Source organism: Strongylocentrotus purpuratus, unplaced genomic scaffold, assembly GCF_000002235.5.
Source record: "Strongylocentrotus purpuratus isolate Spur 01 unplaced genomic scaffold, Spur_5.0 spur5_scaffold_5, whole genome shotgun sequence".
In the NCBI taxonomy this organism is placed as follows: domain Eukaryota; kingdom Metazoa; phylum Echinodermata; class Echinoidea; order Camarodonta; family Strongylocentrotidae; genus Strongylocentrotus; species Strongylocentrotus purpuratus.
The window spans coordinates 26,492,505-26,564,593 of NW_022145611.1; the positions used below are offsets into that span (position 1 = coordinate 26,492,505).

The 72,089-nt window shown below is 36.8% G+C and overlaps 2 protein-coding genes across 2 annotated transcripts in view; both read left to right on the top strand.

Moving 5' to 3' along the window:
• The first annotated feature begins 12,008 nt into the window (after positions 1 to 12,008).
• On the top strand, positions 12,009 to 45,351 carry LOC115929609 (serine/threonine-protein phosphatase 6 regulatory ankyrin repeat subunit A-like). Its single transcript, XM_030999148.1, has 3 exons — positions 12,009 to 16,487; positions 18,756 to 19,135; positions 45,258 to 45,351. Exons 1-3 carry the CDS (start codon positions 12,009 to 12,011, stop codon positions 45,349 to 45,351), a joined length of 4,953 nt encoding a protein of 1,650 aa, XP_030855008.1.
• A 24,976-nt stretch (positions 45,352 to 70,327) lies between these two features.
• LOC105442668 (delta-like protein A) overlaps positions 70,328 to 72,089 on the top strand; it is a 5,403-nt gene continuing 3,641 nt past the window's right edge. The window contains exons 1-2 of the mRNA XM_030999149.1: positions 70,328 to 70,372; positions 70,993 to 71,163. Of these exons, the coding sequence (XP_030855009.1) occupies positions 70,336 to 70,372; positions 70,993 to 71,163 (208 nt within the window). The 5' untranslated portion in view covers positions 70,328 to 70,335. The remainder of the gene's footprint in view (positions 70,373 to 70,992; positions 71,164 to 72,089) is intronic.

Genomic DNA, 72,089 nt, shown 5'->3' on the forward strand with positions numbered 1-72,089 from the left:
TCAGGGGTTTAAGGCATTTAATTATTTTGATACCTAATTGTGACACTGACAGGTCACTAATTGGCGTGGGGTTCAGGGGGCGGAGCCCCCAGAAGCTCAAGGGTTTTAGGCACTCAATTACGGTCAGATGAGTATCAAGGGGCTCTTGGTTGGGCCCAGGGGGCAGAGCCCCCGGAAGCTCAAGTGTTTTAGGCGTTTAATTACGGTCAGATGAGCATCTTGTGATACCTTATTATTTTGTGACACTGGCAGGATAATATTTGGCGTGGGGTCCAGGGGGCAGAGCCCCTAGAAATCAGGGGTTTTAGGCATTAAATTACCGTCAGATGAGCATCTAAGGGCCTTAGGGCCCTAGGTGGAATCCAGGGGGCAGAGCCCTCGGGGTTTTAGGCATTTAATCATGGTCAGGTGAGCATATTTTGATACCTAATTATAATGTGACACTGGCAGTTAACTATATTTTCTTTCTTGCTCTCTTTCTTTCTATTTCTCTTTAATATATTTTTCAAAAAAAGTGGCGGGGGGGGGGGGGGGGGGCCTCGACGATCCCGATCCCCGCCGTTCCGCGGGCCCTGACATGTAGGCATCTCAAGAAGCATTTTCTTGCCTGGCTGTAAATTTAGGAATTTGTCATTTTCCAACAAACGCATAAAAAAGTATAATTTACTTAAAAGCGAGGAAAAATCTAGCAAAATTATGTCATTTCAGCATTATTTGTAAACCACGGTTATGGAATTAGAAATAAACCACGTTTGAATTTTATTTCCCCAAAGCCCCCCCCCCCCCCCCCCCCACCTGATCTACACCTTGTTGGCGGGAATATTGAAACTGATATCCCTTACCTTTCTTCATTCTCTTTTTTTTCTTCTTTCCCTTTCCCTTTCTCTCCTCTTTCCCTTTCCCTTCCCTTCCTTCTCTCTCTCTTTTAGGTTTGCTGGGGGGGGGGGCATGGTCATTTTGACCCCCACCCCGCTCCACACATTATTGGCGGGATTAACCGCAACTGATCTCCCCTTCTTTTCTCCCTTTTCTTTTCTTCTTCCTCTTTTTTGTTCCCTTTTAGCTATTCTCTTTTCCTTTTCATTCCTTCTCTCTTTTTTTTTTAGCGGGGACGGGAGGGGGGGGGGGGGGGGAGGGAGCAACGGCTTTTTGCCCCCTCCCCCCACCCCGATCCACAACTTGTTGGCGGGAAAATTGCAACTGATATTCCCCTTCTTTTATTTTCTTTTTCCCCTTTTTTACTTCCCTTTATCTCCTCTTTTCCTTTTTTCCCCCTTTCCTTCCTTCTCTTTTATTTTTTGATTGTAGGGGGGGGGGGGGGCAACAGCCTGGGAGGCAAGTCCTCCCCCCTGATCTCCTTCTTCTCTCTTTTCTTTTCTTCTTCCTCTTCTTTTTTCCCTTTCTCTCCTCTTTCCCTTTCCCTTCTTTTCCTTCTCTCTCTCTCCATTTTTTTTGGCGGGGGGGGGGGGGGGGGGCAAGGCCCGCTCGGCCCCCTGGATCCGCGCCTGTTGGAATGAATGGGTGGGTGTGTGTTTTTGCTTCTATTACTATTGCCTGTTTATTTATTTTATTTATATTTCATTTGTGTTCATTTTTTAGTATTTATTTGAACAGGGCCCATCCTTACAAGTTTTGCTTACTAAGGGGTACTTCAAAATTATGTTTTGTATGTATTCATTATGTAAATTTGTATGTTTCCAATCGAAAAATAAATTGAAATTTAATTGAATTGAATAAAATTTAATTTAAATTAAATTAGTGCGAAGTGAAAACTAAGACTTAACGTAACTGACCAGGGTTTCCAAGAAAAGCAGAGCTTGATGCTTTGAGACCCCTTTCTGATGTATAGCTTCATTATTTCACTTGGTATAGGGTGAATGCATCATGGGGGTGAACACGGATGGCGAGAAAATAAGTTCAGGATCAACCCTACCAGCCGGAGTTAAGGTAAGCAAAATGTATTTTAAGGCTTACGCATTTTAGAAGGCTTACTCATTAAAGTCTAAATGAAATTATATGACATGTATATTTATTTATGTGAAATACTTAAAGACTGTTTAAGAGATTGATATACTATACGATCTCACTCCGGATGTTCAAACACATTCACGAAGAATGTAACCCACTCACATTTGCCAACAGAACGATTTAAATAAAAATCAATCCGCAAAACAGCTAATTTTCTTCCAGGGAATGGAACATCTGATACCAATATTCAGTCGGTCATCTCTGTAGATCGACTTCTTATTAGTGTCGCTAGACCGACTGCCCGGGAGACTGTAAACACATAGAAATACATACGACAGCTCATGGAACCGAATCAACACGGAATTACCTAACAGAAGATAAACGAAGTCATGCAGGCTTTCGGCCTCGTAGGCCGTCAGTGTCGTGAACCTTTGAAACAGTTTTCAGAAGGCCTGCGGCACTGACATGGCCGGTCTCTTGTGTTTTGTTCTGGTACCTTAAAGGTAATACAAAGTTTTGGGAAATTTTGAAAATTGGATGGATAGTAAATCTTTACAATTTTGATATATTAGGATGCCCCTGTGGATGTATAATAAGCACTAGGAAATTCAGCCCCTAAAACACTTCTGCTTTCGAGAAATATTGAATATAAATATTTACCGGTACTCCCGGTAAATTTGGCTAACTTTCAAATAGCGCCTACGGCCGTACGATGGTAGCTGCGACCATGAATCTCAGAATATGTAGTTGTGATATATAATTTCCAAACGGGAATAGCTAATCGTTCGATTTTGGTCAAGAAACATTGTTTTATAGTTCAATTAATATCTTGACCTTGATAGGGAGCTATACAAGATAAAGAGTTTATTATTAACAATTTCATAAATTTAGACTCGATTATGAACCGCAATAATGATCACTGAATATTGTATGATCGCATATGCTTCCAATATGTCCATTTGAACCAAAGTCATGACCCCATACCAAAACTTTATATTACCTTTAACTCAGCCGGCCTCAAACCACATCCAGAGGTGGACTGTGTCCACCTGGCCTCAGTCCGGCCTCAGTCCAGCTTCAGTCCAGCCTCAGTCCGGCTTTTCAAAAAAAGTTGGTGTTACACATTACGTCGAGCCGCCTCCGGGGCCGGCCTCGGTCCACTTTCAGACGTATGTGTAACAGGGGTCTAAGATAGTAAGAGTTTCTTGTTTGCTCTAGATGTCTGATGTGGTTAATAATAGTAATATTGACCGCCTAATTCAGGGCAATACGACTTGTCCTATATCACCCTCACCTTCGGTTCGGGCGATTAATGTCGTATTGCCCAAAAGGCAGTCAATATTACTTAAATATTGTATGGGGTTAGTGTAGTTTAACAAGAATCAATTCCTTATTTTTGCTTCAAAAGAGAGCGATTCGCATAATCACTAACTCAAATTATATATCACACACGGAACCTCTATTTCATCGTTTAAAAACATTAAAAATACAAGATATTCAACTTTTTTCAGACAAGCATGTTTACGTATAAATATATTCTCATAATCAACTACCATCTCTTTTCCCCAACATTTACAGTTTAAACTCAAACATTCACAGAAATCCCACCCGTTGTTCAACAAATTATCACTTAGAAAATCCTAAAATACTTTTAGCCCAAAAGTCAGTAAGACATCATTCATTCATTCAAATTGTGTTTGTCCAAAAGGAATACATGCATTATTCACAGATAAAAATAAATAAAGTGTACATGTGACATGATTCATGATACATACAACATAAAACGAGTATCTAGAGAAAATAAACATATAGCACTTAAGTATTCTCATTATACCGTGTGAGTCAAAAAAAAGTTTACACCTAGAAAATTGCTAATTATTTTAAAAATCATCTATGAACAGTAAATTATTATACATCTTATAAAAGAGTGTTTTATCCCAAATCATTTGGTATCATTTTTGTGTGGTATATGTTCACGCTTGGATGAACAGGAGGCATTGTTGCGAGAGTGTGAAAATCCACTTGCGCCAAAATGATGCCTACAGCATGTATTATGTTTGGATTAGCAGAGTGAGAGAATGAATTGAATGTATCAAATGAAATGCATTGCATATGCTTTTTGTAGAAGCAAAGTCACACCGGGAGTCACACACGCACGCACACACACACACACACACACACACACACACATGTTCGTTGATATTTGATATTCGATATTTGATATGTGTGGCATGATTAATTTTGTCACTACTTGGTCACTACTGAAAACAAGGAGATAACATCGCATGATGATATTATATCAGAAGTTGTATTATTCTTCTCTAAATTGTATGAAAATAATCCTCTTGTTAATCTAGACTTAAATACAATATTAAATGATCCAGATATAAGTAAATTAACAACTTTAATGTCACAGAAGCTCGAAGGAGAACTCTCCATCGATGAAGTTCATCAAGCACTTATAAATATGAAAAATAATAAATCACCTGGTCTAGATGGATACACCGTCGAATTTTTCAAACTTTTTTGGAAAGAATTACACATATTTTTAGTGAGATATTTGAACTCTGCATATTCATCCGGAATGTTCTATACACAGAAGTTAGGAGTCATCACTTTAATTCCCAAAGGAAAAAAAAGATAGACATTATTTGAAAAATTGGAGACCCATATCTTTATTGAACGTGGTGTATAAATTAGGTTCCGCTTGTATAGCAAACAGATTAAAAAACGTACTTCCTTTTCTTATACATGAAAATCAGAAAGGCTTTATGTCAGGGCGCTTCATTGGAGAAAATATCCGTTTGCTATATGATTTATTTTTGTATACTGATATCAATGACATTCCTGGTTTATTGCTGCTTATAGATTTTGAAAAAGCATTTGATTCTATTTCTCATGATTTTATTAGAAAAGTATTGCACTTTTTAAAGTTTGGTCCCACTATTGTAAAATGGGTTAATGTATTCTATGAAAATGCTCAATCCTGTGTATTAATCAATGGACACCTGTCTCCAAGATTTTCAATAGAGCGAGGTTGTCGTCAAGGAGATCCCATGTCAGCTCTTATCTTTCTATTAAGCGCCGAAATAATAGGTCTTTTGTTTAGAAATTCCGATTCCAGTGTTGGTTTGAGCTTACCTGGTAGACAACTTACAATAATTCAATATGCAGACGATACTCTTCTAAAATTGAACAGGTCAATAATGGAATTAAACAGTGCATTAAACATTTTAGATAAATATAATGCAATGCCGGGCTCACGATTAATTGGGCAAAAAGAATTTCCGTTTCGGTTTAATAAAATTTGGAGTGGACTTTAAAAGATTATTATTATTATTATTATCATTACAGAAGACACATGCGATTGGGATTGGAGGATTTAAACACAAGAAAGATGGTGTTCTTTTGAATAGAAATCTAAATTGGGTATTTGATGATTATTTCAGATATTTAGGTATAGACTTTTGTACGGATTTGCCCAAATTGATAATTCACAATTATAATGAAAAATTTAAAGAAATCAAAAGTCAAATGACATCGTGGTTAAGGCGATACTTAACTGTTCTTGGAAGAATCACTGTCGTCAAGTCATTGTTAGTATCAAAATTAAACTACCCTTTTTTGTCCCTCCCTAAGCCTGGTGAAAATCTTTTGAAAGATATAAATGCTCACTTTTATAGATTTATATGGGGGGAGAAACCTGATAAAATAAGTAGAAATCAAATGTCACAAAGTTACTCAGACGGAGGGGTTAAAATGATAAATATATATACACATTGCCAATCATTAAACATTTCCTGGATTAAGAGATTAGTAATTGGCTCAATAGATAGCAATATCCTCTGTCTTTTGCAATCTTTCTTGCCTGAACGGCAAGATTTAAACTATATATGGGAAACAATTTTTTTCGGGAACTGGCAAGAAATGTTCACGGCTTATAGTTCGCTCTTGTCCATGCATTATGATAACATTTCTCGCCAACCCTTATGGAATAATAATTACATTAAAATAGGCAATAGCTCAATATAAAATAAAAAATTGTGTCAAAAGGGAGTTCGTTTTGTGATATTTTAGATTTTTTTCTCTCTGGAACCCTTTCAAGAAAAGTATAATATTCAAATAATTTTTCTTTTTTATCGTGGATTATGCGATGCAATTAAACAAGGGTTTAACAATTGTACTATTTTTAACAAGGTGCCATAACCTCTTTTCCCAGATACAATTGCATTTGTTTTGAAACGTATTAAAGGATGTTCACATATCTATGCAATTTTATTAAAGAGAAGAAAAGGACTATGTAAAGTTTTCTTAAATGGTAATGCATTGTCGACCTGGATTATAAGATTTGGGAAACATATTGTTCTATTGGATTTAATTGTACCATTGATGTGGGCTTACGATGGTTTCAGTTTAAAGTCTTGCAACGCATATTATATACGAACGATCTACTCTTTAAAATGAATTTAGTCCCAAGAAAAGAATGTACATTTTGTAATGAACAGATTGAAACAGTTATACATCTGCTATGTGAATGTACGCATGTTAAAAATATTTGGGGTATAGTTTAGAACACTGGATTAATACTGGAACCGAAAATAAATTAACATTTTCATTACAAGATAAATTATTTGGTTTAAAAGGTTCAAATAATTATGTATTGAATTGCATACTGATTGTGGTGCGACAGATGGTGTATACTTGCAAAATAAAGAAACAATTGCCCGACTTTGATAATGTTAGAGTTTCGATTATAAATTACTTCAAAAACGAAAAGTATACTGCAAATTCGAATTGTAGAAATAATAAATTCACAAGAAAATGGTTCAATTCAGGAATTTGTTTACTTAAAATGATATTTTTTCTGTATTTGTTTTTCTTTCCATGAGTGTCAGAAATGAGTTATTGATTTGTTAGTTTTATGTTAACTCAACAGTTCAACAATACTTGTATCTTGAAAAGCCAATTTTATTTATGTTGTAATGTAAATTACCTTGAATATATATTTTTGTATGTTTTTCAAATGAAAATCAATAAAATCCATGTGGAGGGAAAAATATGGAAGAAAAGAAAACTGATTAATTTTGTAAGGGATGCTATTTGGATCTGCAAAAACCGATTTAATACCCAAGTCCCAATTATTTTATTTAAACATCACACAAGCAACTTTGGCGCAAGTCGAATTTTGCATTCTCGTAAACAATGCTTCCGGTTCATCCAAGCGTGACCACATACCACATTAAATGATACTAATAATTTGGGATAAAACACTCTTTCATAAGATGTATAATAATTTGTTTTTCATAGATGATTTTTAAAATAATTAGCAATTTTCTAGGTGTTAACTTTTTTTGACTCACACTGTATAGATATTTTCTCTGAATTTACATCATTGACAATATTTGTTCCTATATCCAGAGTAATTACCTGAACAATAGAACATTGTAATTATCATTACAATTATCATTATCAATATTAATAATATTATCATTATTATTTGTATTGTTATTATTAGTTTTACTCATTATTTCATTATGATAATAAAATATATATAGGCAAATTATGGACCACGAACAGTTTAATTTATTTATGATTTATGATGGAAAAATAAGGTGCAGTCATCCACCTATTACAATACGTAATACAATAGCAGCATACAAGTCGCCATGTCAGACATGCTGTAGCATAACCAGGAAGGCAAATGCAATGATGATGTATTGTAAATATGTATGGAAGCATGCAATTCTATTATGAACGTGTGCTAAGCTGGGGAAATTACATACCCGTGGCTATTCTAGAATATTAGTTTAGTCTGACATGTCTGACATAGCAACTTATATGTTACTATTGTTTGTGGTATTACAGGTGGTCAACTTTGGCAAAGTTGCATACCACTTTCTCAAGTTAGCTCATAGATGACTGACAGATGATGTCACAAGGGGGATGAGGTCTGGAGGTTTTGGGGTTTTTTGGAGTTTGAAGAAAAAAATATTTCAACAAATATTAAAAAATCTATGAAACAAATTCAGAAGTTTACATATCAAAATATGAGATGTGTGCAGGACTGCACACCAACAGGAATACACTTGTATTTCGATGTCATGGGCCCTTTAAGTGTGGTTGTATCGTATCGAAGGTTAATGAAAAGTCTACAAACAATGCTCTTGCGTATTAAACGTCTCGGTGTGTCAAAATGTTCTTGTAGCGTGTGCACAAAAAAAGAACGGCATCATTCGCATACCTATTCGGTTGATACGCAAAGTGAAGGGGGTCAATACTGGCGCGAATCGGTCCAATGAGATTTCTCAAAACAATTCTCTCAAGGCATTTCATTACAATCGACGTTAACGCATGGACCAGATGTTTGGAACTCCTTACCTGATACAATAAGGCATTGTTCATCTCTCTATTCTTTTAAATCATCTCTTTAAAAAACTCTTAATCGAATTATCTACATAACTGATTTCAACATGCAGTAGGCATGATATCTCTAACTTTGGTCCCAATGCAACTCATCTTTGCAAATTTTGTATTCTATTTCGTATTCTTGGATTCCTTTATTGAAAGGCTACATTTGTTTCCACTCCACTATAGAACACAGAGCTACGTACACATCCACTTTTCGACACACACACACACACACACACACATACGCACGCTCGCGCGTACATGCACGCTTAAGTATTACCTTAAGATTTTTGTTTTGTTTTTGACGCCGCCATCCTAAAGCATCGCTTATGATTGCGGTCTCCTGCACCTTTTCAACAGATAGTTTGGATAATACTTTAAATTTATGATAATATGGTATGGAAATATTGAGTCTCGTTATTATATGTACATATCTTATGTAAAAAAAAAACATTTTTGACATGAATAAATTATTGTTTGTATATGTTGTATTATACCTTAGATTTATATGATCTTTGTTATTCAGTTATATTATATTTGAACGCTTCTGTGATTGTTTCGCCTTGAGTTCGTTGATAACATTGTCTTCAATATTTCCCGGAATAACCGTGGGACATGAAATTATGAAAAGACACTCGGAGGACAGCTTTCATATTCTTTGATTTATCGCGTACGAAATTATAGATGTGGTGTATAATGACGAAAAATATGAGAAATACTGCAATATTTCTAGATTTAAAAAACACACAAAATTGCGCTTCGTTTCGCTCAATTTTCGAGTATTAAAACAGGTTTTTAAAACTCATCTGCGCGCAATGTATTGTTTAATATCTAAAAAGTTAGAACAACTCTTCTTCCTCCGTTTGTCATTTTAATCATTTCATTTCGAGATCGTACTGTTTAATAGCTGAGACTCTTTCATAGCGGTTCAGCGTAAACAAGTTGTTTACTGTGTGCATATAAGGCTTCAAGGACGACAGCTAGCCCCGCTCATAAAGTCACATGACAAACAATACGATGTTTCAGCTGCGAGCGTTTATACTCGCCAAACACGCCAAAAAAAAAAAAAAAAATCGCAATTCGGATTGGAATGTTCCGGGCTTGCTGCAGGTAAAGTGTAGTTGCCTTGGAAACTTTACTGGAACATCACGGTCAGGCTCCGGGTTGGCATTTTGGGGCGTGTTTGGATGCAATTTTAAATGGCCCAAGATATGATAATTTTTGGTTCTGTTGGTTTTTCTTCAGCACACTGAGATGGCGTGCGAGTTTGAGCAACAACATGAAAATGAGCAGAGTCTTCTTGAAACCGCTGATTGTGACGTAGGAATTCAAGATCAGAAACCGTAAGTTTCTTTTTTAAATCAATCATCATCAAGTAAAGAGTAGGCCTCAGTAATATAAGTTGTTATTAACTGTTTTCGAATAATTACACTAGCGTAAAGCATATCGCTTGTGTATCCTCTCAGTGAACGAAATGGAAAGAGATTAAAGTGAGGCTTAATAAGATTGTTATCTGTATGTGCTATAACTTGATATACTGCCATTGCTCATTCCAAAAATATGGACAATTTAATGAGATGATAAATATGATAACGATAGAAACGTAGGGAAGTAGAGTGCTCAACAAAATAAAAGAGTACGAGAAAGATAGAGGGAGAGAGAGAGAGGAAGGTGGATGCCGAAAAATCGGATTTCTACTATTTTATAAATAGAAAATAAAACGCATAACGCGGTCATGATTGATGTATTTATGCTTAGTCATTTTCTTTTATCTCCATGGAGAACAGACATGAAAACATATTTTTTCAACCATTATTTGTAATCATTCATGGTACTTGAATACTCATTGCAACATGTCCGGAAAGAAGTTAGTTTTCAGCACAACAGTCGATCTCCCGTTTCAGTCGTAATACCCTTATATTTTATTTGGGTAATTCCGCCCTCCTCTTAGAAGAAACTCGGTATCCTTCACTCACTTCATTCTCTATTAAACAGAGTATCCGCTCAGTTGAATGCTTGTTAACGAAACCCCTTTTTATTAAAGTAGATATTCATTGATTTTAAAAACTAACTTTATTTTCATTATTGCAAAAGTTAAATCTTTGATTCGACAAGGTTATCAAAATTCAATGCTTGGAAGCATTCGAAGTAATGATTATTATAAATTATAAAACGCTTAAATACAGCCCCGGCATAGCACCTGCAGAGCTCTCCGACCGCTGCTGAGATATGTGTGATCACAGTATGGACATGATTTGCACAAGCAGACGATGTCCCATGATATCTCACACATTTTCATCATCTCTTGAGCTCTTTCTCTTACTTCACTACCGTCAGGCTAAATGTATAATCTATTGCCTCACTCTAAACCCCGCGCATGGTTTTATTTTGATGACAAATGCAGCGAGACAAAAATAAAGGAATCAGTCGCTTGTAAACAAAATAAGACGCCATTTTATATTCAGCTGCACACACCGCCTTATGTTTTGCGTTTCAAGAGGGAACAAATGCCGTCCTTAATATCATTCCGGGGGGTTTTCAATTTGAAAGTCTGGTTTCTTTGATTGTTAATTAACCCCTACCCTGTGTCTTTACAAGCAAAGATTTTAGTTATCAGAATCGGGTCATATACCCTTTTGAATGGTTTAACATGCCATTACATTTATATACACTAAACTCATTATAATTTGACAAATAATAGCTTTGCAATTATGTTCATTCTTTATGGGATGTCGTCTGCTTGGGCAGTATTGGTCCATATAGTGACTTCATTAAAACATCGTTATTTTTCCGGCGAATCTCTCATATATCCCAGCTGCTATGGAGGTGGTTGTATTTGTATTTTTTTTTTTATAAATCACCCGATATGTAGTTGACCTAAAACTTGTACGATGGCTATCTGTTAGCTTACCAGTTTCTAGTGATACTTTAGTTGACATATTTGTAATTTTCTTTGAATTTCACCTTTAAAGGTTGGATTTCATAACGCTCACAAACCATGGGCATCGTTGTGGTGAAAAGCTTTGAATTTTCCTTTGTTTCTTATGCTTTTTACTAATGAAAAGACTAAATTCACCGCTAACTGACCATTTTGGTTTTATAATTTATTTACAAATCTAGCATTTTCCCTTACGAATCGATATCGACAAAATGCAATTACTTCCTTTCAATTCCCTTTAAAAAGTAATGAACTGTGATCTTATCAGGCACATAAATAAATAGTTACTAACGTATCAATACGCAGCAAGGAACTTGCAATGTTACGTCCCAAATATGAAACAAATGGACCATCCCCCTCATCCCCCCGAAGATGGTGTTAGTCTAAAATTATATGTAATTTGATTGCCTATTTTCAATCGCATTTCATCCTATTGCATCAAATGACGTACAGGGTTTTACATGTTTAAATTCTGTATTCCATAATATCATTTAGAGTACAACGACAGAAATATGTCTTTTATTGTAGGGCCAATGGAACCGTTATATCGCTGAACACATCACTGCATAATATGCCATCACAACATGCATCCGTTGTTTTGAATACTGAACCCAATGAAGCACGGAGAGAGCATCCAGATGGAGGGTATAGTGTTCTCTCTAATACTCCTACATTACTTCGACCTGATGCAAAAATGGAGGACGAAAAGAAGGAGCTGTCACACAGCGCTCTTGTAGAATTGAATACCGACACATCTGCTGATGAAAAGTGCGTCGCATTGGAAATATGCTCATCTTCTCTGCAGCAAGCAAAGGTCAAAGAAATCTTAGAGAATGATTCTAATAACGCTTGGTATTTTGGTCATTTAGACATCGTCAAATTGTTCATTTCCAATGGAGCTGATGTGAACGAAGAAGATGACAAAGGAATGATTCCTCTCCATGGTGCAGCATCTCGAGGCCACTTGAAAGTCATGGAATATCTCATTCAGCAAGGGTCTGATGTCAACAGAGCAGATGCTAGGGGCTGGACTCCATTCAATGCTGCCGTTCAGTATGGTCATCTTGAAGCCGTCAAATATCTCATAACGAAAGGAGTGAAGCAGAACAGTTATGCTGGTAAGACCCCTCTCTATGCTGCAGCACAATTTGGTCATTTAGACATCGTCAAATTGTTCATTTCCAATGGAGCTGATGTGAACGAAGAAGATGACAAAGGAATGATTCCTCTCCATGGTGCAGCATCTCGAGGCCACTTGAAAGTCATGGAAAATCTCATTCAGCAAGGGTCTGATGTCAACAAAACAGATGCTAGGGGCTGGACTCCATTCAATGCTGCCGTTCAGTATGGTCATCTTGAAGCCGTCAAATATCTCATGAGTAAAGGAGCAAAGCAGAACAGATGTGACGGAATGACTCCAGTCTATGCCGCTACACGCTTTGGTCATCTAGATATCGTCAAATTCTTCATATCCAACGGTGCTAACGTAGACGAAGTAAATGACAAGGGGATGGTTCCTCTCCACGGTGCAGCTGCTCGAGGCCACATAGAAGTCATGAAATATCTCATTCAGCAAGGATCTGATGTGAACAAGGGGGATGCAAAGGATTGGACTCCATTCAATGCTGCAGTTCGTCATGGCCACTTAGAAGCCGTCAAATATCTCATGAGTAAAGGAGCAAAGCAGAACAGATGTTACGGAATGACTCCAGTCTTTGCAGCTGCAGACTTTGGTCATTTACACATCGTGGAATACTTCATTTCAAAAGGAGCTGATGTGAACGAAGAAAATAAGAAAGGGATGATTCCTCTCCACGGTGCAGCTACTCGAGGCAACTTGAAAGTCATGGAATATCTCATCAAGCATGGGTCTGATGTGAACAAAGGTAGTGTCAAAGGTTGGACTCCACTCAATACTGCCGTTCAATATGGCAATGTAGAGGCTGTCAAATATCTCATAACGAAAGGAGCGAAGCAGAATAGATATGCTGGTATGACCCCACTCTATAGCGCAGCTCAATTAGGTCATTTAGATATCGTAAAATTCTTCATATCCAATGGAGCTGATGTAAACGAAGCGCATGCCAAGGGGATGATTCCTCTCCATGGTGCAGCTGCTCGAGGCCACATGAAGGTCATGGAATATCTAATTCTGCAAGGATCTGAAGTAAACAAGAGGGATACTAAGGGTTGGACACCATTCGATGCTGCCGTTCAATTTGGCCATCTAGAAGCTGTCAAACATCTCATGAGTAAAGGAGCAAAGCAGAACAGATGTGATGGAATGACTCCAATGTTTGCAGCTGCAGACTTTAGTCAATTACACATCGTGGAATACTTAATTTCCCAAGGAGCTGATGTAAACGAAGAAAATGAGAAAGGGATGATTCCTCTCCACGGTGCAGCTATTCACGGTAACACTGAAATTCTGAAATATCTCATTAAACAAGGATCTGATGTGAACAAGAGTGATGCCAAGGGTTGGACACCATTCAATGCTGCTATTGAATATGGTCATCTAGAAGTTGTCAAATACCTCATAACTGAAGGAGCGAAGCAAAACACCTATGATGGTATGACCCCGCTCTATGCCGCAGCTCAATTGGGTCATTTAGATATCGTCAAATTCTTCATATCCAATGGTGCTGATGTAAACGAAGTACATGACAAGGGAATGAATCCTCTCCATGGTGCAGCTGCTCGAGGCCACGTGAAGGTCATGGAATATCTCATTCTGCAAGGTTCTGATGTCAACAAGGCGGATGCTAAAGGTTGGACTCCATTCAATGCTGCTGTTCAATATGGACATCTAGAAGCCATCAAATGTCTCTTGAATAAAGATGCAAAGCAGAACATGTATACTGGAATGACTCCACTCTATGCCGCAGCAGGATTCGGCCATCTAGATATCGTCAAATTCTTTGTATTCAAAGGAGCTGATGTAAACGAAGAAGATGGCAGAGGGAGGATACCTCTCTATGGTGCAGCATCTCGAGGACACAGGAAAGTCATAAAATATCTCGTTCAGCAAGGATGTGATGTTAACAAGGCTAATGCCAAGGGTTGGACACCATTTAATGCTGCTGTTCGATATGGACATGTAGAAGCCGTCAAATATCTCACGTCTTTAGGAGCAAGGCAGAACACATATGCTGGTGTGACTCCACTTTGTGCTGCAGCTCAATTGGGTCATTTAGATATCGTCAAATTCTTCATATCCAATGGTGCAGATGTAAACGAAGTACATGACAAGGGAATGAATCCTCTCCACTGTGCAGCTGCTCGAGGCCACGTGAAGGTCATGGAATATCTCATTCTGCAAGGTTCTGATGTCAACAAGGGGGATGCTAAGGGTTGGACACCATTCAATGCTGCTGTTCAATATGGACATCTAGAAGCCGTCAAATATCTTACGACTTCAGGAGCAAAGCATAATACTTATGCTGGTATGACCCCACTTTGTACTGCAGCACAACTGGGTCATTTAGACATCGTAAAATTCCTTGTTTCAAAAGGAGATGATGTGAACGAAAAAGATGATAAAGGGAGGGTTCCTCTCCATTGTGCAGCTGCTCGAGGGCACATGAAAGTCATGGAATATCTCATTGACCAAGGATCCAATGTGAACAAGGAAGATAACACTGGGTGGACACCATTCAATGCTGCCGTTCAATATGGCCATCTAGAATCCGTCAAATATCTCATGACTAAAGGAGCGAAGCAGGACAGATATAATGGAATGTCCCCACTCTATGCAGCTGCAGCTTTTGATTACTTAGACATAATAAAATTCCTCATATCCAATGGCGCTGATGTGAACGAAGAAGATGACAAAGGAATGATTCCTCTCCATGGTGCAGCTATTCGAGGGAACATAAAAGTCATGGAATATCTCATTCAACAAGGATCTGATGTTAACAAGGAAGATGACACTGGGTGGACGGCATTCAATGCTGCCGTTCAAGAGGGCCATCTAGAAGCCGTCAAATATCTCACGACGAAGGGAGCAAAGCAGAACAGATATGATGGAATGACCCCAGTCTACGCTGCAGCGTATTTTGGTCATTTAGACATCATCAAATTCTTCATTTCCAATGGCGCTGATGTGAACGACGAAGCTGACAAAGGGATGATTGCTCTCCATGGTACAGCTTCGGGAGGCCATATAGAAGTCATGGAATATCTCATTAAACAAGGATCTGATGTCAACAGGAACGATCGCAGAGGTTGGACGCCATTACATGCTGCAGTAAAAAATGGCAATTTAGAAGTTGTCAAATATCTCATGGCGAAAGGAGCTAAGGGCAACAGGTTTTACGGATTGACCCCGCTTTACATCGCAACACAGTATGACCATATCGATGTGGTAAACTTCCTAGTCTCTAGCGGATATGATGTGAATGAAAGAAATGAATGCGGCAAGTCCCCTCTTCATGCGGCATGTTACAATGGCAACATAGCCATCGTGAAATTAATCACTCACCACAATGCTAATGTCAATGAACAAGATCATGATGGATGGACACCACTAGAAGCCGCTGCACAAGAAGGACACCAAGACATAGTGGATTACCTTGCATTGAATGGAGCAAACATGAACGTGAAAGACATAGATGGTTTTACACCCCTTCAGACAGCTGTAAACGAGGGTCATCCACATGCAATAGAAGGCATATCATCATGTACAGGTGATCCGGATGAAGAAGAAACAACAGATCCACGATCTGGAGGCCACCAGTACCTAATCAGAAGAGGCTGTGTGACGGTGACAATGAATGATGCAGACACGCAGTCACGTACAGGAAAGTTAGCACCTCAGGTTGACAATGCGAAGAGACGAGCCGATGAACCCTCCTTGAAGAATCCCCCCACAAGGACCCATCATGATGAAAAATGTGGCAGTGGAGAACACAATCCTTTCATACATGCTAAGCTGAAATATCCTGACATAGGTGAACACGATCCAATGCTAGATCAGATGGAATCTATGAAGAGTCCTGTGACGACAAATGGCACAGACTGTTCTGCCCCGCATAAACCTCAGACGTGGCAATACAACGGACTTGATCCACCCTTTCAACAAATTCATCAAACTACAGAGAATGATGGTCATCCGTCTGAAGAACCAGAATCTCGATGTCACTCACTAATTGGTGAAAACAGAGAAATGAGAGTGAGTGATTATTTTTTATCTGAATTCTCTCTGATCAAACCATACTTTCGATTGGAACTTTACGTAAATACGTTAACAAAATCGTATGCAATAATACGTTTAGATATATATATAGTAGGAGATCAGCCTGAAGGTCCCGTGACCAATCTCTGGGAACAAAGATTTGACAGTGTTTTTGTGTTCCCTGATGAATACCGAACAATTTTGACTTGGGCTGCCTCCTTGAAAATCCCAGGCATTTTCGTGAGGGGTCAACAAAGGTCTCACAGGAATAGAAATTCAAATAGTTCCAATTTTGTCAACATGCATATCAAATTACTCGTCTGGTCTATGTTGGTGAATTTGACCACCAGTCAAAAGTGTGTTGACCTTTCAACGATTTTGACCATAGCGCCCTCATTTAAGGTCGGAGGTATAGCAAACTATACATATTTGGAATCCTCATGGCTAGATGAGTAATTTGATATGCATATTGACACGATTGGAACTATTTTAATTTCTATCCCTATGTGACCTTTCTTGACCCCTCACGAAAATGCCTGGGATTTTCAAGGGGGCATCCCAAGTCAAAATTGTTCGGTATTCATCAGGGAACACAAAAACACTTCTAAACCTTTGTTCCCAGAGATTGGTCACGGGACCTACAGGCTGGTCTTCCACTAATAATACTCTAACTTCATCAAGATGAAATTAAACATTCGTACACAGCAAAAAGTAATGACCAAATGTTCTATTCATAGCCCTAAATTAATCTGAATCAGAATCTGTTTTTGTTGTGAAAACATGAACGTTTAAATTGCATGCACCTACGTTAGACTTTGTGTTACTCTTTGTTTTATGCACCGTTAACTACCGTGCTCACCAAAACTAATAGTCAATTTGTCTTCTCTCTTAGTGTGTTTTCATATTTTCTATAATTTAATTGATTATTCCTGTCAGGAACCCTCTTCTCCGATGAATGCTGGAAATCATCTACAAATCAACGGAACTTCAACTGAGTTAAAGAGGTATAAGTCACTTTCCATTTATTTTATTTAAGAAAACTTTAGTTTTCGTAGGACATGATTTATTCAGGACTTATTAATATGTAAAATTCTCTCTGTGATTGGTTGCATCATCCACAAAAACAGTTTTGTTTGTTTTTGTCATGTTTGTTCAGTGGATATTTATAATCTTTTTGTTTCTTCATAATGTTTCTAATAACCGTTTACGAAAAAGAACAATTATGTAAGTACTTTAACTGTAGGACAACAGCTATTAGAAGGATTAGAACACTTTCGGACGTAAGACCTGGTTGGACTCTTTTCTTACAAGCTAGATTATAGTGAAGTGAGGCCTGATGCGGTATCCGTGGTACTGGTGAGGTCTATATTTTAAATCCAGGTATTTTATCCTGGCCGTAAGTGGGATTTCTGCGACGTACATGGAAGTCTATTTGTAAACATTGATATATTCATTTGTTGTTACAGATTCTTTTTTCTTTTTCTTATGTATTTTTAATGGGCAAGAGATATTCAATTTCATCAGAGTAAACCCTACTAGGGAACCAATTTGATTAGCCTGTTTTACTACTTTGATCACTTCTTACGTCATCTAACTCTTGTTTCTAAACTTATTTCAGCAGCGTCCTAACAAACCCACCTGACGTTTTTTACCAAAAGTTGTACGACGGAAAACCTGTTTCCTCCAAAGGAACCTCCTTAAAATCAGTGCGGAAAATATGGGTAAGACATATATTTTTATCACGTATATAAATACCCGAGATTCAAGCTATGAAATAGTACATTACGATAGAATGGATTCTACTTCTGCATTTGCGCAAGAAAAACCACGATGAGATTTGTGTTAAAACATCAATACAACTTGAAGAATAATTTTCTAAGGAACAAGTCGAAGCTTAACCTAATCAGCATGTTTAATAATGAGTGGAACGATGCGATGATGCAGATATTCGCATATTACCCTTTGCATATTGAGAAAAAGTAAATATTTCAATCATCTGTTCTAAGAGTTTGAACATTTTGTAGCATAAAACTGGTATTTCAAGAAAATACATTTTTTCTGTCTATATTTACTATTATTACTTTAGATTCGTACAGCTTCATCATATTTGTTAATCGCTTTCAGGGCGATTAGAATTTCGATTTTACTAAATCCCATCCATTTTTTTAAAGGCCAAAATATCATATTTTCACTGTAGAGCGTTGTTTATGTCAGAGAATGTCAACTTCGACAACGTTCTTTTACATTCATACCCTTTTGATTTAGACCAAACGTCGAACATCGGTTGACCAGTGTCCTTTAATCGTGGCCCAGATGATTGTCGCTTTGGCCATCATTCTTGCTGGAAGTCCGGTTCCCGTCGCAGGCAGAGATATCACCGAAATGGTAACGCTACAAGCAGGTAAACCTGGTGTGGTCCCATTCCATATCCCGTTGTCACCTATCAACACATTCCAGGGTGTTCCATATTACACACTTCGGTTCGAATCTAATACTCGTCCGTTCTGCATAAATGGTGAAGTAGATATCAAGGGCTTTAAAAACCCATCCCAATTACAAAGATTTTCAACCTCAGTCACAGATGTAGACGCTTCTCCTTGCGTGAATCTGAGGATAGATAACGTTGATACTCTCGACGAGGATGGGTACGTATTAACGGTAGTCTGGCATAGTTTTGAAAACAATTGGTATGAAACTATAAAGAAGGAGATTAATGTACAAATCCCCTCCGGACCTGCAAAATGCTTCATAGATTTAAGTAAAAACAGCAATTACCCGTATGAAGTACATTGTCGAGCTACTTCTGGTAGCGTTACAACCACACTATCATGTTACCAGAATAATCGGAAGATGGACGTCAAAGATGATATTACAGATAATGGCCAAGTTACCAGCGGTATCTTCTTGCTACCCCATACCACTCATTTCTCTTGTTGCTCACATGATGTAACCTCGCTTGTGAATGAAACAACGTGCGATGACTCCGAATGGCCACCTGGAAAAGAAACAACAAGACAGAGTGTTAATAATGTACCTACATCACCTACTTCCAACATCAGTAGACATGTAAATGAACGCCCGGAAACCACTACCACACCCCAAATAGAATCTCATTTAGAGTCAGGGGCTTGTAGACAATTCATGCTACCTTCTCTGTGGTACTTCACGTACATGGTCATACACCTTGCATTTGTTACAATGTACTAAACACAAAATCTTTGCAAAGTCATGGGGTATCATTTTTTTTTTTTCGTTTCACAAATTAGTATAATATACATTCCAAGACCTGCCGGTATGTTTTTATTCAAATTCCAATGTCATTAAAGATAAAGTTGAGTTCTCGTCATGCGATTGCATTGTGAAAGAAAAGGTGTTGCATGGATCCGAACAAGTTGATCATGTAGCTTATAAGTCATCGTGTGTACTGCAAGGTTCTGGAGTCATCATGATCACAATAAATTTGGCCCAGTCTTGGTAAAGTAACAAGCACTGTACACAGAAGGATGTATATGTGCCTACTTACCTTGATTGCCTTATCTTTCTATGCTCATTACTCAGCCAGTATACATTTTCTACCAAAATTGTTAGGCAAATGACATTTATTTGTAATCTTGAACATTCAGTGTAAGTTTCGTTTAATTCTGTGAGAATTCATTTTCTCTCTTTACCAGAACTCAAGTTAATCTTTAGTGGATAAAATATATGATGCACTAAATACTTAATATTTACATTATTTGCTGAAGTTCGTAAATATATTTTGATGTCAAATATAGTGAAACATTTGTCTACCTTTTAATTTGTTTTTTTTTTTTCATGTAAGCTTGGTTTGATAGGGTTTTGTTCTTCATACTTGAGGGAAAACATTTAGCATCGATGGCATTCATTTTTATCAGCATGTCGATTTGGCAAAGACTATTTAAACAGTTTTTAATTAAGGCGTCTCAGGTTTTATTAGAAATTTATTTCGCCATTATTTTTTAATTCATTTACGTATAGCTTCAAACATTTAAAACACAGTAAGATCTTGGCTTGGTTTGCCCTATGTAAAGCATTTCTAATGTCATTATCATTGTTTTGTCGTTATAAATGCGACGAGATAATTTTTGGACTTATAGAATACATACATTTACATTATCGTAATAATGGTGTGAATTACTGACTCATATATACACACCTGTATGTCATTTCATGTTCGAAGACGCATATGTTTGTTATGAATTTCCTGCATAACCGAGAACCATCGTTTTACATGTAAACGGAGGATCTAAAATAACCTTCCCCTTATATGTTATTCATGTTATTTTGAGTTTCTTCAACAACTTTTTTTAATACCAGTGTGTACTTTTCTCTCTATAAAGCTCTAACATATTTGAATCATGTGAATACTTGTAAAATAGATCAGGTAATTAATTACTTTGTTTTTAAATGTTTATATTGGTACTTTATACAATCCTTAGAAAAATTCACTCGTTATTAACGAGTACAATAAATGTGTTGCAGTAGAATTTTGTGTATATGTTTTAAACCTTTTGAAAAAGTACATACGATGTATTTTGAGAATGGCTTTTATTAACGTTGAATTATGTTCAAGGTAATGCGTGCGTCAGGCCATCCCCTCCACAAGCCCCACAAAGAAAATGTTCTTCATGGCAGAATATGATGTAATGTAGGCAACGTCTTGATTTAGATTATATCTGATATATATTTCAGAATAGAAATATATGCATCACATTTAGGTAATCTTTGGATCCTTAAAGTTTAGATAAGTTGAACATTTTAAAAGTGCAGTATTACCAAGTAAGTTATAGCATGAGTTTCATATCAAAATGTTTGTATATGTTGTTCTACACTCACGAGCAAATGGCTCCTTAAAGGCAGATTGGGTCCTCTTCTTTTTTGCACTTACTTGCAACATTTAGGCTTAGAGGTGACCTCTTTATGTTACTCAGTGATGTTGTTCTCCTGATTGTATGAAATGTATATTTTTCTCTTGATTAGGTCTTACACCCCATCTAGTTTATATTACTTTTATATCTTAATATTAATATACTTTTTATAACGACTTTCACCAACGGAGAAGACGGGTGTTGGATAAATATCCAGTCGTCCGTGGGCTCGTGTACTTTCTGCATGTAAGCTCAATTGCGTGGCACATGTTTCTTATCATGTTGTAAATTCATTCATTTTTCATTTGATAAAAAAACAATTATGAGCCTCAATTCAAGTTATCTTATGTTTAGCTTTTACTTTTTAGACTCTATATTTAGAAATGAATTTATGGAATAATTTCGACAAAGATTTATTCCTAATAGGTCTAGATAGTAGGATACATTGTCAGATTTTATTGAATAATAATTTGTGAGTGTTTTTGTTGTGTGACTGCTAAAGAATGTGTGTGCTACTATGTTAATCAACTAGAGGACCTTCGTCATTAAGTCATAACTGACAGTAATGAGGATTAATGCCTCATAAAAGGGCACGAATGAAGCACATGGACACGGTTTGGATCCTTGGGGTTCACAGTAACGAGGCTATTGCTTAGCCACTGAATTATGACTGTACACAGCGGGCGCTAGGGTACGTCGCCGCCCCCACAAATACAAAAAAACAAAGAAAATGCAATAAATAATCAATAATTCGTTGCATATTGCCCCGATCCCCGATATATTAAAACCATAATGCATGGCCTTAAAATGGAATTGTTCCTGTTGTGGACCGGGGGAAAATGCAATGAATTATTGAAAATCTATTGCATTTTCTTTGTGTTTTTATATTTGTGGGGGCGGCGATGTACCCCAGTCCCAGCTGCGTACAGTCATGATTCAATGGCTAAGCAATGGCCTCGTTACTATGAGGCCCCAGAATAAAAACCGTGCGATCAGCTATATTATTGCCCTTTGTGAGGCATTAACCCTCATTTCTGGCAGTTATGACTTAAAGACGTAGGTCCCCTAGTTGATTAACATAGTAGCACACACATGCTTTAGCAGTCACGCAAAACAAACACTCGCAAATTATTATTCAATAAAATCTGAGAATGTATACTTCTATTTAGATCTATTAGAAATAAATCATTGTCAAAATCATTCCATAAACTGGAGTAAAACAAAATTATCCCACCATTATGACCAACAGTGTATATCATCTCCATCATAATGATTTGCGCATTAAGATATGAGCAAATCGTCCAGTGTAGAATTTGTTAATTTGTTAACGTACGAGCTCGATTTATATGTACAGTTTACTTACATAATGTTGCAAGACCTTTTATCCTGCTATCATATTTAAATTCTTAATGTGTTATGTAGAATGGAATTCAAGTGCATCAATTCCACATTTGCATGTACATTCTAAGCTCCAGTTTAAATTTCAAGGCTCTCTCATATAACTCATTGTGAAGTTCATGACTGTAGAGTACTATCATAAAAACAATGTTAATTGTCAATTAGCTAAGGGATTAATTTATCTGCAGACTAACAAAAAATCGTATAAATTTGTTTGTTTCAAATACTTTGTACGTGTAATATGTGTTAGATTAACTTAAAGGGGCATGTGTGTAATAACAATATATAGCAAGATCAGAATGTACAACTGCCTTATCCATTATGAGACAGCTTGTCCTTATTTTTTCTCCAAATAAAACACTGGTCATAAATTACAACCGATGCAGTTAAAATCGTTTATTCCTGTAATGAAAGAAGATTTCTCTCTGGCTTCTCATGTAGATTTGTAAGCACATTTGATAGTGACATTTATATCTCCAAAAAACGTTTCTAAGAGCTGTACATAGTTAATTTTAACTTGATGTAAGGTATGATGTCAAGCCATGAATGCCTATATGCAGTCATTGTGTTGCTCCGTCCGGGGTACATATTCACTAGGTCAAGAGAATATATCGTGTTTTTTGGAAATATCATTTGGAATTCATTTCATGTTAGCATTTCTTCATGATTTTATTGAGTTATTGAAATGCAATGATGTGAACTGAATGTAATAAGTACTGCTGTATTGATAAAGATCTGGTTGGATTCAAACGCTCATCTACTTCATTGAAGGCGAGATATGTTTAAAAAAAAAAAAAAAAAAAAAAAAACTTTACCATGGCAACTTATTATTAACACTAGTTTGTCTTGTTAAGAGTGGTAGATATTTAATATGTTATTTGTAAAAATAAAAAAAAAGGTATTAGGAATTGGTAGTGTAGCATCTCATTCACTTGGTTAAATGAGCCCTTACAGTTTAATACTACACAGAAGCAAACATGATCGTAAATAATAACCCCAAAGAATAAAAATGGCTGTTGATATTTTTTGTTATGTACTTTCATGTTTTGTATACATTTTACGCAAGCCGACGAGATAAAATGTGATAACAATCTTGTACAGTGTTGACTTTGTGATGTTTGATATTCGAGACAGAAAAAGTACACCTGAACTTGACAGGCAGCACTCTTATGTGATCCTTTTTCTATGAATATATTGTTACAAGATGCATATTTACGTAGAACTATACTATGGTATTGATATTGCATATTACAATTGCATTCTAAGTAAACTGTTTAAAAAAAAAATTAACTAGGTTTTTTATGTTCTAACCATGTTAAAGGAAAAGGTTTGTTCTATTTGTTTTTAAATGCTTATACATTTGTGTTTTGTTGTTGTTGTCATAAGGAAACCATAGTAACGACATAATGTTTTGTAGTATAAAACATAATGCTTTACCAATGTTTTGTAGTATAAAATCCATATCAAGAGTGCATACATATTACAAGTGTATATATCAAACGAGAACGAATAGACAGGCGAAACAGGTGAAATCTAAGCGAATGTGTAGGTGAATGCAATGCAGTCTCTTTAATAGCGTCTTTCTAGAGGCTTATTGGTCTCAATTTGCCTGATGATGATAGTATCAGAGAACTTCTTCACGTATGGTTAATCACAAGATATGCGATTAGGAGGTATTGATATTACTACTTGTAAATGCTGCATATGCTAAGTTAGGATATTGCACATGAAATAAAATTGTTCTGTATAGTTAAACATCGTTTCACATATTTTGCATACTTTGTAGCTAGTGTTTTAAATAGAGATTTAATATCATGTGTATCATATAATCTAGAAAATGCTACAACAAAAATGCACGTATTGATACAGTTATCTGTGACGCTCGTAGTGATTTGTAAGTAATGTTCGTACAAAGGAAAGCTCTTTGCGTGTTATTAATTGAAATTTAGAAAGCTTACTAATAAAATGATGTTTTATAATGTTATATAATAATAATATTCCGTGTTTATATAGCGCTCTATACATAGATCCGACGGTGTGCCTAAGCGCTTTCCATATATATTATTACCCCTGTCATCGAATTCAGGCTTACCCGCACACAATGTATGCACATTTCCCACTCCCTAGGGAGCATTTCAGCCAGTCGCCATTTTACATCATCTAACCACATAAACGTTCGCATCTTACCGGGTACCCATTTAACACCTGGGTGGAGAGTAGCAAGTGCAGATAAATATCTTGCCAAAGGATATTAGTGCCGTGTCGGGATTCGAACCCTCGACCTTCGCATCTCCAGTCAAGAACATTAAACCAATCGACCACGTATTTCGACCACATATACTACTCAGTATTTGGGGGTAATGTGACTACTTGATTTATCTTGTGCACATATTCAAGTGACCTTTGACATTCATACCCACCTGCTTATAGTCATATATCTGACAATTTATGTATGACTGTGTTTATTATTATACAATGAAACAATGCGAACTTGCGATATATATTTAGATATAACACAATTTATAGGTTGTATTATAATAGTATAGTATCAAAGAATCTAATTTTACGATTCAAGAATAGTTATGAGTCTATTTGTTTACTTTACACATTCTGATATTTTCGAAGCCCTATAGTACTTTTTGATGTTAGCGCTCCTAAGTACTCGATATCTTTAGAAAAGATAACTTCAGCATTTCATAATTTTGAAATGAGTGTGTAATTAACTTGTTTCTGTATGAATAATGATCTACGTCTATACCATATAAATGTAGCCATGATAACATACTGTATGTATAAAATAACAATATCCTATGGTATTTGATAATCATGCAAACAATACAGATACTTTATCATTCCTTTTTCCTTGATAAACACACTGTATTAACAAAAAAAGTTGTAAGTTTTACTCAGTACATCAGTATCCTTGTAATCAAATATACGATCTTTAATTTTACAGATAATTTTACTAGTTTCGTTTGTAACCAATTTGCTTCCATCACTTCAGCAGGCCATACTAACAAACGTATTATCCATTATTATACGGAGTTATTTACCATAAACATTTGTATATTGGAGGTGTCATAATAATTACTTGAATGTTTACGAAAAATGAATTATAAAATGTGCCTGTTCTACCAATAAATACATCAATACACAAAATGCTCTCGATTCGTTATCTTTATTTCTAAGTTTGCCATGGTTAATACACCGCAGTACTTTAATAAGCCTGAAAAAGAATGTTGAGCTCTGGTAAAGGTGAAACAATATTGTCATTTTATTCGGAAATTACATCGAAGTAGCGTGCCTTATAAAATAGGGTTTAAATATCATTTCAAAACTTTAGACCGAATTTCGATGCCACATTTGGGTAGTCCCACACATCTTAATATATGTGCAATTATTTTCATTTGATATTCAAGCAAAATTTGGTAATTTATTTATCATATTGATGATTTTAAAACAGTAACATTCACTGTATAATCATCATGTATTTAATAATAAACCTTCCCAAATGACTTCTAGATAGTTTGTTTTATGATGCAGTCGCATGACCAGTAACAAATTCATCTTTAAAATGCTTTTCATACCTAAACTTTGACTTATTGTAAAATGTAAGTGAATAAATTAATGTTTTACAAAATCACAAACTAGGGAAAAAGGGGAATTGAACGTAATTAAGTGCCCGAGATAATTTTTGTTATATCAAACATGTATAGAAATATGAGAGAGAGGAGACAAATAGAAAGAGAAAGCTAGAGATTGAGATGTGAGAGAAAGGAGAGAAAAAAGATAGAGAGTGGTTGGAGAGAGAGGGAAATAAGAGAGAGACAGACAGACAGAGGCAGACAGACAGACAGACATTCAAGTAGATCGACAAAACACGAGACCGACAGCGCATTTGACCGAAAGCCCAAGAGACCCACATTGACCATGTTGAAAATTTCGATTCGTGATTCACCACTAATAAATAATGCTAAATGATATTGCGGAAAGGGATGTCCATCGCCATGAAACGTGCATGGTTGATGTTCACGATTGGATGCTCGCACGTTATCTGAAATTGAATTTTGATAAATTTTAATTCCTTATTCTTGGTTCTAAAGTGCAGCTTAGTAAAATTATTATTAATTGCATTTCATTTTTAGGCCACACAATTAATTTTTCACACATTAATTTTTGTCGCAATCTCGATATCATGTTTGACTCGCATATGGCGATGTCTCTAATCAAATTTCAAATATCTGTAGATCACTTTGTTACCAATAACGTAATATCGGTTTCATTCGGGAATATTTGTACAAGTCTGCCCCTGAAAAAAAAAGTCCACGCCTTGATTTCCTCCCGTCTTGACTTTGGCAATGCCCTCCGGTTCAAAGCTCCAGAAGCTTCAAAACGCTGTAGCTTGCATTGTCACTTTGTCCGCCAAGCGTACCCATATCACCCTTGTTTTGCAGTCGCTGCACTGGCTCCCTCTTAAAGATCGCGTTATTTTCGAGATTGTGTTGCTCACTTTTCACTGCATTCACGGTTCTGCTCCCCGATACAATATTTCTTTAAACCACAATTACACCCCCCGCAAGATCTTTACGCACATCCACTTCCGGTTCCCCTGTTATTCCTAATGTTGCAAAGACTTAGGGTAAAGATCCTTAGCCTTCCTGAAGACATCAACGTGTGTAAAAAAAAAACTCTGATTCCTTTACAAATCATTGAAAAAATCATCTGTTTAAATCTTTATTTTTTCTACATGCACCTTGAACTCTACAGAGTGTGGACACACACACACACATCCACACACGCGTGCGCAATACACATACACACACCATATTATACGTTACTTTATGTCATTATATTGACATTAAATTTTCGAGAGTATAAGCTTAATTATCTCAATCATCTCTTGTAAATACTAGTCATGTTGACTAAGTCAGTAGGATACTCCCTTATTAACCACTGAACCATGAGTAGATCTGCAAGACTGAAACCCCGTTTTGACCATTTGTATATTTTTTTTGTTGGTGTTTTTAAATCAATACTATCCCAAAATAATAGATTCATGTCATGATTGTTTAGTCAGATAACTTTCACTAACCGATAATGTATTTTTGTTTATTTCTTCTCTTTCTTTTTATTTCAAATTATACTATATTGAGAAATGAAATATAGGATCACAAGATGGTATTAGTAAGGAGGAGAATAAAATATTACAATGACGAATATGTAAGGCATAGGATTGTTCCACCTAAGATTTGTTAAAATATCCATTCCAGGCCTCAATATATATTTACACTACTCCACTGATTCTGCCATCTTTGCGCTGAAGTATCTACTCCTGCTGTTACCTACGACAGATTCCACTACTTTGCCATTTTTATAACTGTTATATAGGCCTGATAAATCGTTCTCATTTAAGTCATCGGACAGAAACGACATGTCGTGATTTTCAGCACTGGAGCATGATTCAGCCGTGCTCTCGGAAAATGACTCTTCTCCTCCTCCTCCTTTTCTTCCGCCGTCTTCTTTTTCTTCTTGTTCTTCTTGTTCTTCTAGGTAGCTGTCAATGTTAATACGACTTCCGCCTGGCGCAAATTTGGAAACAGTTAAAGCGTACTTGCGTGATGTTAGTCTGCCTAAATCGACATCAGGAATTTCATAGACAGAAATTTCATCTTGGTTGCATGAAGGGGATCCATGCGTGCTTGATTGGATACCTTCGGAATCAGTCAACGGAATACCATTGTCAGATGTGTGTGCCTCCAATGTCCTGCAGACTGCTGATTTTTGCCATACCAATATAACCAAGATTAGGCAGAACAACAAGCAACATCCACTTGCAATAGACACTGCTATCATGATTATAGTCGAATGTTCATTTTGACCGTTCGTACCTTGCCAAGATTCTGTGATGTTTGTAATTCCGGGGTCTTCCACATCAACGCTTGATAACTTGCACGCCACAAGGTAATCGAAAAACAAACTTTTGGATTCGGGCGTTATAATGTTGCATGCTACAATGCCTCGCCTTGTTACTTTGATTATATTGTAAGCAAGAAGATGACTGCTCCCCACAGAAGATTTGATAAGATCGTGATCGACTCCTCTGTTTCGGGCAACGAGGTGGCCATCCAGGTACCACTGAAATGTAACTTCATCCATGATACTATTAACCTCAGCCAGGCACTTTAAGGTATCTGAATTATCATCATAGAAAAGGGCTGGAAATCCTTTCTCTGACATCCCTTGCAAATAAATTGAATTCGATTTGCAGATATCCAGCAATGGCTCTGAGGCGTACGTTATATTTACAATGGAGTTATTGCGCGAAGTTGCGATGTCATTTGTTGCCTCACAGGATATGTTCAGAGTCTCTACCGTTTGAATTACATCCAGAATAATCGTTATATTCTGTGAATTCGATGTGCATTGGGCAAAGAGTTCCTCAGGGTGGCACAACCAGTTATACCTGTCTACCTCGGGGTATCCTCGTGCAATACATTGGAGCGTCATTTCAGTAATTAATGGCCATATCATATAAGCCTGGTGCGGAATGACCTCTACGGCCGGAGAATGGATTACCTTGTATGGACCAAGAGAACATGTAACTCGGTGTCGAGGAAAAGCCTCACTCTCTCCAACACACGTCAGGACCTTATTGTGGAGCAACGGAGAAACCGTAAAGTTCCCAATCAGCAGTGATCTTGTTTGGGAAAATGAGGAAGATACGAAAAGAGGTTTTAACCACCAAAGTATAGCCTGTGGGTTAGTTTGGACACCTTCGCATTCGATGGTAACTTCGTCGTGTTCTTGAAGCATGGAACCCGATGGGCCTCGGCAAGCTAGCTCGTTGTCTTTGATGAAATACAACACGTTGAGGTTTGCAAACTCAGACGAAACGGGACTGGGGGAATCATCTGCGACTATCATCTTTATCCAGCATTTGTATAGGCTATTCATCTCTCTACGAACATGATAAATAGTAAGATGGGATGAAATTGTTCTGGCATCATTGTCCGATGTTGTTGAGACATTGTGCATGTCACTCTGATAGATAGGTTCAGTAAGAGCATTTTCCCAATAGGATCTTGCAACCGAAAAGGGCAAGTTTGATTGTAGGGTACAATTGAAAGAAGCAGTTCCACCCTCTTTCACGCTGACATCAGCGGGCTGAGTGACAAATTTAAAATCATGATCACAAAATGACACCTGAACGAAAACATGAAGAATTATGAAAATTAGAATCATTTCTGCTGCGAGAAAGCTTAATGATCTCTGAGACATATTATAATATTTCACAGGATTAGAGCAATAGATCACCATCGCAGCTCATATCACAAATGCCTATGATTACAAGATGTCTCTGGTAAACATAAGGATTTGGGAGGGAAGGCCGGATTGTAGAATTGTTATAAATGATTAGAATGTGACCATTAATAACATTGGCTGACTGATCTTCTTTCGAAACGGAGAATTAGATTTTGTATCCAACAAGAATGTCGTCATTGAAGTGCTTTAATCAAAACCAAGCAATGAAAAATAATTCAAAAAACTGTTAGTGCATCGCTTTATAATTTTCTAAATTTCTTTATGTCCTAAAATTGGTTATGAAAGGTAATTAAATATTAAGATGGGGGGATATGTATTTCGAACAGTCGTTAAATTGGAATTCAAATCAATCATAAATGAGTTCCCTAAGTCTACAACTTGTCAAGGAGATTATCATCATTTCCTCTCCCAGATATTGAAAATTCAGAGCTAGACTCTAAGAAATGGAGAGCATGACAATATGGGAAGTAAGTAGTGAAGCCTGAGAAATACAACGATAAATCGGGATGGGAAAAAAATACCATTCAAACAATGCACATGTTGTTAATCATTGTTGTTATCATGTTACTATCGTCAATATTACCATTGTAATGCTTTTAAATTGATCAAATTGTTCAGCAAGGACACAGAAACACTAAAGGTGTGAGGGATTCCGTTCCCAAGTCCATTAAATGCATTATGTATTGTTTATATCGGTATACAAGGCGGCAAGCAGGTCTTGTTTAAGGTTTTACGTAACCAAGTATACAAGAAACGGCGTAAATAGAATGGCTACCCGTTCCCTCTCTCAATCGAATAATTATTGAGGAATCAACGAGAGAGAGAGAGAGAGAGAAAACTATATATGTATAAAGAAAGTGGGAAAGCTGTATATATATATATATATAAAGAGAGAGAGAGAGAGAGGAAAGGTAATGTTGGCCTATAGGGGTAAAGGAACGAGTAAAGGAGATTACAGACCCTTTCCCTCCACACTTCCCGCAACCCTTTGCCTTGTTACCATGTATAGCCATAGGCGTACGAGGTAGGGGCGGGATAGGGGCTACAGGGCGTGCCCGCGTAAAAAAGAAATATTTGTCGAAAATTTAATGAGCTGAAAACTTGATATTCAGGCAAAAGGCATCAGCCTTCCTTGACCCATCATACTAATGCCTCCACGACCTTTAGCCCCCCCCCCCCCCCCTCGCTGCGACCCGGTGTAGCAAGTGTTTATATGTACCTCAAAGTACATTTTGAGAAAGTTTGAGATCTGATCTTATGATAGAATTCGTCATAACAAGGTTAGAGATCAGACGCAATTTGTCTATGAACGAATCCAGGACGTTCAGCTCTTCAGCACTCATATGAGTCTTCAAGATATGAGTCTTCAAGTATGCATTACTGTACAAAGTTCCTTTTTATTGTCAACCCATTGAATAAACAACAAAAAAATCGTCATAACAAGGTTAGAGATCAGACGCAATTTGTCTATGAACGAATCCAGGACGTTTAATCTTTCAATATGCTTAGCTCTTCAGCACTGATATGACTCTTCAAGATATGAGTCTTCAAGTATGCATTACTGTACAAAGTTCCTTTTTATTGTCAACCCATTGAATAAACAAAAAACGCCTCCAAGGCAAATATAAAAACGATGATTCAGATCTAAATAAAATCATTCAATTGTGTAATCAACATTAAGATGTTACTGCGGTATCAAACATGGGTCGCGTGTCAAAAAGAGTTATGATTGATCTTACGTTTGATCAATGCAAGATGGGCCATAGACTCAGCATAGACTTTAATACGATCAATATTAAACTTTTTTTTTAAATATTTGTATAAATGTAATGCTTCCTGGAACAAATTTTTAATAGTTTGAACATATTTGTGGCTTACACCCAGTAAATAAGATCGATTGATTAATCTGTAATTGAAAAACAAGTCAGAAAAAATCTTGGAACTTGCTGGATTTAAACCTGCCATGTACTGCTTGCCGGGCAGCGACTCTACCATCAGGCCATCACTGGTCCATGGCACAGTAACGATGAACTAAAAACAAATACCCGAGCTCTCCTGATTCATTCTGACTTATTAATATTCATTAGTCCGCCATAGGACAATAACTTTTTTTTTTAATATTTGTAATGCTTCCTGGAGAAATGTCAATAGTTTGAACATATTTGTGGCTTACACCTAGTAAATAATCGATCTGTAATTGAAAAACAAGTCAGAACAATTCTTGGACCCAGCGGGATTTGAACCTGCCATCTACTGCTTGCCGGGCAGCGACTCTACCAAGATCCGGGATTTTTTCTTTTTTTTCAGAAAAAATCTTGGCCTCGCGGTAGAGTGGAAAGGGGTTTTAGGACAATTACCCCCTGGGCAATCATCCCCCGGAAAATTACCCCCAGAAAACTACCCCCAAAGGACAATTACTCCCTGGAATATTACCCCCCCCGGAAAATCACCCCCGAGGATAACTACCCCTCAAGGACAATTACCCCCGGAGAATTACCCCTAGGACAATTACCCCCCGAGGACAACTACCCCCGAGGACAATTACCCCCTAGGAAAATTCCACCAAGGAAAATTACCCCCCCCGGAATTATCCCCTGAGGACAACTACCCCCGAGGACAATTACCCCCTAGGACGATTGCCCATATGACAATCACCCGTCGAGGACAATTACCACCCTAGGACAATTACCCCCGATGACAACTACCCTCCGATGACAATTACCCCCGAGGACAATTACACCCCGAGGACAACTACCCCCCGATGATAATTACCCCCCGAGGAAAATTCCCCCGAGGACAATTACCCCCCGAGAACAATAACCCCCTAGGACAATTACCCCTAGAACAATTACCACCGAGGACAATTACCCCCCAATGACAACTACCCTCCGATGACTTGGTTAATTTTGCAGACTGGTAAATATTATTTCTGCATAATATTAAATTTGTCACAACTTAAAGCTTTATTCAGGAGTGATCTTGTGTATTTATTGAACGTCAATATTTTGTTCATAAAAATGTTAGTCATATAATTAACACAAAATATAGTGCATGACATAAGCAATATATTACAGAAACATTTAAATTCAAATTACATCAGACAATTGCAGATACTAAGATTTCAATGGAGATTTTATTTGTAGATAAATGTAAACATATACATGTTGAGGGCTTGAAATAAAACTCATATTAGAAGAAGAAAAAACTTGCCTACACACACACTAACATCAAATGTACACTGACCTACTTATCTTCTGTAGATCGCACACGCACGCACAGAGGTTAACCAAAGGTAATCCATGTATAGAAGAATGAATGCAGTATTGTAGAATGATGCTTTTTGAAGAAAACAAGCAGTCACCACTTTAATAATAGTATTAATGTTTAAGGAATGTCTCCACTTGAATCAAATCAAACGCTAATGCAAAATGATAAATATGAATTAGACTAATGGAATATCTAATGAATAAAACTTTATTTGAAAATAACATTAATCTAATCAAAGAGATAACACTGACTTAATATACCTTTTTGAATAAAAATGCATTATTTTGAAGTTGTGTCATATTCAGTTGTACTGTACAGTCACCTTTTCTTTTAAAATGTAAGCAAAACCATTTGATTGTTTTCAACAGATGCATGATATAACAATATGTAGGATAACAAATGTTAAACTGTATCTGTAAGGATATTTAGAGTATGCACTAAAGCAAATTGATTTCATTCATGACGAAACGGTCAATCTTTTCGAATTTGGGGGCTGAATATTTTGGAATACTACTAATACACATAACTACACAGGCATACACACATATAAACAATACATATTTCTCAAAATGGTCACGTATTCAATTGATGGACAACACGTTAGTGTGCACGATACTTCATATGCCAATGTCTTCTACTACATCTCAAGTTTGCCGATTAAAAATTCACCCACACTTACTCATAGATTAACAGTATTATTTTTGTTGGCAAAGCGTCATTTCTGTTTCTTGTTTTGGCACAGTGCATTTGTTTTTGTTTTTTACGTCTACTTACCGGCAGCCAATCAAATCCCATTCATTTTTCTCGCATTTTGTTCCTTTAGCTTCCTCTTATCAATTCCTGGGTATATCTGTTTACTTTGCTATTTTTTGTTTTAACCTCACACTATAAACCAATTTTTTTTTTATCAGTGTTGCCAAATGTTTACGTACATGAAACAACACCAGAACAATCAGAGGAGTTTTAATTGCTTTGTTTACGTAAACAACATTAAAAGTCAGGACAAATTTGAATAGATTAAGCATCGAATGTGGCTTTCCTAATTTGTTAATGTTCTAATTATTTTGCTCTTTACTCAGACTAATTATTTATTTATTTAGTCAGTTTTATTTAAAAACAGGGTAGTCTTTTCAGTGCCAAAAGCCTGCTTTACAAAAGAGCCCTGTACATGCAAAGATTTACACACAAAAATAGAATACATTGTAGAGAGCAAAGACATTATATAAACAACATACCATAAAAGATTGAGAAAATTATATCAAATGAATAAAAAACCAAATTAAAAACTAAAACAAATTAAAAACTAGATCAAAATGAACATAAGGCCTAAAATATTAGACGTTTAAGATATTATTGATACAAAGTAACATGACAAAATAAAAATACAAATACACATGCCATGTAAAAAGAAATAAAATCAAATGGGTAGAAGGTAAGAAATAAAAAAAAATACTACAGACTACACAACTACAAACAAACAAAACTAACTGTGTGGTAAAAGTCATAATATAACATTAGGTACCAGTGCATGCATTTAAGTGATGGAGGGAGTGACTTAATTTGGTTTTTGAAAATTTGAAGTGAAAGTTGCCGTGCGAATATGAGTCGGTAGATTGTTATAGATGCTTGTATTGGAGCGACGAACGAAAAAGATCGTTTTTTAAATTCAGTCTTGGGCTTCTGGATAAATAAGGGATTTAAGGTAGAATGGCGAGTAACATAGTAAACTGGACATTTACAAGCAAAAAATTCTAAATAAGGAGCTAGATTATTGAGTATTTTGTAGACGAAAATGCAGTAGTGGTAGCTGATTCTATTTCCAACACTTTGCCAGTGAAGACTGCTTAAAAGGGTGTCTTTTGGGGTCAGATAGTATGCGTTAAGGACTAATCTTGCATATCTGTTCTGCGTCCTCTGTAATTAGAGTAAATCTTCCTTTATGCACTTGCCCCAAACAACTGAACAGTAATCTATATGTGGAAGAATGAGGGAGTGATACTTAATAGTAATTGATAGTATTGATGTATTGATATTATTGATAACAAACAATTCATAGAATGACTTTGCAATTTCTACATTGTCTGAAGTCATATGAGTTCCTGTGTTAATATTCGGATTAACTGAAACCTTTTTCTTCGGGAGTAAATTTTTCAGGACTTTCCACGAATTTTGCAATATGTTTGCACATTGTTGAATTTTGTTGCGAAAAAAGTCCTATTTCAGCTTTTTATTTAAGATATATTTACTTTATTTCTAAGATATTTATATTTATCCCAAAGTTCATTGATTTCCTGACCTACTTCTGCTGATTTTTTTAAGTTTGTCAAACTTTCTTTTGTTATAGTCACGATCCCTAGATAGAGCCAGGTACTCAGTTGTAATCCAGGGAGACCCACTCATTTTCTTTCTTATTGTAACATGGGGAGCATGTTTATCAGCTAATGCCTTGAATGCTTCACTGAATTTCTCCCAGCAATACTCTACGTCCTTCTCGAACGATAATAGATCATTCCATTGTATGTTACATAGGTCTTCGACAAAATCTTCGACGACAAAATGCCTAAACGATCTAAATGAAAAGATTTCGGGCTTAGCTTTTGGGGTATTATGTCCAAGGATCAAATAGACTTGGGAGTGGTCACTTGGTCCGCTTAAAATTGTTCCAGATTGCTTTATATTGGATAGCTTTGAACTAGAAACACAAATAACGTCAATTAAAGTACTGCTGAAAGGAGTTAACTGAAAGGTGAATCAAATTTTATGCACCTTATTTAAAAGGGTATTTTTAGTCAGCATATTGGAGTTAAAATCACCGAGGGCTATAACATTATTTGTAAAAGAAAATACTTGGTCTAGGTTTGATTCTAGGCTTTTGAAAAAGGATATACGTGTAGGTTTGCGATATACGACACCTACAAAAAATGGTAATTGATTTCTAACCTTCAATTCAAACCACATTATTTCCAAATCTTCTTTTTCAAGATCACGTCTTGTAACATATCCTACATTATTTCTTATGTAACACCCAACTCCTCCACCTCGACTACCTCTATCTCTCCTTTCAAAGACGTAACCTGGAATGTCTAAGATGTTCGAATTAAAGGAATCGTCAATCCAGGTCTCAAACATTGTGAATAAATCAACTAAATTGTTACTTATAATAAATTCAATTTTATTTCGTAAACTTCTAACATTAAGATGGGATATTGACAATCCTTTATCATTAATACTATAATTTTGATCTATATTCTTAATAAGATTCGTGTCACGTTTAAGTTTGACTCATTACCGGCGCAGGGTTCACGATCTACGTCTAACTCTTCATCAAAAAGGGGCAATTCTTGAAGGGTACAAGTTGGACGACTCCAATTTTCAAAATGTTCTTTTCACTTATTGTATTGAGATTGAGGTACACGGGCACACGTAATATGGGCCTAAATGTTACGGTTTGTACAGAGAAGAGCTCTCAGATTGCATTTTACTAGTTTCTTGCAACAAACACACGCATACTTAATTGGCATGTAAATAAGTCACATGGAATAGAATTATTAACTCTTCCTGTTTTTTCGAGCTATTCAAGCTCCGTAGTATATAAAGTATTTACTGTCCTTCAATGTATATTGTCTTCTCCACCCAATTCTTCTGATAAACAGCTTGAAGATTCATCGTCATTCTCTTGGCTACATCATGTTCACATTTACGTTTGTTTTCCATCACTTTTCCCAAGAAGTATTTACCTCCAGCCTTCCCACTCGCAGACTCAACTACTTGCCGGTTTTCATAATGGTGCGGGGCTTCGGCTTCCCTTCTGTGTCCTCAAATATATAGGACACCCTTCCATCTGTAGAACTTGAAGAACAGCCGCTCCTCCTGCAATCACTGGATGACTCATCATCCTCCAGGACGCTGTCAACATTTCCTCGTCCATGACGATGAATGCTGTCACTGGACCTTCCTGCCTTTGGGAATGGATCTTTCATACTTGGCTTTGTAACGAACAGTTTATCATTAGGGATTTTATATACATTGGACATGCAATTATTCGTGAAAATTCAGATTGTGGTACAGAAGATTGGGTATCGTTACTACCCGCTAAATGAATTTCATAGGCAGGTGGTTCAGTTTCATATCTTTCATATCACGAGCCATTAGCTTTCGCCATCCCAGAGCAACCAATGTAGCAAAAAGTAGAATCCCTAGTACCGTCGCTATAGCCAAAGCACTCTTCCAAAACACCTTCCAAAATGTCCGGGATATGTCAGTGGAGTTCAATGTCGATATATTTAACGATGTGGTAGACGGTTAATGCAATGGTTTCTTTGACGAATTGTAATGATGTACGCCAAAATGTTTGATTGAAGGTCCACTGGAGCTGCTCAGAGTACCCATGAATAAATAGCATGCAACTAGATATCTCTGCGCTTCTACATACGTGCGAGATCTATGATCGCATGTAACAATTCCACGCCCCATCATCTCGAGTATCCTGTAAGCAATGAGGTGAGTTCCTTCATTGTCGTCTTCTCCAAGAACATATTTTCCCTGCTCTTCGAAGATTATAGTGCCGTTCAAAGACCATCGGAAAGTGATATTGTCGGTACTTCTAACTTTGGTTGAACATTTTAGATAGCCTCGATCACCCTTCACATGGTAATCGAGAAAAGTATCAGCTTCTAGAATTCTTTCTTGTGAATGCAAAGTATACTAGATTCGCAGTCAGGATTAAGGCTTCATCTTCGTGCGTAACTGTAATGTGGGAGTTGTGCCGAGAATTCCCGACGGGGTTCCATGCCTCGCATGTCACATTAAAAACCTCTGCATCTTGCACTGGGTTTACGACTATGGTTAAATTCTGTGAATGGGAGCTAAATTGTGCAAACGCTTTTCCTGGAGAACAATAACAGTTATATCCCGCTACCTCTGGGTACCCGGTTGCCAGACACTGGAAAGACATGCTAACTACCAATGACCAAGGCATGTCGGCTAGATATGGAATGAACTTGACCAGATGAGGATTGGTGACCTTATAAACGGACCTAAGGAGCAGTTTACACTTCTAACAGGAAAGTCTCTGCTCGTTGCAAGACAGAATATCCTTCCGTTGGGTAGAGATCGTGTCACTGTGACGGTTGCAACCAGTGTGGATGCTGCTACATGAGACAGAGACGATTCGTTCCTTGACGTTGCTTTCAGCCACAGCCACCTGAGTGTAGCCGGGGATTGCTCTTAGATGCTTCACATTGGATGTCAAGTTGATCGCCATCTTCAAGGTCAGTGTTGACTGGTCCGCTGCAAAGCAGTTCAGTTTCCCTCACGAAGTACAGTACATTCAGCCTAGCAAAGTCAGATGATAACATTTCACCTGGTGGATCAATGAGTACTATTGAATATTTATACAAAGCGTCCATTTCCCTTGGGACGCTCTGAATGGCGAGTCTGGACGTAATCTGTCTTTGCTCTATGTCTGATTGTGTTGTAATACTAACAAAGGGCTTTTGCTGGACATTCTCTGTATTAGGTTCATGGTCTTACCGTTTACCCAGTATGAGGACACGGACGCAAATGGAACTCCAGTTTTAAGGGTGCACACAAATGACTTCGATTCCCCCTCTCGTACGGTGACATCACTGGGTTGTGTTACAAATTCATAATCATTCGAGCATAAGGAATGCATTGTATTATGTTGAATAAAAATGTACATCAATAATAAACGCAATCCTGCAAATGGAATACAACATTTCCGAAGGGCGGAATAATCCGTTACAGAAATAGAGATCGCTATGATGTTTTCCTACTCAGACTGCTGTGACCTAAATGGTGATTTATTTTAATGGTAGCGTTTGTAGGGATGTATATCAGTTTTTTAAAACAATTTTTTACATTGAATGTTATATTTTACATGAAATGATAAAGTAGCGCTATCAAACTAGAGTTGCAATGAGCAATAGGATATTACAGAGAAAGGATCGATACTTTAACAGCAGTCTTCGTAGTTTGACACTTCACTTTCTTTAAGTGTTTTGATCGAAACTCTTTCTTGAACTTGAGTAGATAGGTTTCGAATGAAGTAATAAATTAATTTTCTGTAGTGTCATTTTTGTATTTGAGATTTAATTCCTTTGCAAGACAGAAGTGATACTTCGTTGTTGTTGTTTTCTGGTGTAGTGGGGCAGGTACGCGTTTAAGAAAAGTCTCAGTGTTTATTCCCTAATTCGCAACTTAAACGTGAATAAATTATTTTCAATTTTGCCTCCCTACCCTGTAGCATAATCTGAAAAACATGTTACATGTACATGTTACATAATACATAATATACCTGTATTATGGGGAGCACCAAGCTTCGACGGCAAGACATTGCTGTGCCATATAGCTCCCCCATGTCATTCAAAAGGCAAAGAACGGGCAATCAAAAAGGAAAACACGAAAGAGGAGAACAATTTTCTCAATTAAAGGAACTTTAATCATATATGTTTCACTCCAATACATTAACACACGCTATGTCATAGCTTATCAATCTTTCCGTAAGGATTAAACAATTTTAACATAATCAATTTGTCCAATACCTTTACAGGCCCAAATTCACTGAATGACAAAGATTAACGATCTTTCATACTGTCTTTCACGTATCCATCCCTGGCAGTCTGAACGCCACCTACCATGATTCTTTAACAGTCTATCAGACACACCAATTTTCGCGGCTGTTGTAGCTCCGCCGCTTCAAAGACTGTGCATATGCCAACACTTTTGGGGTTCAGACCTACTTATGTTTAAAGCATCCCGCAACAATTTAACATAATTGACTGGTCTAAAGAGAAATTTCTAATCAGAACCATTATCCAGCCCTGCAGTAGACAATTACTTCTTCAAGGCCAAAAATGGACAGGTAGGTTAATTAATCGCACCTATGAGAACCCAGGCTCCTTACCTGTAATTATCAGTTTTGCTTTTCATAATGAAAATGCTCACATGATAGACATACATATCTAAGTCCCACCTACGGATACTAATCAGATCATCAAAAAGTAGAAAACCAGCATAAGCAATCAAAGTCAGAGCACACAAGTGAATATAGATGAAACATATTTATCCACAACAGCCTTCAAGATTTCTGATGTGATAGGTTCTTTCTTCACAATGGGTTTATAAACCAACTTTTTCAAACCTTGCAGTACAATATGTTAAAACGTACATTTACCTTAGAGTCAAAATACCACTTAAGAGCATAAAATGCTTACTCCATCCTGGAATAAGGAGCTCCACTTTGAAATAAATGAATAAGATATTTACTGATATCCTCTGGCTCTGCGATAACTGAATTTACCTTATTTTGCTTACACCACTCATCCCATGCTAACAAGGCTCTCTTTTTATTTATAATTCGTTCTACCAGCTTTCGAAGCTGTCAAGATCCTGGTCAATGTTATTTCATACCCTTCCTGTGGCGAAATTCTGGGGCATATATAAAAGAAGCACATCATATCTTATCATATCATATCTTATCTTATCATTCCCAAAAAATTGATTTATACATAACAGAACATACCGTACAACCCAATACATAGTTGACATCAATAGCACTATGCATACCGAGCAGGACCGATCATGCAATCCTCTCATAATCATAAAGACATCCGTCACCATCATAATAATGCTCTACAGCAAAGATGGAACACCATACTTCAAGAGGTAGCTATGCAGCCTACCTCAAGCCATGCGGCTGGTTATGAAATAATTCAATCTGTCACCATGTTCTGCAACATAATGAAACACCATACTTCAAGAGCCAAGTGGCCTTCCTCCAGCCATGCTGCTGGTAACAATGTAATAAAATTCCAATACGTAATACTCGCTTAACACCATTAAGGCGTAAAAATAACACTGGGCTGTGGAATTTTATAATACCAAAAATAGAATTCTTGTTTCTGCCTTGCACAAAAAAAAACCTTCAGAATTATCAAATGTCACCGAATCTGTTACTAAGAAACAAAAGTCACTATGTTCCGAAAACAAGAGGGGCCAAAAAGGAGCTGAAGGCCAATATGGGACAACCAGAGTTCCCACAGCAAGGCACACGTTAATGTGTTTCAAAACGTGTCCAATACATTCAATGGGGGGAACCAACCATTTACTCTCACCTGCCCAATCACAGGAGAACGCATCAACTTGAGCCGAATAAGGACACCAATATTTGGAATTAAATTTGGCGAGTTTAAAGTTAAGATCATCTGCAAACCTATCAACGGTATGATGAGGACCCCATTAGTTATCCATGAACTTAACAATTTCAACAGAAACTCCCCAGTCATCGAAATCAATGATACGACTAAGTGCATCTGCACTACGGTTCTCCTCTCTGGGAACCTACTGAACTTGTAAACTTATATGATTTTCTGTACACGAATTAAAAGTGTTCAAACTCAGTACATGCAACTCTGCAATCATGCTACCCTTCGCCACAATCGAAATCACACCTTTGTTATCTGTGAATACCTTCACAGTCTTATTTTGCAAATAAGATACAGATGCTTGTAATGCTAACTTACTGACATAAGTTCCCACCAAGTAGAGCTTTTTAACATTTCTACTTCAGTCCAATTTCTTACCATTTCATACCATCACACTTACTAAATAAATTCTCCTTCCAGACAAATAACTCTGTGATCAGGTCATTATCACTACGGATATTATATGTTTTATCCCAATGATCTCTACTAATAATATCATGATGCATAAATCTAGTCTTTAACTGAGTCGCAGTACCAACGACTGGGTACAGAAAATTAATCTGAACAGCAAGAGCTGCAATTTTTCGTGTTGTAGCCTGTGGTAATTCTGCCTGAAATACATCACTCAGATCCTTCATTCTCATTTGAATTATCTTAATATAACCCACACTGCTGTCCCGTGTAACCAAGCCAATCCAAGGACTGGACAGGAATCCGTTAATATTTCTCAACATTTAGGTACCAAACCTGCTTCCAGTATGTCATCTTTCACTGTCTTAGCTACAGCCTCACATGAATCAAAGGAAGCCGCACGCCCCCATCCTTCATCTAAATACAAAACCAATGGTTGACGATCGGTTCAAGACATTTAGTAAACACATAATGAGCTGTAGACAAACCGAAAAGCAAACTTGAAACATAAAATATCTTGTACCACTTCCAAAATCCCAACTGAAACCTAAGAAGCAGGTATGCTCGTGAAAAAATTCATAATGATGGTAACCCAACTTTAGGTCAAAGGAAAACATAAAATCTCCCTTTTTAAAATAAATGCTTCATTTAATCTTTGAATTTAATTTTGTTCTTCCACAAATACGTATTCACAAATCGTAAATCAAGAATCAGCCTCTTTCTACCGGAGCTCTGGATTAACATCGATATAGGGTTAACAACATGAGGTGCAATAGCAGACCAGACTCAACAACTAATTTCTTCTCAAGTAGATCATTAACAGCTTCAGTGACAAACTCCGGATAAGACAACGCGGACTTATTATTTCTCAGTTCCATTGTAGTGGGGGTCTGTAAAAATGGTAACTTGTAACCGAGCTCAATAATATCTAGCACAAACTGAGATGCACCAATGCTTTTCCAAAACTGCATAGACGCTTTAAGTCTACCTTTGACTATCGGCTCAGAGCTACCTTGCTCTTACTCAAAATAATTTTTCATGTACAATTTTAATTCATCATACCCTGCATTTTCTGCGGAAGCAACACTGTAGGCTTTGCTATTGCAGTAGATCGACGTCTGTCTCTACCTTTCCCTTGCTTGTAGATGGACATGAATTAAATCGTGCACGATTCACTATGCAGTGATGATGAACCGGCTGAACTTGCATTCTTCTCCTGCTGCGCTTCAGTCTTTCCAAACTGTGAGTGAAGGAAAGCAACCACCCTGGTCATAAGCATGATTTACACATTAATTATGCATACATCAAATAAGCCATCGATCTGTACTTCATAATTGTAGAACATTATACAATGTGGGGATCCCCCACCATTCTATATTATCTTCAAATTTGACAAATACCATGCGTGAGTTACAAAAGTTAAAACAGATTATTCTTACCTTGCTCACTCTGTCTACGGGCAGAGGAACACCTAACGCCTAACGCCTATCTTGGAATGAAGAACCTTGCTTTCTGGCACCTGGACAAAATCTTCTCCAGTGACCTTGCTTCCCACATGCGGAGCAATAATATGCTGGCCTTGGCCCACTGTCAGCCCCCGCCAACCATACGTGGAGGAGTTGGCGTCACCCCCAACAGAGAATTTAAAAAAAAAAAATAACGCCAAACCCACGAAAATAATTATCAGGACGTAGAAGAGCTTGCATGGATCGAGCACTCTGTGAATAGCCATCACTCTTGTGAGGTTTGCCCTTAATTAGCAGCTGATGAGGACCGAGATGCCTTGCGTTTTTTCGACGTTCGTGCCTGAGCTTGCCTGATACGTTTATCATCCTCAGAGTCGCTTGCTAGATCATCGCTCAGGTATTCATCGACTGTTAACCACCCTATATAGAACAAAAATAATTGCTACTTGCATAACAATTCATCCGTTTTAAATTAGCGGATTGAACAATCCACCAAAACCAGCTCGCTGAAACGTGTCAAAATGAACGAACAAGAATTTATACATTGCATCAAAAATCTCCGCTATGCACACTTACCCCAGTGGTATGCAAGCATTTTAATTAAGAATCATGCATCATTCACAAGACTTATCTAGCTTATACCAACGTAAGAACTTCTCGCATATCCATATATCTTTTAACCTGCATCAGAATTAACAGCGAGTCTGATCAACTTCTTTCTCTTCTTGATATCAGCGATACCCTCCTGAAGGTTTGAAAAGACGGAAACCTGTTTACCTTCTTTCAAAAAGGCCACACCCTTTTCCAGCTTCTCCAGCAATTTTGGAATTAAATTCGTACTGAACCTTGTTTCTCTTTAAAAGGAAAGGACAATTCGGACGCCCTTTCAAGTTGTTCTTGCTGTCTTCTTTCACTTAGAATTAGAAGAGTCAAAATATTGCCAAGGGCCTCATTAATAGCGATACTCACAGCTGACGGCGTAAGAGCTCCAGACTGAGAACCAGATGGAGCTTCAGTCCCCCACTTGTGGTCCTGTTCTTGACTAATATCTTGATTCGACATTGTAAAAGTAATCGAATTTATTCTCACATTACCGCATATTAATGTGCACGAGAACCGAAGAGAAGAAGCGCAGCAATTAGACGTCCGTCCTGCAGCGTGTCGAACTAGGTCAGTGAGCTCTGCAAGCTCATCGCAACTGAGTACTCCTAACACCACCTGTTAAACATTCTTATGCTAATCGGTTAGCCCTGCTAACAATTAAAAATATATTATTCTTCATGTAAACCTTCCCCTGAAATACTACAGATCAGAGTGGAATCAGCTCAAGGAGTTAGATACTTGGCCTTATCCAGTAGGAACGTTTGAAAAAGCCATCAATCTATCATCTTCACTTATTAATTTGTTTTTAGATAAGATGTTTTATTTCGCTCCATCTGTTTCCAACGTGTCATGTTTGTGTGTTTTCATGGAGCATCCTTGGCTTCCAGAGAAGAAGTGTTGAAATGTTTGTCCAGTGCAAATGTCTGTGGATAAAGCAGTTTATAAATAGTAGTCTCTTTCCATGCACGTTTAAAACGTGGTACCTGGTTGGGACATCATCTTGGTACTGTAAAACTTCCGTACATAACTGCATCATTAGGAACAACAATGGGGATAGTTCACGTAACCGTGGTTATATCGATGACCGTTGTCATTTGGGGGACCAACTTTCCTTCCATAGGAGAACAACAAGTCTATGAATTCCTGAGGGGGGAGATATGCTACTGTATTTTTCTACCAATGCTCTAGTTCAAAGGAAGCAACCTACTCCTACGACTTGTTTGCCCCAGATCAAGACTGTGCCGTCTGCATCGACGGGATCATGGATACATCTTGCCTTTAAGCAGGACAACGAGATCGAGTCCTGGTGCATTTAATTCGAAATAGAACTTCAACGATGGTGTCTTTGCTGCTCCAGAGGATGGAACGCTCCGATAGAGGATTCCACAACCTCACCATGAGGAAAAATGTCGGTGCCCATGTAGCTAATCTACTCCGATTTGTTTACATCGAGGATCTGTTTCCTCCCGGTGAGGCAAGATGTGATCTCCAATCCTCGACGTTTACCTCGACATGGAAAGAACTGTACTGTACCGCAACGGTCGGCAATGACGGCAAGGGTAATCTCACTTGCTTCCAGAACTCTACTGAATGCGTTTTCCTGAGCCCCGTTAGCTAGCTACTCTCCAACCCATATATCAGCTACCTTCTGGGTGGATATGGACTATTCTGTAAACTGCTGTTCGTTTGCTACTGATGCTTCATTGACTCGTCAGTCTTGTCGCCACTACACATATTTTCCAGCAAACAAGGATGAGTGATAGCCGTTCAACTCTGTACCATAATGTTAGTGAGAGTTGAGTAATCCTGGACACCTTTTAAGAGCTTTGTAAATGAACGATCAAACTCAGTCATTACATTGGGACCTTTACCACTACTGACTTTAAGGGATACCCTAACTAGTATTATATTTCATTGGCTTATCAAATCTGCGTGAAATAGACCACCAATCTTACAAAAGGCAAAGACAAAAGAAGTGTCTCGATACTAATTATTTCGTTGACCGGTTGAGAATAATCTCAATAGTCAGATTTAAAATTTCATACATAAGTTGTTGCATGGTAGGACAAATATATTGCATTGCCCTACCTAACAGCCCGAAATATTATATGCAATTTGCATGTTCACTTCTGAAATATGCCAGGAGTTATTCATAACAGGTGAATGAAAACATTCGTATCGAGGCACTTCCCAAAGACGTATGCTTGAAATTTGGTGAATTAAGAAAATGGCCTATTCCGGTCAGTAGGTATAGCCAAATGGGTATGAAAACTATATTGCACCAAAGTCATTCTAAAGGTAACCTTATGAACCCCTTTCATTAAAACTCACATATCCACACACACACACCACACACACTCACACAACACACTCACAAACTCTAACACAAAGATCGTTTAAACACTTTTTCATTTTAAGTTTTAACTTAAAGGTAATACAAAGTTTTGGTATGGGGTCATGAATTTGGTTCAAATGAACATATTGGAAGCATGCGATCCTACAATATTCAGTGATCGTTGTCGCGGTTGAAATCGAGTTTAAAGTTATGAAATTGTAAATAATACACTCTTTTTGTTGTATAGCTCCCTGTCAAGGTCAATATATCAATTAAGCTATAAAACAATGTTTCTTGACTAAAATCGACCAATTTGCTATTCTTGTTTGGAAGTTATATATCACATCTACATATTCTGAGATTTTCATGGTCGCAGCTACCATTGTACGGCCGTAGGCGCTTTTTGAAATTTATCAAAATTTACCGGGAGCACCGGTAAATTTTTATATTCAATTTTTCTCGAAAGCAGAAGTGTTTTAGAGGCTAAATTTTCTAGTGCTTATAATACATCCACAGGGGCATCCAAATATATCCAAATTGTAAAGAATCACTATCCACCCAATTTTCAAAATTTCCCAAAACTTTGTATTACCTTTAAGACCCCTTTTTTGAGGCCGCCAACCTAGCCAAGCATCGCTTATGATTGCGGTTTCCTGCCCTTTTTCAACAGATAGTTTGGATAATAATCTAAATTTATAATCAAATGATAAAGAAATATTAAGTTTCGTTATCATATGTACATATGTAAAAAAAAAAAAATCGTTTTGACATGAAGTTATTATTGTTTGTATATTTTGTATTATACCTTATCGTCCATACGTTTATATGTTCTATGTTATACAGTTATTATTTGGGAAAATGCAGAAATAAAATAAAATAAAATAAAATGTGAATCCTACTTCTCTTTTTGTTCATAAAATGTGTTAAAGTGGATATAGTGTAATCAATACTGGGATTTGGAATGCATAATGCGGATAAATGCAGAGTATCGTGCAATTCAGCTCTTTGTTTATGGTATTCATTTATCAACCCTGCATGCAACAATAAAGCGAAGTCCCTATACAGTCGGTGTATATCTTTCCGAAAGAGAAGGAGTCGATATTTGATAATGGAGTTCATGTTTTTAATTTCGTGGATGCTTATTCAATCTGCAGGTATGTGAATTATGTATGATTGTTTTTAATCCGTTCTGAAATTGCAGTAACATATATTTGAATAAATAGCATTTTATTTCCTCAGTCAAAAAGATTTTGAATACCATTTCAATAAATACAAACTATCGTAAATGCTAATTGTGGACTTTTTTCTTTGTTGTCCTATTTCACTGAACATTAAACTTTTAAGAACTAGCATTTTGACAAATGAAACGACTTTTGAATACTATATAAATCTTTAACAATTCCATAGTCTCGATCGTGTTTTCAATAGTTGTTTAAAACCTTTATGATATTGTGGATGCTATTTCTGGCTGCAGGTACATGAATTCATGATTTGAAAAAAAGAACATTTTGTAAGTCTTCAAATTTCATTAAAGAAGATTTTGTAAGTCTTCAAATTTCATTAAAGAAGAAGAAGAAGAAGAAGAAGGAAGAGCAGAAGGAGGAGAAGGAGTAAAAGGAGGAGTATAGGAGGAGAAAAAGAAGAATAATGTTACCAGGTAACTCTTTTTTTGTAAATGTGATGGCGAATCAACATCTTTACCTGTAAGAATTGTTTTAGTGAAACACATTATTTTTTTCAAAAATATAGTTGCCCTGCTCTTCGAAAGTTATACATTTAAAGACTTACAATATCAGTTAAGTTTTATTTTGTATTTTGTGTGTGTCCTGTTTTATCATTATTATTGATGTTGTTGCTTTAAATTGGTTTATTTTTTTACGCCATCCCAGGTGAATCAGCCGGTACGAATTCATACCAAGTCCAACTGATCTCATGTAAGAGTTTACCCACGACATCAGTGCAGACGATCCAACTTGTCGTCAAATGGGGTTCCCGCCAAATTAAGGGCCATAAACATGGCAATGTCGAACATTCCGCATGACCAAGAACACCCAAGATCTGTACAAGACCAGGTAACTTCTGACCGGGGGGTTGGTATGACATATTGTGTAGGAAATGATAAACTGATTTAGAACTTAATGGGAGCGCCTGGAAGTATGACACCTGTTGTACACAAGGTGTCATTTGCCTGACGCAGGACTGCGTCACTAAGTGACCGATTTTAAAATGAAATGGTGTTTGATAGATCCACTTTTTCATTCCCCGCCCTCGTTTCATTTCTTGCATGAACCAGGTATACCTTTATGTATTTTTGAGTAAATCATATTCTCACTGCAGTTGTGTGCAGGGACGCCGATTTCTTTTCATGGCCGGGGAGGGGGGGGGGGAATCGAAAAGAGAGGGACGTTAGCAAAACATTTCCCCATAGGGGACAATATTTGTATAACCATGCAGGTAGGGACTCCTTAAACGAGCAAGCAGAATATTCATTTTTGTAGCACTGATCTATTTCCACAACTCTTAATCTTGTAAACATACAGTGTAAACTCTGCTTACGTGTTACCAACGGAATACTGATTTTCTACAATATTTACTTGTACGTTTTACGGGAGAGCGTAACGACCGAGCGTAACGACCGAGCGAGAAGATTCTCTCATTTTTATTAGTCTAAACGCTGCACTCTTGGGCCCTCTAGAGTCCAAAAGTTTGTTGCGGTCCTTATTCAGTATTTGCAATACATTTTTTGTGTGCACTCATTCAAATTTTCCGGGATCCCCCCTAAAACACAGAGGGGGACGTGTCCCCCCGTCCCCCCGGGAGCGCCGCACCTGGTTGTGTGATACAAATAATATCTGATCCAGAGTCCGGTTCACAATAATTATGATAATAATCTTGTTTACACAGGGCATCAACAATTATCATTACCCCATCAAAAATCATCACTACCCCATGCACCAAATGCCAGGTGAACATTTACATCTGGATGGAGAGTGACGGGAGAGTGGCGAATGTAGATAGCCAGAGGGCACAGTGCAGAAGACTAGTGGTCTTGTAACTGGAAGACCCCGGGTTCGAAACCGAGTCGATGCGCAAGTGCTCTTTAGAAAGGCATTTAATCTTCATTACCGAGTCCCGGCTCGAAAAGGACTTAAATGATAAAACCTTATCCCAAGAAATAACTTTACCTATTATGAAAGATTGATATTATATATTCTTGCCCATTAATCTACCAATCACCACCAAAGTGTATACGAGGGTCATAAGGCAAGAACAATGTACAGTTTCTCAGCACGAGATGGGAAACGCTATTTTCTTGTTGACGTGACGTACAATGTGAAGTCGTTAAAGCCCCATTGCACTACTTATAGCTACTTGCGCCCTCTCTATAGCAAACAATGCCAAATCGGTGACCATTGATCCCCATGTTTCCTCTTTTCTTATTTTAATTGAAAGCTAATTTGATGAGATAACGACCAGTTAGTAACCATACAAGGAGGTCTAACCCCTCCTGTCGGATTTTTCAACTGCTGTATTTTAGTATTTTTAAATGAATTGGTTACAACTATTGTTCCCCTGTTATATAGTTTTCACCAAATATAGTTTCTATCTTCTCAGCTATGATTTATCCTCATTGAAAAGAAAAATTTGTTATTGATTTCTTAAGTCTTTCCAGTAAAGCTTGGTGCACAATTCATGTACAACTTCACCTGTTACGCCCATTTTCAAGAAAATTGCTGCGCCCATGTCATGCTAAAAGGCATCACATAATTCCAAGTTTATCTTCATTTATATATCTCTTGTAAATTTTCGTAAGGAATATTATACATCAAAGGTCAGGAATACATCTCATTTTTCAGAATATCTACACTTATCCTTTAAAGCCATCGGCCCACGGGTTTCTTACCTACAATCATAAGCATACGTACATTTTGCTTTCTAAGCAGTCCGGTAAAAACAAATACTCAACACTTGGATTAGAGTCACGTGACTGAACCACATGGCACCTCCATGGTCAAGAGTTTAACTTTCTTGAGCCGCGAAATGACCCCCGAGGATCTTCATTCAAAAGCTCCATGATAACCACTCATAGGAATGCATTCAGATTTTGGGGTTAAGCTACAGTCCCATATACGTCCCGGACCGTCCCGGACCATCCCGGACCCCATCCGGGGTGATCCGGGATTCGGTCCGTGTTGACACCGTGTTGGCACCGGGGTGGTCCTGGATGGTCCTGGATGATCCTGGATGGTCCTGGATGGTCCTGGGCGGTCCGGGAGTCGACCCCGGATGTTTTTGATGGTCAAAAACTGCCGGGGTGGTCCGGGACGGTCCGGGACAATAGTTTGATCCGGGGTGATCCGTGTAGCCACCGTGCTGGGTCCGGGGTCATCCGTAGTGGCGCCGGGGCGGTCCGTGTTGATCCGTGGCAGTCCGGGAGTGAGTTATTGACCGCCCAGGACCATCCAGGACCATCCAGGACCATCCAGGACCACCCCGGTGCCAACACGGTGTCAACACGGACCGAATCCCGGATCACCCCGGATGGGGTCCGGGACGGTCCGGGACGTATATGGGACTGTAGCTTTTAAAGCATCACACTTTTTTGAACAAAACATCCCGGACCATCCCGGATCACCCCAGACCATGGTCCGGGATGGTCCGGAGTGGTCCGTGCTCGTCCGTGCTGGTCCGGCTTTATATGGGACTGGGGCTTTACCAGCGTGAAACCAATTAAGCCCCAGTCCCATATAAAGCCGGACCAGCACGGACGAGCACGGACCACTCCGGACCATCCCGGACCATGGTCTGGGGTGATCCGGGATGGTCCGGGATGTTTTGTTCAAAAAAGTGTGATGCTTTAAAAGCTACAGTCCCATATACGTCCCGGACCGTCCCGGACCATCCCGGACCCCATCCGGGGTGATCCGGGATTCGGTCCGTGTTGACACCGTGTTGGCACCGGGGTGGTCCTGGATGGTCCTGGATGGTCCTGGGCGGTCAATAACTCTCTCCCGGACTGCCACGGATCAACACGGACCGCCCCGGCGCCACTACGGATGACCCCGGACCCAGCACGGTGGCTACACGGATCACCCCGGATCAAACTATTGTCCCGGACCGTCCCGGACCACCCCGGCAGTTTTTGACCGTCAAAAACATCCGGGGTCGACTCCCGGACCGCCCAGGACCATCCAGGACCATCCAGGACCATCCAGGACCACCCCGGTGCCAACACGGTGTCAACACGGACCGAATCCCGGATCACCCCGGATGGGGTCCGGGATGGTCCGGGACGGTCCGGGACGTATATGGGACTGTAGCTTTACCAATTAGACTATCATCATCACGTATGAAGTAAGTGCATCTAAGCATGGGTCCATTATCTAAGCAGGGAGGTCATAGATCTAAGTAAGTGCATGAGTCTATTGATGTGCATTGATGCCAATCAGGCTATATGCTATAGGCCTACTTCAGTGAATGCTTCATCTAGTAGAGTAGCCTCGACTGAGTATTCTACCAGTGGCGGATCCAAGAGGCACAGGGGAAAGTGCCCCTCCCTCTCTCCAGTATTTCGAGCTTATTTGTATTTAAGAATTATCCTTATTTTTGTTTCTAACTTACGTCTGCTTTTCTGTTTATCTGTCCGAAACATCAGTTTTTCAACTGTCACTCACTGTACCCTTGTTCCATATCCTCGTCAATTTTTCTTGTTAAACAATTAAAAAAACCAACACAGCTTCATACTTTATCGATGATTATAACAAAATACTTAACCAATTGATTTTAGTTCTTACTTAAGTTTTAAGAGGGACTTACAATCCATGCTTTTCAATAAGCCCCTCATTTTCGTATGTCACATAGAATTTTTTTTATCTTCAATAATGTTCAAATTGTCAAATTTCTTCCATTTTGTTTGTATTGTTCGTTTATTTTTTTATACTGTAGTGATAATATGAGTAACAAAGTGACACTTTTAGGTATTATTAATATAACATTTAGGCCAGGAAAAAAATCAAATAAATCCTGGAGTGGATCTACGCCATGCGAGGCTGCCAGGGTACACCCCCCCCCCCCCCCCCCGTTTAACAAAGTTCTCGAAATACCATTGTTGGCCCTTCACCTATATACAGTTTATCCAATTTCTGTCATCCCTACTGGACAAGTGCGCAAGGACGGAGTTTCATTTAGCTATATAATTAGCTACATTGATTACATCTATTATTCACACTGAAAGTTGATTGGATAAATTGGAAAGTTCGTTCGGGTAAAATAAATATACAAAATCGTATCCTTCACTCTCACACGATGTAATTGGAATTTAGTGCATTATCTGTCAATGTTCCGGAGGAGGAGGATGTACCTGCCATAATGATGATACTGTTGCCCATGGTGATGATGATGTGGATGCTCGTTCTGGCTGAAGGTACTTGAAATAGTTTTTCTTTGATATGATGTACATGTCACCAATAAGCGTATTTTGTGTGTGGGATTAAAAAGGTGAAATACAAACAAACTATGCTAAACATATTGCTTCTTGATAATTATCGATTTAGGGATCTCATTTGAGTGAGGTTGTGGCCATTTAAAACGATTTCAATTAAAAAAAGTTTCTCTTAACACTTTTGTTGGGGTATGTTAAGGAGATTGTAGTGCCTTTAACCTGTTATCTTCAAAATAGCGTTGGTGATTATAGGCAAGATAAAACTACAATTACATCAATAGTATACCGTTTGATTTAAACAGAGGTAACAATCAGAAGCAGAGTAAAAATGAATACGGGAGAAACGATTATTAAAAGGTAGTAAGACTGTCAGAAAGAGAGAGAGAGAGAGAGAGAAAAGAAGATATATAGCAATTTTAACACGGGCTTGTTAGTTTGTTTTCGCTTGTTTTGTTTAAATTTTTCTACATTAACGATGAGCACAAATTGTTTAAATAAATCAATTTCAGGGCAATTTTTGATCTATTTTAAATATATTTAGAAATATGTGAATTGTTCTCCTTGTCAGGTGAAGTCACCACTCCGAATTCGTGCCAGTTACCCTGTAAGAACATAACCACTTCATTAGGAGAGCCAATCCAACTTATCCCCAAACGGGTTTTCAAGATAAATAGCAGTAGAAATTTTAGGGGTGATGATTAGACAATCAAATGATATTATAGGGATCCGTGTAAACGACTCGGAAGTGAAACTTAGTCAATATGCAGATGCTACTGTTATTTATTTATCAGCGACCGAGGATAATTTAGAAAAATGTTGTAATATGTTATCACTATTTGCAAGTATATCAGGTTTGAAAATAAACATAGAAAAGAGCAATATCGTTCGTTTAGGTAATTTTCAGGGTACTTTTTGTATAGATAAGAAATTTAAATGGGTTTCTGATTCATTAATTTATTTAGGTATAAAAATACCTGTCTCAGATGAACTTGATCTATATGATTTAAATTTTGAAGACAAAATTAAAGAAACTGATAAATTGCTAAATGTTTGGAGTAATAGGAGTTTGTCATTAGTTGGAAAAATTGCAGTAATCATAACACTTGTGATTCCAAAGTTTGTATATTTATTTAGTAACACTCCTAGCCCACCCAAAAAATTCTTTGACACTCTTCAAAAAAGATTATTTAAATTTATTTGGAACAATAAAGGTGACCGAATAAAGAGAAGTATTATGTATAATAATTTGAACGATGGTGGATTAAAAATGACGCATATAGAGAGTTTTTGTAAAGCCCTAAAAATTGCATGGGTAAAAAGAGTTTTGGACGAACAAAATGACGGTCATTTGAAAAAGTTGTTTTATGCCAATACTAAACAAATAGGTGGAGTGTATATATTCTTGTGTAATTTTGTAGGAAGTGACTTGAACTGTAGCGGCATAAATGGATTTTGGAAAGATATTCTTTTTGCTTGGTCACATTACAGGTACTACAACCCCGTGAAATTTAAAGATATTATGAATCAATCGCTATGGAATAACTCTCATATCAAAATAGATGGAAAAACAATTATGTATAAAAAATGGTTTGATAAAGGAATTTTGTTTGTAAAAGATATAATGAAAATAGATGGATCATTTAAAACTTTTTTGGAGTTACAGGAAATTTTACAGTTGAATCAAGGATGCTACTTAGAATATTTTGCATTGCTATTTTGTATGAAAAAAGAATGGAAAAGAATATTGAAAATAGGTGATTTAGAACAAGAACGAGAAGAAGATGGATATATGAAATTTATTACATTTAAAAAAGTAACCAAACCCTGTTATGAAAAATTAGTGTCTACATTTTGTTTAAATTTATTGAATACGAATCAATGTGAAAAATGGTCATATGATTTGAATGTAAATTTGAGAGACTTAATTCAATGGCAGAATAGATTTGAAATTGTATACTGGGTAACGTTAGACACAAAGATTCGTGTATTTCAATTTAAATTTATCCACCGTCGTTTGGCGACGAATGATTATTTGTATAAAATCGGCATACACAACTCTCCAGTCTGTAATTTCTGTAAAAAAGAACCACAAAGTTTATTGCATTTGTTTTGTACATGTTCTAAAATTCAGCAATTTTGGTCTGATATAAATGCTTGGTTATTAAGAAAAAATGTATACACTCAAAAATTTTCATACCTAGATATTTTTTTTGGTTTTGGCGAAAAAACTCACCATCTTATAAATACAATTGTATTTTATGCAAAATATTTTATTTATAAAACAAAGTATGAAGAAAAAAATCTTTCGTTTTTACGTTTTACAAAAGAACTAGATTTTCTTCAACAAGTAGAATATATAATTGCATTCAGAAAAGGAAAACAGAATACACACAAACAAAAGTGGAGACCTCTAATTTAATTTGATTTGATATTTGATATCTTATTATTCGTTTACATGTTCATTTGTCAACTTTGAATTGTATTGTATTGTATTTGTTATGCAGATCGAATGTTATAATGAACAACGATTGTAAATATCTTTGATTTGAAGCAATAAAAAAAACTATTTAAAAAAAAAAAAAAAAAAAGATAAATAGCAGTAGCCATGGCAACCTCGAAATATTCGGGTCTTCAACGTTGATGTAGATTTGCAAACTACCAAGTAAGTTCAATGTAAATGGCACCATTTTTTGTTATAGATTTTTTTTTTTAATAGGTTTACCAGAGTTGTATGCACACAGGACAACATTTGACGATACGTCAGTTGAAAACAGTCAAGAAATACCTCTTGCTACTCAGATTATCAAATTTTCTAACAAGGGTTAAAAAAAAAAAACACCCGTTCCTCCCCCCCCCCCCCTCCCCACATTTATTTTGCGATTAGCTAACAAGGCTCTACAATTTCAACTTTGCTGTCAGAAAATGTTGAATGTGGAGGGGGTGTCATACCCATATATCTTTTTCGACGCCCCTGCACCGAATCCATGACCGTGAATGTACTTTTAATTTGATAAGTGCGGTTTACGTGTTTTTGGAATTAGGAGGTAATGTTTTGAGAAGGGGGGGGGGGGCTTGGAAACCCCTATATTTTTGTAATTAAACGGATTGTAAAGCCATTGTCAGAATCTTACGCAGCTCACCTTAGGGTCCCATACCTTTCATTATTATGTCGCTCATAAATAGTGGCGTATTATGAATTATGGTGCTATATTGTTTGTTTGATTTTTTAGGGGCAACCAATGAGATTAGACCCCATTTATCTAGCTAGGGGGCAAAGTGACCGAGCAAAAGATGAAGAGATGAATTTAAAAAAGCGTTTACATAGAACTCACTCTGCAGTCTTTGTGTGCTTAGCTATAAAAAAGGAGAGAAGCAGAATCCAAGGTGATGTGAAACAATAAAAGATAGTGGATTCGCTTTTTTCCCGTTTCAGTTCCCTTAATTTACTCTATATATTAATGTAGCCCATGAATGCTAAATAATACAAACCACCAAGAGAGAAAGAGAGAGAGAGAGAGAGAGAGAGAGTAAGAAAGTTCGAGAGAGAGAGAGAGAGGATGATCATTTTGTTAATCATGGTAATTGTTTATTCACAACACGGACTACCTACACTGTAAACAAATAATAGTCGAAATAACTCGATAAAATTGAGGAAAAGAATTGCCTTATTTTTATTAAGTAAATATTACCTACGGCATCTTAAGTAGAATTTACTTATTTTGCTGAATAAATTTTTACTCAGTTAAATCGAGTTACATTAACGTAAATAATTTAAGTATTGTAATCATTTTAGATAATTAAAAAAAAGCTATGATAGGATTACATATTGCACGATTTGGTACCCATCTAATCTAACAAGTAACATCCATTAATCATTCACTACTTCTATTTAAGATTAATCACTAATCACTAACACTATTTCTATTTAAGATTTAACCGTATATATATATATATATATATATATATATCTACCACCATCCCAAACTATTACATACGCTTCAATTCGACACATTGAAAGGATCCAAATTTTATATATACTTGATCGTAGCATCTTAAAAGGAAAATTGGTTGACAATTTCCTGAAATATCAAGTTTTGATTTGTTTTGAACTGGGTAACAATTAAAAATTGTCTTGTCTTTGCTTAGCCATGTTAAATGAATTAGTAAATGTTTTAAAGTCCTTAAATTTTCATTCAACCACAAAAAAGAATTGTTTTATTTAAAAAAGAGTTTAATTTGGTCTTAATGAATATTCATAAATTATGTAAATATTTCTATTACGCACTGCATCGGTCCTTACTTTAAAAAGATAAGAATAATCAACATAAATTGTTTGAGTAATACGTATAATTTCTGATTTTGAGTTAAAATTACTAAATTAATACAAACTGAAATTACTTAAAGTTCTTATGTATTTGATTTTACTTAAATATTCTACGTATGTTCTACTAAATTGAAAGTTTGAGTTAGCAAGACTTAAATTGAGTGTGTAAGTGGCAAAACTAATGTTTTCAAGTAAATTCTACATGGAAAAAATACGTAAAAATTACCAATGAACCATTGAAATTCTTTTTTACAGTGTAGTTGGGAGAACAAGAGAAAGTACGTAGTAATTGACTCTGCAGTATCAGGCCAATTACCTGCTTACAAAATAATAAATTAATTGTGGAGAGAGAGAGGGAGAAGAAAAAAAAAAGGATTACAAATAACAAGTGGGGGGAAACTGGAAATGGAATAAAAAAATTGACGTAATAGAGAGAGAGAGAGAGAGAGGGAAAGAGAGAGAGAAAAAAAAAAGGGTAGTGGGGAGAAAGGGAGGAAAGATGAGGAAAATGAGGAAAGGGAGAGAGGAAGTGGAGGGGGGAATAGGAGAAAGAGAGGAAAGGAAACGTGGGGGCAGAGAGAAGAAAAGAGGGCGGGGAGGAATGATAAGTATTTCTCTGAGTTTGTGATTTTATCTTTGCCACCCTCTTCATCTATTCCTTCTATCCGTCGTAGGTTGCCTATCATCGCCATGTAAGAATAAAGGTGTTTGTTCGGAGACGGACTATAGCTATGCGTGTGTGTGCCCTGATGGTTTTTTCGGCCATAGTTGTGAACGTAGTAAGTAGATCTATTATCATTATCAGTGTTTGTAACCATTATCATTATTTATTTAGTTTATTTGGTGATTACGATTGATTTGTTGTTATCATTGTTATCAGTGATTATTATTTCATTGTTACCAGTGATTATTATTTCCATTTAAAAAGTATGAATATATTTCCAATGGAATATGGCTACTATTATTCTGTGCTTTTATCTGTCCATAAAATAGATATATATTTTTAATCTTCAAGAACATTCTTCTAATTACTTTGCATAATTTGATTTAATTTGATTTGATTTATTTATTTCTGTTTGATTTTCTTTTTCTTTTGGATTTTTGTAACATTGATCATTATGGATCTAAAAGTATATGAAAGATAGATTGAGACAATAAGACCATTGACCATGTACAATAAGAAGTTATACCTGACTTTAATTGACATAATGTAGAATTGATTTCCACAAATTTATCTTATTTCAGAAAATGCTCTACCCATCATGTTCTACCTTTATTGTGCTGTGCAAAGATTCAATCAGTTCATTTTAGGCCATTACAAGAAGTGGGTTATTGATGTAGACAAATGCTCATTTACCCTTTGAAGTTCATTTTATGTATGTTATTACCAGAGAGAAAAAGAAGTTAGTCAGTCACTCAATATTGTCTGACAGTAAAGTCTAGAAGGTAAACGGGTTTCCTTGCATAATATGAATACTAGTTCACTGCTTACGTTTAAATTTCACAGATAAGACATACGTGACATATTCATAATTCCTGCAAAGTTCTACAGAATTTGCAAGTTCAACTTTCAATTGGAAATTTCGACATAGTTAAAACATCTGATCAAAAAACAAAAAGCACGTTTCTATATCCATTAGTCCCAGCTATTAAATACAAACATTGTGGAGAAAATAGAGCAACAAAAAGCGAGATACTGCTCAAAGAACAATGTCATGTAGATTCATGATGTGAACGAAATTCACCTTCCATATGCATAAGACGCAAATTAAGAAAATTCTGAAATGTCGCCTTTAATCGAAATGTTCACTATGTTGGCGTAATCGAATTGATTAATGGTGAAATTCATCTTGTAAAAAATGTTCTTAGCTACAACATATCAAAAATTGGGTGAAAAAAAATAATATTTTCGGAGAAACAATCAATCGTCGTCATATATGCAAATTCGTATTTTGATATCTAAGGCCGTTATGATGACGTCATGATGTAGTTAATGGCTAAATGAGACATGGCTAAATGAGACACTCTATCCAAATATGAAAAAAAATCGCGGTTTCCACGCATCCCAAAAGGCATTTTTCGCGCACCGACTATTTATCTTGAACGGACGCTAATTCCGTTGTTTATAGTCATAAAGACATGAACATGTCTGATATCAAATTGTTCGGAACAATATTGGAAATATCATGAAAGAAAAAAAAATGGCGATTCTATTTTGCGTACGGCTATGACGAACAAAAACGCGTGTGTGCGATTTTTTGAAAAATGCTCAAAATGCCCTAAAACGTATGCAAAATGAATTTTAGATGATACGAGCATTTTGCGCGCGTACTCACGCGCGCGTTAATTGAAATTGACCGGACGGATGTTGAGGTTGATCATGATAAATATTAATGAGAAATGACTTACCGTTATGAAGATATGATCATGAGTTGGTTTACACAAAATGGCGCCTGGATGACGTCATGGTGAATTGGAGTTGATGAAAAGTCACGCAGGTCTAAGGTGGACTAAGATCTATCATTATGGCAAGTTTAATGACAATGGCATTATCCAGTCTAGAGGTACTTGAACAAATTCGAGGAAGAGTAAAATAAATAAATAAATGAATAATAATACAAATCATGACGAAATCAAAAGGTGATACGAATAACTACGTACATATCACTTAATAAGGAAATATCTAGTCATTGGAGAGGAAAATATTTGAGGTATTTCTTAATTTAGAGTCAACAAAAGTGAAAGTACAGACACATGATGGAAAGGATGTTCCTAATTTTTGGTGCAGTACTTAGAAAAACATAGCTTCTTTAGATTATGAGTAGGCACCTGGGTAAATATAGAAAGATGCGACAACAAGGAAACGATTTTCTCGTCACTTTCCTTCCAATGATGGTCATTGAAACTCAATTTACACAGATATTGACGAATGTGCCAGCAATCCCTGGTTGAATGGAGAAGCGTGTAACAATTTACTTGACAGCTTCACCTGCGACTGTGTTGCTGGCTATGATGGGATTGCGTGTGATTCATGTGAGCTATATATAAAGTCTAAGCAGATTACATTCCTATATTACTACACTCTTTATGTTAAGCAAAAATCCTCAAAAATATTGCATGTTGCTCATTGAGAAATTTAACATAAAGATTGAAATAAAATTAAAAAGAAAATATCTAGTCATTGGAGAGGAAAATCTTTGAGGTATTTCTTAATTTAGAGACAACAGAAGTAAAAGTACAGACACAATATGGAAAGGGTGTTCTACATTTTGGTGCAGTACTAAGAAAAACGTTGCTTCTCTTGATTATGAGTAGGCACCTGGGGAAGTGGGAGTGTATGGCAATTAGTAGAGCAGAGTTGATATTGTGGTTTCCACAGCGATCTTTATTTATTAAGATTTGTTTTTGGTATGATAAGAGTGGCATATTTCATTTCGATGATAGCAATTCAACTTTTGGCGCTAAGGTGCCCTAAAACTCAAACCTTGTTAATACATTTCCGCATCCATTTTTTTGTTATATATTTCACCTCCAAAGGAAAGATCAATTGTCTTTCTTAGCTTATAGCCCCCCCCCCCCCAGGGCCACATCAAGGTTTGTAGACAACGATAATATATATATAGTCGAAGCAGATCACATTCTCATTGTTGCTCATTGAGAAATTATACAAAATGATTACAAAATCTTCAGATAACGAAGAACTTTATTATTACTTTCTATTTCGAGCTGTTGTGTGGAAATCTTTTTTCCTTTCGTATTATATTATGCAACTTTGCTGTATGATATGATCTAAATATAGACCTGCCGAGAACATGCGCAGAACTGAAGGCACATAACTCTACAGGGACCTATCTCATTGATCCAGATGGCCCGAAAGGAAACCTTTCTGATCCAGTGGAAGTTGAATGTCGAAATGGTAACTTTTACATAGATTGTTATTCAAAATATGAATAATATCTATATAAGTGGGCATAACGACAATGTTGTAAAACCATTTGGGGTCAGTCGTCTCTTGCTCCGAAACTTTTCACTTTGTGGCGAGCGAAAAATGAAAATATTTCAGCCATTGGTTGCTTTTCGATATTATAACTCTAAACCCTGCTGCAAGTATGCGCTATTTGTTTCCTGGAATATTGTCAGGTTAAACTACTGGGCGGAATAATGCTGTCTTAACTCTTTTCCACTCAGATCCTTTGACTGTGGCTTAATAAGAACGCAACGAAAGAGTAAAATAAATGGGTCGAAATTGATTTTTATCGAACCAATATGGGGTATGAACCAAAAATGATTCACTAGATTATGGGAGTTTATGTGGACTTACACTCCCATTGATCGTACTTCGGTATAATTTGCTTTGAAAAATCGCCCCTCCCACTCTCCCCTTTCTGATAATATTGGATCAACCCCTGGTCACGGGCCGTGTGACCATGCAGTGCTCTTTCGAATATAGATTATAGGATGGCGGCAATTAAAAAAGAGATAAGGAGACTTAAATTGCGTATGCATAATAATGTTCACATCGTCTTTTTTAAATGGGGGAAAACTTTTTTTCTGACAATCCTGGATGAGCCCTTGGCCATGAGCCCTGGAACCGGTGCTCTATAATAATTATAGAATACAGAAGGACGGTAATTGTTATTCTTATTCATTACTTTACCTAACATGCGTACAAAATAATGTTTCGACCATATTATAGCCGGTCATTTTAGCGTTAACACTGATCAGGAGAGGTCTCCATAGTAATAGCCCGGAGGAGGTGTGGGGGGGGGGGGGGTGACTCTCATACCCAAGTGCTACCCACCCTTGTCCATCAACCTCTGAAATGGACCCTAATGGCGTATCGCACCTTTTCTGAAATGTACACTGATGGCGTATCGTACCTTTTCTGAAATGACCCTTTTTTTATTTTTGTGCGACCAGTGCTTGAAAAACACCCCTCTTTAAGAAAAACGTCGACGACATCGTATAGTAAAAAGAGACACTCTTTCGACGCCTTTTCTGGACGTGGGTGCGTAGCCAGTCATTTCGGGAGTTACCCACCCCCCTCCCCCCGGAGCAATAGCCCCAACACTGACCATTATTAATCACACATAAAGTCATAACCCCTTTTCGTCTTTCACAATGCTATCTTTACCCTGCCCAAAGGCGTGACCGTCATTTCTCACAACATTCCTGGTGAACGGCAAGTTCCTCAAGGCTTTGAGGATGCAGGTTCTTACAGACAAGAGGTGGAATACACCCTACCCATGGATTCCATCGTTGCAATACTAATGAACTCCGCGAGCTGCAGGCAGTATATCAAAGCGATCTGTTACGATACCTACATAATAAGTAACTGGGGAAGCCACAACATTTACTGGGTCTCAAGACAAGGGATCAATATGACAAACTGGGGAGATGCACCAAGTGATGTTACCGGGTGCCTTTGCGGTGTCAACAACAGTATGTATTGTTATTTCACTTTCTAGCTAACTCATACAAACAATTTTGGTCCGATCTGATCAAGAATGCTTGTAGTATATAATCATGTATATATGATATAACATTTTGAATTTTAAAAAGATTGAGGTTTGAAATGCCTTTGCTATCATTCTAATATTACGCTTTCTTTCGCGGAGTGTTCTGAAGATGAACATAACAAAGGCACACTCTTGTAGGCCTGTGTTCTACAGTGTCGACGCTGGGTTACCTTGGGCTATTATTGTCTAAAAATCGGGTTTAAAGAAGGAAGCTAGTATGTGGTCTAAGATTTCCTTCAGACCCGGGGTCTGGTTTAACCGAATCAGTAGAATATGGACCTTAGAAGTTAGATTTATTATTTCATCAACCAACAATTAGGAATTTCAAGAAGCCTACGTACACTAGGGCCCAACCATGTAAATCTCACTATCGCCGCGATGTTATACAGGGCCTATATATACTGTAGTCCCTCGCATCACCCTGGTCACACGTAATGATGAGTGATAACACTACTGCTAACTTGTAGATTAATTTTTTTCTTCTGTGCATATTTAGCTTGCCACGGGTCATATAAGTATTGCAATTGTGATAATTCCTCCATTTGGAGGACGGACGAAGGCTTCCTGAGGGACATAACTCGACTTCCGGTCACAAGACTACATTTTGGAGATACAGGGGGTAGAGATGAAGAGACTTACTACGAACTTGGATTTCTCGAATGTCAATAAGGGCTTCATTCAAGAGGAAGATTTCAATTTGTGTCTTTTCAAAGTATTCGAACACCAGGGGGGGGGGGGGGGGAGGGGGAGGGGGTCATTTAAAGCATAACCCATCAAGGCCGTCGATCCGTCTTCATGATGATAATACATGTTTTAATCAGGCTTGGTGAGGGGGGGGGGGTGTGGCGTTTGGCTATTATGTCTCTTTGAGATAGTTCCTAAATCTATAACGTAAGTGCCCCATTTATGCTAGTACGCTATAAAAACGTGTGGGTGGCATACATAGACCTTTATTTAATTGAAAGATTTTTGACATAATTGTTGGGCAGATATTAGAGGCCGGATATTAGCCCTTTAATTTGAATGAACAACGCTGTGTCTCCTGTATGCAACATTTACTTTCAATTTAAAGACGTTTACCAATGCATGACAACTCAGTTTGGCACTATAATGAGAACGAAAATGAGGGGAAAAAACAAACTGTTGGTGGGTATGTTCTGTTGATGTTGCTATTGATGTTGACTTAATTCCTAGGGCAGTGGCATAGCTATACAGTGCGTCTCAGAAAAAACAAAACCGAGAATTATCGATGTTTTATATTAACTTAATCACAATTATAATTAATACATACACATATTTGTAAAGCTTAAATCCTCCTCTTTCATTCGATGCAACTCATATGATGCATATTTCACGCATGAGTGATTAAAAACAATCTGAAAAAAAGGTACCATAAAGTAATTTAGCAAACGGAATCTGAATTTCAAAGGGAAAATCACATTTCCAGAAAGTTCATTTTCTGACCTTTCATATGACACCTCAATCAGGAAAAAAGAGCCAGGACTAACAAAGTTCTGTTTGTTTAAATAAATTATTGCGTTTATATAACATTATTAAACGAATTCGTTTTCACTGGCTGCCTGCCGTAGCAACAAACAGGATTGAAAAAAGACTTTACTCCATATGCATAAAGTCTTTCGTATTCTTTAACTTCTTTTAACTTCTTTCCTTAACATATTTCATAAGTTATTAGATATTCACATTCCTAAAGTTAAAGACAAAGGAACTATCTACAAAAAGAAAATCACACAGACTTCCATGGTTTTTTTAAAATCACATTCACGTTCAATTAACAAAAAGAAAAAACTTATACTATAAATTTAAAATGAAAGGCATTGAACAAGCAACGGCTAGATACACCAGACATAAAATATTTTAATTAAAACAATCCGATTAGCAAAAACAAGTCACTTTACAAACCGGTTAACTTCATATAAGAACGATATTCAAAACACATGGGAGATTTGAAAACAAGCAATGAACTTGATATAATGATATAAAGATATAATGATGATATTGTCGATTAAAGAAAGTTTTAGCTTACCATATTCTAATTGTTATTTATCGTTTTAGATTATACAGCATTTGACATACTGTAACATTATTTGGGGAAGTTGCGCTTCAACCCATCTAAATAGAATTATAATTTTACAAAAAAGAACGATACAAATTATTACTGGTTCCGCACCCTTAACACACGTGGATCCTCTATTTGTGAAAACTAAACAGCTGAAAGTTCAAGATATACACAAATTAGCCAGTTTTATGTTTTTGTACTTGCATAGTCTGCTGCCAATGTTTTTAAGTGATTGTTTTCCCGAAAATTGTTTGTTTGTATCATATTCCACTAGACAGTCCAACCACATTCAAATTCCTAAATATAAGTTTTAATTTTCCCCTACCACAATAAAATTCAGTGGTCGAAAATTATGGAATAGTCTTGGGTCTTAAATAAAATATCTCCCTTCCTTATCTAGTTTTAAAAGGTATAAATCTAATCTTATTAAATCATACACCCTCTGAGTCTGTAAAGCCGTACGTTTGCCTTGTTTTTCTCTGTCTTCCACTTAAACCACTGTTTAACCACTTAATTAAATCTTTAATTACTCATATTGTTTAGGGACAAGCCTTTGATAGGCCTTTGTTTGTCCCCCTACATTTTTATACTTCTGTTCTGTTGTGTTAATTGTTGGAATTGACTTTGTATTGTGTATGCTTGTTATTGTGATTTTTTTATCAAATATGCACACAAAATGAATTGAATTGAATTGAAGATTTCAACAACTATTTTTCTTCTATAGGGGTAAACTTAGCTGAAGGTATTCCTCTTTCAGCTAAACATTCTTTTTGGATACCTGTGCACACCAAACCCCAATACCATTCTTCTCACTCCTATAGTTAAAGAACATATCATTGATATTGTATCTAAATTAAATAACAAAAAGAGTCCCGGCTATGATGATATTAATTATGTTCTTTTAAAAGGTGTCATATCTTCAATTGTTAATCCCTCAGTACACATTCTTAATCTATCGTTACTTAAGGGACAAATCCCAGATAACGTCAGCATTTCAAAGATCATGCCTCTGTACAAAAAAGGTGATAATTTGCATGTTGGTAATTATCGATGAATTTCTTTATTATCCTCCTTGTTGAAATTCTAGAAAACGTTGTTTATCGTAGAACTGTTAACTTTTTCAAAATTTCAGTTTCGATTAAGAGAAAAACAATAACATGCCACTATTCAATTTTGTTCACAAAGTCTGAATTATGGGATACTTGCTTGGGGCAATACGCATCAAACTCTATAAGATAGACTTTTTTTTATTACAAAGTCCTTCCGTATTATCTACAACTCTGCTATACTCTCATACACAGACCCGTTATTTGTTAATAGCCGAGACTATTTGAAACAAATAACCTGTATCTATTTCAATTAGGATAATGTATGTATAACTACAGTAGAAAGACCCTACCCTATTGATGCCATGTTCCCCCTAAATCGGTCATTTCATGAATACCCAACTAGACGGTCTAACGAGTTTCACCTACCACTCTTTAGAACTTTATTAGCGAAGAAGTCATTTATGTATGATAGTCCTGAATTTTTGAATTTTCTAAGTGAAGATATTAAAAATAGTCCATCGCTAAATTCTTTCGAGAAACATCTTTAAATATTTTTAATCAAATGTTAAAGTAATAGACAATAATAATAATCTGATAACAGCTAGTAATCATCTAAATTTGTTATTCGAGTCGTCATCATCTGCTCGAACTATTGAATATTTATTTGGTCTAATGATCTTGGTCTTAATTACCTTCCCAGAAACACCAAATAGACAATATAACTACCTTTTATTCGTTCTTGATTTGTACTGTTTCTACCCCCCCCTTTCCCCTTTTCCTTCTTATTTTATCTGTTTTCCTCTTCCTTGTCGTTTCGTGTTTGTTTGTAGTTCTGTAATATTGTTTTGTGTTTTCCAAGTCTTCGTACTAGACACAATTTGAAACACAAACTACGAGCACTGCTTTTTAGTGGTTCCCTCCCCCCCCCCCCCATTTCCTCAGAAATTAAGAATTTATTTTAACAATTTTATTTAAATAATGTATTTATGTGTACAGTGTAGCTTATTTGTATACTTATCAAGATTTTTTTTTTTAATGAATATGTACGTTTGTTCATACTTTCTGTAATAATATCTGTAATGCCTTTGTTTATCTTTCGGTTGGAAATGAAATAAATACGAATTGAATTAAAGTGATTGAATTCTATCTGGACCATGCTAACCGTGTTTTTCTTTTTGGTGTGTGTGTGTGTGCGTGCGTGGGTGTGTGTGTATGTGGTTGTGTGCGCCATCACCAAGACTATGGTGATGGTGGTTTAAGAATGATAGACTTTAAACTATTTGTGAAAATTCAAAGTTTTATGTGGTTAAAGAGACTTATTAATGGAGAAAGAAATATGGAATGGAAGCTATATAATTACTATAGCTTTTACACAGTAGGGGTAAAAATATTTTTTCCCTTTGCGGCTATGATATAAAATTATTCACCTTTAAAGCATAAATATTCCTTTTAGAAATGTTAAAGGCATGGCAAGATATAGGGAGTTGTAGGAATTTTCAAGAAGGGAAAACTAATCCAATAATGTTTAATAATGAATATTACCTTTGTAAAATGTGATTTTGTTATGAAGCATTGTATGAGAAAAATAATTATTTAGTTAAACACATTATCGATGAGCATCAAATCAGACCACTCACTAATTTTCAGAATTAAGGTTTGTGTAGTGAAAATAAAGCTAAAATTTGGAAAATGTTTAATGTAGTTTTAAGGAGTATATTATTATGACTGGAGGTCAGACAATTGGTACTCAGTAGATGCACAATATTAAAATATAACCTTAAATATATCTGTAAATATAACCCTATTAAAAGATGTACCAACTAGAAAGGTTTAAGGTCGTTTTATTACATATTTAAAACATTCATGAACTTTATGAACTCAGAATAGACGATTTTGATACAAATTTAGAAATACAAAAATACTCCACGGAGCAATTTTGAGAAAAGAACTTCTCTCTAGATATGGCTCTGTTGACAATGGCCAGTGTTATTTTTGTAACCAAATGTCAGAACCATAACTATATTTACTTTGGGATTGTGGATATGTCAAAGACATGTGGCAGGGATTGATTGAAAGAAAGAATCGGGTAAGTAGAACTATAAAACGCAAAGGGAGAAAATATTCATGTTGGCATTATAGGAAATTCAATTGAAACTAGATGCTGCAATATAATGATTTTCATAATAAAAATTGTTATATTTTGGTCAAGGTCTGAGGGTGATTATAGTGATGAGGAAAAGAAAAGAACAAAACTAGGAATACATCTCCAAAAGGGGAAGTATTAAACTACATCCAGTGTCACGAAATACCCCGCATCTACAACAGACTTGAAGAAGAGATAAAATATTACAATGTTATCTTCTTCTTTTTCATCAACACTCTATTATTGTAAATCATTCTAATTTAATTTATCAAGAATGTTGGCGGTCGTTGTGTTTCGTGTGTGTGAATGTGTACTGTGTGCGCGCGAGTGCGTGTGCGTGCGTGTGTGTGTATGGGTGTGTGTGTGTGTGTGTGGGGGGGGGGGTAATTGGGGAGGAGGGCGGATGGTAAAGTGATAGGAATGGGTTCCTTGATTTAACGGGCAGCGAAGGAAGAAAGTCAATGTAGCATTGTTACAATAAGTGAGGAAGGGTTGGAGGCTAATTTATATATATCATGATAGATTTTATTCTGTATCTTTAAACAAAAAAACTCAGTTACAGGTACTACGTCCCATTTGCAGGCCACAAAAATGAAAAGGTTAAATTCCACCGGCATTTGAAAGATAATACCAACATTTAGAACCTGCTTTGAAGCGATAGAACTTGAAAATGTCCTTTTGAAATGATATAGATTTGTAAACTGCTGCATTTTAAAATGAAATGGTTACAATAATTTCCCCTTGTTATATATTTTTCACCAAATATAATTGTTATAATCTAATATCAGCTATGATTTTTCCTCATTGAAAAGAAAAGGTTTTGTTATAGATTTCAAAATTCTTTCCAACTAAAGTTTGGTGCATGATACATGTACAACTTCACCGGTTACGTCACATTTTCAAGAAAATGGCTGCGCCTATGTCATGCTATAAATATCTTCATTTATATATCTCTTGTAAATTTTCGTTGGGAATATTATACATGAAAGTGCAGGAATATACATCTCATTTTCAGAATACCTACACTTATTCTTTGAGGTGAGGTTTCCTTTAATGCCGTCGACCCACGGGTTTCTTACCTACAATCATAAGCCTACATAATTATGCTTTCTAAGCAGTGAGGTCAAGTGACTGAACCACATCATGGCACCTCCATGGTTAAGATTCTAACTTTCTTGAGCCGCGAAATGACCCTCGAGGATCTTCAGTCAATAGCTCCATGATAACCACCCATACGAAAGCATTCCGATTTTGGGGTTACCAGCGTGAAACCCATTACCTATTAGATTATCATCGCCCCGTATGAAGTAAGTGAGTGCATCTAGGCGTGTGTCCGTGATCTAATTAAGTGCATGAGTCTAATTGTATAGAAGAATAACAACCTAAAGGGGGACAGTATTGTGTATTTGTGTTGTAAACTGTAATTATCCATTGGTGTCAATCAGGCTTTCACCTAGTAGAGCAACCTTGACTGAATATTCTACCAGTGGTGGATCCAGGGGCACAGGGGATAATGCCTCTCCCCTCTCTGAAATTTTGAACTTATTTGTATTTTAGGATTATCCTTATCTCTTTTTCTAACTTACGTCTCCTTTTTGTTTATCTGTCCGAAACATCAATGTTTTAACTGTCTTCACTGTGTTTCTTCAATTATTTATCTATTTTCATGTACCTTTGTACCATATCCTCTTCATTTTTTCTTGTTAAACGATAACAAACCAACACATCTTTATACTTTATTGATGATTATAAATAATTATGTATCCAATTGATTTCAATACGTACTTAAGTTCTTAAAAGGAGTTTACCATTACAAGCCACACTTTTCAATAAGCCCCTCATGTTCATCATATTGAAAAAAAGTCTTACCGTCAATAATGTTCAAATTGTCAAATTTCCTTCATTTTGTTTTGTTTTGTTTGTTTTTATACTATAGTGATAACATGAGTAACAAAATGAGGACACTTTTAGGTAACATTATTATTTAAGCCAGGAAAAAGAATCCAATAAATCCTGCAGTTGATCTACGCCATGCGAGGCTGCTAAGGTACACCCCCCCCCCCCCCCGTTTAACAAAATTCTCGAAACACCACTGTCGGCCCTTGAAACCTTAATATACAGTTAATCCAATACCTTTCATCACTACTGAACAAGTGTGCATGGATGGAGTTTCATTGTGCTCTATAATTAGCTATATTGATTACATCAATTAATCACAGTGAAAGTAGATCGGATAAATTGGAAAGTTCGTTCGGGTGAAACTAAAATACAAAATCGTATCTTTCACTCCCACATGATGTAATTGGAATTTAGTGCATTATCTGTCAATCGTTGGGAGGAGGAGGATGTACCTGCCATGATGATGATACTGTTGCCCATGGTGATGGTGATGTGGATGCTTGTTCAGGCTGAAGGTACGTGAACTAGTTTTACTTTAATATAATGTAGATGTTCACCAATAAGCGTATTATGTGTGTGGGATAACAAAGGTGAAATACAAACAAACTATGCTTAATATATTGCCTCTTGCTCGTTATCGATGTTGGAATATCATTTGAAGGAGGGTGTGGCCATTTTAAACGATTTCAAAATCTTTTAAAATTTCTCTTAACACTTTTGTTAAGGTATGTTATAGAGATTGTAGTGCTTTTAAACTGTTATATTCAAATAGCGTTGGGGATTATAGGCATGATCAAACAACAATTACATTAATAGTATACCGTTGAGTGTTAAACAGAGGTAACAATAAAAATCAGAAAATGAATACGGGAGAAGCAATTATAAGAAGGGAGTAAAAATTAGATAGCATTTGAACCCGGGCTTGTTAGTTTCTTTTTGCTTGTTTTGTTTTTATTTTTCTACATTAACTATGAGCGCAAAGTCTTTAAAGAACTCAATTTCAGGACCATTTCAATATCACTATTGTATCGCCCATACATATTACAAATATACATAATGAGTTTATAGTGCCTTGAGGTGTAAGTCTTTGTAATCGTGATATATCTAAAGATATGTCAATTGTTTTCCATGTCAGGTGAAGCCACCAGCCTGAATTTCTGCCAGTTACCCTGTAAGAACATAACCACTTCATCAGGAGAGCCCATCCAACTTATCCCCAAACGGGTTTCCAAGACAAATAGCAGTAGCCATGGCAACCTCGAAATATTCGGGTCGTCAACGTTGATGTTGATTTGCAAAGTACCAAGTAAGTTCAATGTAAATGGCAGCATTTTTATAGATTTATTTATATTTAATCGTTTTACCAGAGTTGTACGCACACAGGACAAAATTTGACGAAACGTGAGTTGATAACAGTAAAAAAAAAAAGGCCCTTGCTACTCAGGTTATCTAATTAAACAAGGGTAAGAAAGAAAGAAAAAATGTGGAGTGGTGTTGCAAATTTGTGCAGATATTTGCAACACCTGACGACACAAATTGTACAAACCGGTACAAATTGTCGACGACGACAATTTGTCGCCAGTCGTTGAATATGTAGCGGTTAAAATAACAACGGCGAGAAACATAAGTCTTGATTTAGGATTGGGGTGAGGGGGATGATCTCAAAAATTATCCTCCTACATTTGAAAGTTGATAACAATGATGATAGTAATACCACTGCTATTGTTAACGCCGTGCGTGGGAGTGGAAGTTTGTGTGTTGGTATGTGTGTCTTTATATAAATATAATTGAAACTTGAGTAAATTTAATTACACAACCGATTCGGGGTCTGACCACTTGACAGAAGATCCATGAGACCGAAGGCCCGCGAGGCCGATTTTTCCCCTCAGATTTTTAATTTGTTTTCCCCTTCTGATTGTTTTCCTTTCTCTGCATGCCTCCATGTAAGTGTACGTCAACCCCCCCCCCCCCTCCCCCACTGCAAAACGTTCTCATTCACATAAGAATCATTCCTTTTCGCTCTTTTGTTAATTCTTACATGATAATCGTCCGGTAAATGATGTTAGTTTCAATCGCATCATGACATCGTTGGCCAATTCTTATACATTTACTGGCCTCTTTCTGGTATTACGTCAGTTTTATTCATTAAAATAAAACTTTTTTTTTAAAAATACTCTCAGTTTCCACATTGATCCTTTTAGTAGCAGTATAATTATGTACTTCATCGACAAC

What these genes read in the sequence shown, in the direction of transcription:
- LOC115929609 (XM_030999148.1), top strand. Translation starts at nt 12,009, where the DNA reads ATGGAGGACGAAAAGAAGGAGCTGTCACACAGCGCTCTTGTAGAATTG. An exon ending in GTGAAAACAGAGAAATGAGA is followed by an intron (nt 16,488 to 18,755) that starts GTGAGTGATTAT and finishes CTTTTGATTTAG; the next exon opens with ACCAAACGTCGAACATCGGT. An exon ending in GATACTCTCGACGAGGATGG is followed by an intron (nt 19,136 to 45,257) that starts GTACGTATTAAC and finishes CCAATGCTCTAG; the next exon opens with TTCAAAGGAAGCAACCTACT.